General features: G+C 36.5%; 1 long non-coding RNA gene across 1 annotated transcript; it reads right to left on the bottom strand.

The window, feature by feature from the left end:
• Positions 1–21,247: 21,247 nt before the first annotated feature.
• Positions 21,248–43,320, bottom strand: LOC116152671 (uncharacterized). The gene is made up of 2 exons (XR_010382709.1): positions 43,056–43,320; positions 21,248–22,181 (listed from the first exon to the last, which is right to left on the bottom strand). It is a non-coding gene; the product is annotated as an uncharacterized LOC116152671 (long non-coding RNA).
• Positions 43,321–72,089: the final 28,769 nt, after the last annotated feature.

Genomic DNA, 72,089 nt, shown 5'->3' with positions numbered 1-72,089 from the left:
TACAGTGTGTCAATTTCTGGTGTTCAGAACAATGTTCAGTCATGCTTGCCTATGTTTTCTTTTAGGAGTTTTATAGTGTCTTGTCTTATAATAAGTCTAACATATTTTGAGTTGATTTTTGTGTCTGGTGTGAGGAAATGTTCTAACTTCATTGATTTACATGCTGCCGTCCAGTTTTCCCAACACCACTTGCTGAAGAGACTGTCTGTATTCCATTGTATATTCTTACCTCCTTTGTCAAAGATTAACTGATCATAATTCTTGGGTTTTCTGGGCTCTCCATTCTGTTTCATTGATGCATATGTCTGTTTTTATGTCAGTACCACACTTTTTGATTACTGTAGGTCTGTAGTATTGTCTGAAGTCTGTGAGTAGTTTATTCCTCTAGCTTCATTCTTTATCTTCAGTATTGCTGTAGCAATTCTGGGTCTTCTGTGATTCCATATAAATTTCAGGATTATTTGTTCTAGTTCTGTGAAAAATGTCCTGGGTAATTTGATAGGGATCACATTAAATCCATAGATTGTCTTGGGTAGTATGGCCATTTTAACAATACTGATTCTTCCAGTCCAAGAGCATGGGATATCTTTCCATTCCTTTAAGTTATCTTTAATTTCTTTAATCAGTGTTTTGTAGTTCTCTGCATATAAGCCTTTCACCTCATGGGTCAGATTTATTCCTCAGTATTTTATTGTTTCTTTACTCTCTTTTTCTGATACTTCATTGTTAGTGTAAAGAAATGCTACTGATTTCTGTATGTTAATCTTATATCCTGCTACCTTGCCAAATTCTGTCATCAGCGCTAGTAGTTTTTGTGTGGAGCTTTTAGGGTTTTCTATATATAGTATCATGTCATCTGCATATAGTGACAATTTTACCTCTTCCAGTTTGGATCCTTTTTATTTCTTTTTTGGTAGTGTCTTAGTCTGGTTTTGGTATCAGGGTGATGGTGGCTTCATAGAATGAGTTTGGGACTATTTCCCCCTCTTCAATCTTTTGGAAGAGTTTGAGAAGGATCAGTGTGAATTCTTTGTATATTTGGTAGAATTTCCCAATAAAGCCATCTGGTCCTGGGTTTTTGTTTGCAGGGAGGTTTTTTATTGGTGATTCTATATCACTTCAGTGTATGTTTTTAGAAACTTGTCCATTTCTTCCAGGTTGTCCAATTTGTTTCCATATAATTGTTCATAGTATTTTTTTGTGGTTTTTTGTATTTCTGTGGTATTGGTTGTAATTTCTCCATTTTCCTTTTTCCTTTCTTGTCTGTTTACTTGTGTCCTCCCTCTTTTCTTCTTGGTGAGCCTGGCCAGAGGTTTGTTGATTTTTGTTTACTCTTTCAAAAAACCAGGTTTTTGATTGATTTTTTTTCTATTTTTTTTAATGTCTATTTTATTTACTTCCTCCTTGATCGTTATTATTTCTTTCCTTCTTCTGACTTTAGATTTTGTTTGTTCATTTTCTATTCTTTTAGGTGGTAGGTTAGGTTGTTTATTTGAGATTGTTCTTGTTTTTTGAGGAAGACCTTTGATATGGGGAAGGGAAAATACTGACTTCAGAACCCCCCATCCATTCTGTCTCATCCAAGGTGCGGAAACTAGAAAAAGAGCAAATTAAATCCAAAGTAAGAAGCAGAAAACTAATAATAAAAATTAGAGTAGAAATCAATGAAATTTAAAACAAATCAATAGGGAAAGTCAAAACCAAAAACTGGGTCTTTGAAAGTATCAATAAAGCTGATAAATTCTTCTTGTTAAATTACTTCTGGTCAAATTAACTAAGAAAAATAGAACACACATTTACTAATACCAGAAATTTAAAAAAGGCTATGACTACTGATCCCATGTACATTTGAAAATATAATAAAGGAATGTTATGAACAACTCTGTGTCCACAAATTTGATAACCTAGGTATAATGTACCAATTATTCAGAAGGCACAATGTACCAAAATTTGTATAGAGAGAAATACATTATCTGAATGGGCTTATATCTGTTAAAAAATTGAATAATTATTAATAACCTACCAAAAGAGGAAGCACTTAGCCCAGACAGGTTCACTGGTGAATTCTATCAAGTAGTTAAGAAAGAAATTTTACCAACCTCTCCCGGGTATTTGAAGCAGGAGGAATATTTCCCAGCGCATTCATGAGGTCAGCAATACCCTAATACCAAAACCAGACAGAGACAGTATAAGAAAGGAAAAAAGAAAAAAGACAGACCAATATCTCTTATAAACGTAGATGCAAAATTACTCAAAAAAAAAAAAAAAGCACAAATCAAATCCAACAATGTCTATAAAGAATTATGAGCATAACCCAGTAGGAATTATTCCTAATATGTATGACTAGTCTGACATTCAAAAATCAGTTATAGTAGTGCTTCATATCAGCAGGCTAAAAGCACAAATCATGTAATCATACCAAGAAATGTGAAAAACATTTGACAAAATCTAATACTTGTTCTTTTTTCATTTTTATTTTATTATCATTTTTTATGTTTTATTTAAGTATAGTTGATTTATAATGTTTTAGGTGTACAGCAAAGTGAATTTTTTATATATAGATATATACTTTTTCAGATTCTTTTCTATTATAAGTTATTACAAGAGACTGAATATATAGTTCCCTGTACTATACAGTATGTCCCTGTTGTTGTTTATCTGTTTTATAAATAATAGTGTGTATCCGTTATTGCCAAATTCCTAATTTATCCCTCCCCCTACTTCCCCTTTGGTAACCATAAATTTGTCTTCTGTGTTTGTGAGACTATTTCTGTTTTGTTAAATAAGTTTATTTGTATCATTTTTTAGATTCCACAGATAAGTAATATGATCTTTGTCTTTGACTTACTTCACTTAGTGTGATCATCTCGAGGTCCATCCATGTTGTAACACTCATTCTTGATTAAAAAATCTCAACAATCTAGGAGTGAAGGGGATCTTTTTCAACTTGATACAGAACATTTACATGAAACCTGCAGCTAATGTAAGACGCACTAGTAAGAAACCAGAATCATTTCTGGTAACTTCATGAGGAAAACAAAAATGACCCCTCTTACCACTCCTATTCAATATCATAATGGAAATCCTGCTAATGAAATAATACAAGAAAAGGAAATAAATGGTATACAGATAGGAAAAGAAGAAATAAAACTATCCTTGTTCATTGATAATAAGGTTGCCTATGTAGAAAATCCCAAATAGACAAGAATACTCCAGGAACTAAAAAGTGACTATTGCAAGGTTGTAGATTATAAGTTTAATATTCAAAAGTCAGTTGCTTTCTTATTTAACAGCAGGGAACAAATATAATTTGAAATTAAATATATAATATCAAATTAGCATAAAAAAGGAATATTTAGGTATAAATCTCATAAAATGTGTATAAGAGCCATATGAGGAAAGCTATAAAACTCTGATGAAATAAATCAAAGAAGAAATAAATAAATGGAGATATATTCAATGTTCATGAATAGGAAGACTCCATACTGGCAAGATGTCACTCCTTCTGGGCTTGATTTATAGATTCCATAAAATTCCATCAAAATCCCAGCCGTTTGTTTTGTGGATACTGACAAGTGAATTTAAAGTTCATACAGGGAGACAAAAGACCAGGAATAGCCAACACAATACTGAGAACAAAGTTGGAGGAATGATTCTACCTGACTTCAAGACTTACTACTACTGTAAAGCTAAGGTAATCATAACAGTGCAGTATTGGTGAAAGAAGAGACAGATAGAACAAACAGAAAATAGCAAGATGATAGATTTAACTTTGGTGTTACTGACAGCCACGCTGCATATATTGTGCCGTCTGATACTAGAATCACATCTAGTGGCTTAGCCATGATGTGATGTGAGTTTATACAACATGTGTTGGATTTCAAAGACTCAGTATGAGTTAAAATAATGTAAAATAGTCAGTAATATATTTTTATATTGATTGTATGTTTAAACTATAATATTTTTGATGTATTTGGATAAATCAAATAGCATTTTGAAAAAATACTTGTTTTTGGTGTGTCTACTGAAATATAAAAAAATTACGTACATGACTTATATTTGTGGCTCACACTGTATTTTTATTGGATAGCTCTTGTCCAAACACTCCAATTAAAAGTAAATATTGTCAGATTGGATGAAAACCAAGACCTATATATATGTTGTTGACAGGAAACCCACTTTGAATATAAAGACATAAGTTAAAGGTTAAAGAATGGAAAAAGTTATAACATGAAAAACACCACTTAAATGAAGGTTGGAGTGCTCATTTCATATCTTACCAAGTAGACTTTAGAACAAGGAAAAATGCCAGGACCAAGAGAAACATTATATTCTAATAAAGAGTTCAATTTATCAAGAAGCTATAATAATTCTAAATTCAACCAATAAGAGAAGTTTAAAATATGTGAATAAAAACAGCAGACTGGCATCTTAAGAACTCAAGCTACATCAGGCTAAAACAATTTATTCAGGCTGAAGGGAAATGATACCAAATACAAACTGGATTCTCAGGAAGAAATGGTAAATATTGGGTAAATGCAAAACACTATATATACATATAGACACACACACACTTCTCTGTATGTGTGTATATATACACACATACATATTCATACATATATTTATGCTTAAAGCAAAAATTAGAAATTATTTTAATGGATTTATAACCTATGTGGATATAATATATATTAAAATTTTAGCTAAATGATAGTGACCTTGGTAAATGAGCCTATATAGGCTTATTTATATATATATAAATATAGTTGCAGTGTTTCTACAACTGATACGAATTGGTACAATTTTAACTCTATATTGGTTAGGAAAAGCTAAATATTTGCATTATACTCCCTAGAGTAAAAAATAAAACTTAAAAAACATTCAAAAAATTAAAAAAAATATGAGGAAAAGGGGACGAGAGTAATAAAAAATAAAGTGGACAAATGAAACACTAAATGGCAGATCTAAATTGAGCCACGTCAGTGATTACATTAAATATTAAGAAACTAAACGCCCAATTTAAAAACTACCCAAATGGATAAAAGCAGGACCCAATCATATGCCACCTATCAGAGATACGGTTTAAGTATAAATACAGAGAAAAATGCAGAAATTCTAAGATAAAGAAATATAACCCTGTTAATAAGAGATGTATTTAAAACCTTAAAGACAGATAAATTCAAAGTAAATGGCTGAAGATGAGAAATAGATATACCATGCCAAGAGTAAGCAAAAGAAGACTGCAATGGCTATATTAATAATAGGTAAAATCGATGTTAAAACAAAATGTATTCCTAAAGATCAAGAAAGATTTTGTAATGATGAAAGTCATTTCATTAGGAAGACAATTATCATGACTGTGTGTGTGCTTAAGAATAGTTTCAAAATACATGAAGCAAAAATTAACAGGATTAAATAAACAGATACTTAGAAAAAGGAAAATAGATTTTGATAGAGATTGTCTCCTCTTTAAGAAAATTGATAAACTAGACTTAAACAAATCAGTAAAGATGTAAATGATCTGAATAACCATCTACCATCAAATATCTACCATCTTGACCTGAATGACATTGATATAACCAGGTATCACAACAGTTATCAAAAATGCAATCTTCCAAGTATACATGATACACTCACCAAGATAGATCATGTTCGAGGTCACAAAATAAGCCTCAAGAAATACAAAAGGATTGAAATTGTATCAGACAAATATATCATGTATTAAACTTCTTTTAAAGTAAGATAACACCTCATTTTCTTGCTATGTTCTCTGACCAAGATAAAATTAAGTTGAAAACCAATAACAATTAGTTGTCTGGGAAAACCCCAAACATTTAGAAACTAAAATCCCTGTGAATAATCTATAGGTCAGGGAAGAAATAAGAAAAAAAAATCAGAGGACAAATGTTGACATTAGCTTCCTTTTTCTTTCTCCCACTCTAGCCCCCTGTTCATGTTCTCATCTTGGGGCCTTTGAACTGGCTCTCTGCCTACAATGCTGTTCCAGGAGACATCCACATAGCTTTGCCCTCTCCCTCCCTTTAGGGGTCTATGCAGTTCCCATTCAATAAAACTCTGCTTAAAATGAAATCCACAGTATTTCCTACTCCCTTTCACAGTTTCATTTTACTCCGTAGCACTTGCAGTGATCTAACATGCAATAAATATATTGTTATTTCTTTACTTTCTGTTTGGCCTATCCTGTTAAGATTTATGGGGGCAGGGGATTTTGGTTGTCTCTTTTTCTGATGTATCCTTTAACTCCTAGTGAGCATTTAATGTGTACACATATATACACAAAATACACACCAATCTATTAGAGTAGTATCATTGGGTACTGGGAGTATATGCAATTTAAACTTTTTCTTTTTGCTTATCTGCATTTTCTAATACCTCAGTAATGGGCATGAATTGCTTGTACATTTTAAAAATAAAAATTGTGTCCAAAAATACCTAGCAATATATTTCCCAGAGCTAAAAGTAGTAAGTCTAGGATGTTGCAGTGCACCCATGAACTTCTTATATGGAAAACCTGGTTCTTGGGCAGAGATCAGTATGGTATGGCATTTGAGTAAACAGAAAGTGATAAAAATACATTTCTTAGAAGCATCATCAATCCATCGTAATACCAAAGACCAGCATAATGGGGTAGGCAATCTGTGTTGTTAGTTAGATCTAACACTTCAGTTTTCTTGTGATCTGATTTCTTTTTCTCTCTGATGTGTGATTGGTATGTACGTGTCTTCTCCCTTCCTCCTCCAACCACATCTCCCTCCTCTGCTCCTTGAGAATTGGCACTCTTGGTTGGAGATATTTGTAGAGTTTTCCTGTTGCCAGTCCAGGAACTGGCACTATTTCTGGCAGTCATTTTAACTGGATTCAACCCAAACATTTTAGAGGACTGAAGTAAATTAATTGTGTTGTCTATTTCAATAAAAGAGCCACCACAGCTAAGCCAACATAAACAGGCTATAACAGTAATGGCCAATTTAAAGGTTCATTAACAAATACCAGTGGTAGCACTGTAATTCCCAACCCTCCATCACTCAAATATTAAACAACAGGCATTAAAGACAACAGAGAAGAGACTACATAATACTAAACAGACCGAAGTTGATCAGTTTTTTTACTTATCATTATAAACATCCACATATGAATTAAGTTCCAGCTGTCTTGCTTTTTTTCAGGTTTCATTGTTCCCTCAAAATGATGACAGTATTTCAGTGTTCTTTTTGGTGCTTCTTTTCTCCTTTTGTCTCCTCTGGTCAAACACTTACTTTTCTATTGATTTCCACTCCTTTAATTGTTTAAGATGTTTGATAGAGTTTTATGTTGATTTGGAACCTCAACTTTTGCTTCACTTGTTCACAGGCAGAAAGATGTAGAAGAAACAAAAAGGACAGTAGTATCCCAGAACTGAGATATTGTTTCTGCCTTCCCTTCTGGACGGAAAAGAAGCCATAGCTAAGTCAAGCCCCACCTTCAATTACCGGGTTGTCACTTGTGTACAAACAAAAAAAGGATAAAAGTTAAAATGACAAATTGGGAAAATGTATTCACAAAACTCTATAGATTAAAAATATTTATTATTCATGTACTAGAGATGTGTGAATAAATTTTCCCAATTTGATTAATAGTATTAATCATTTATCTGCTAAAGATTTTTAACCATTCAAGTGGTAACATTAAAGCTATAAAGAAATAAAAAAGTGAGCAAAGTTTATAAAAATGTATAGATGAAGGAATACAAATGACTCATAAGCATAGGAGCAAATTTTCACCCTTATCTGTGCTTTCATTTGTAATAATAATAAAAAGGACAATACACAATTTTTCACTTACCCTTTAAGTAATGAAATTTGAGTGATAGTATCTGGTACTGTTGAGAATGGAGACAGGAAAAGTAAGTGTGGATGGTGCCCAGGGTTAGTGGAATATTTCTGTGCCCTCTTTTTTTTAGACCTATGAAATTTTTTATTGAAATAAACGTACACAAGTAAATATTTAAAAATATAGTCCAATGAGTATTCTCAAATATGTGCTAGTGGGTAATTACATCTTCCATACCAAGAGAGGTATACTCCCACTACTCCGAAAACTTCACTTTCTATAATGTCTTCATTCCCAGAAGTAAACGCAGCTCTGTTAAACACTCTTGGTTAGTTTTGCCCTGTGTTGAAGTTTGTATGAATAGAATCATATGGTATAGATTGTTGTTTCTCTTACCACTTTGACTTCACATAATGTTTTAAAATTCATCCACTTTTGCCTATAAGCTATTTTTTTTCATTTTAAGTATTGAAAGCATTCTATTATATGACAAATATTACAATTTTATTGTCCATTCTCCAGTTGAAGAGCATTTGGTTGGTTTTAGTTCGGTACTATCAAGAAAAAAGTATACCGATTTCGTAAAGAATCAACTTCTTAAAATACTCGTAGTTTGAAATCACTAGAGACAAAGAACAAGCTGTAAAAATGATACAGAATCACTTGTATCTTACCCAGCTTACCCAGTGATAACATCTTAGAACTGTCATACAGTATCAATACCAGGGCTTTGAGATTGATACAGTACTGTTAACTGGACTACAGACATTGCTCAGATTTCACCACTTTTTACATTACTGCACTCGTGTGTGTGTGTGTGTGTGTAAGAATCAACTTAGGATTTTGTGAATTGATGAGTTAGTTTTCTATTACAGTGTTAAATATTTATCATTTTTTTCTCATTTTCCATTATACTTGCTCCTTTTTTGCTTAGCGAGGTGAAAACTTAGCTGATTTTACATACTTTTATATTTCTGTTAGAGCATTTATTTTTTTGAGATAAAGCCATTTTAAAATTTACATACATGTACTGTTCATTGTTTCTAAGAACAGTTTAGAGCTTTTGTTTTAAACTTACGTAGTTATCAAAGGAATAAAGCCAATCACAAAATAAGAATCAACAGAGTGCAGTAATCCAGTCATAAAGGACAGTCAAACGTGTTTACATGTATTCAAGAAATCTGTCATTTAAGTTATAAAATAATAAGTAGTTTGTGTCTTTTTTTTAAGATTCCATATATAAGTGATAACATATCGCATTTCTCTTTCTGGCTTATTTCTCTTAGAATGATTATCTATGTTGCTGCAAATGGCATTATGTTATTCTTTATGGCTGAGCAGTATTCCGCTATGTATATATACCACATCTTCTTTATCCTGTTATGTATTGATGGACATTTGGGATGTTTCCATATCTTGGCTATTGTAAATAGTGCTGATGTGAACATTGGGGTGCATGTGTATTTTGAATTATACTTTTCTCTGGGTATATGCCCAGGAATGGAACTTCTGGTTCATATGGTAAATTTATTTTTAGCTTTCTAAGGAACCTCCATACTGTCCTCCATAGTGGCTGCACTAGTTAACATTCCCACCAACAGTGTAGGAAGGTTCCTTTTTCTCCACATCCTCTCTAGCATTTATTGTTGGTAGACTTTTTAACGACGGCCATTTTGGCTAGTGTGAGGTGATACCTCATTGTAGCTTTGATTTGCATTTCTGTAACAATTAGTGATGTTGAGCATCTTTCATGTGCTCGTTGGCCATCTGTCTTTCTTTTTTGGAGATGTCTATTTAGGTCTCCTGCCCATTTTTTGATTGGATTGCTTGGTTTGTTTTGTTTTGTTTTGTTTTTTAAGCTGTATGAGCTGTTTGTATATTTTGGAAATTAGTTCCTTGTCAATCGCATCTTTTGCAAATATTTTCTCCCATTCTGTAGGTTGTCTTTTTGTTTTGTTGATGGTATCCTTAGCTGAGCAAAAGCTTTTAAGTTTCAGTAGATCCGCTCAGTTTATTTTTGCTTTTATTTCCATTACTCGAAGAGCTCGTTCGAAAAAAAATATTGCTGTTATTTATGTCCAAGAGTGTTCTGCCTATGTTTTCCTCTAGGAGTTTTATAGTATCTGGTCTTACATTTAGGTATATAATCCATTTTGAGTTTATTTTTGTACATGATGTTAGAGAATGTTCGAATTTCAGTCTTTTACAGGTAGCTGTCCAGTTTTCCCAGCACCCTTATTGAAGAGACTGTCTTTTCTCCATTGTATGTTCTTGCCTCCTTTGTCATAGATTAATTGACTATAAGTGTGTGGACTGTGCCCTTTCTTTTTACACTCGGCTACAGGGACCTAGACTTTGTAAAACTGCAGGGAGATGGTCATGTTTATTAAACAATTGTTTGAAGTGTCACAAGTACAATATTTTTTATATCTATTTGGTAATGTACTGTGGTAATTTAAAAAAGTGAATCAGCTCCTGTACACTACTGTGAAGAAACAATCACATGTATAGGCAAAAACTTTACTAATTGGTTCATAACAAAATATTATATAGTAATGAAAAATCAGATATAATCCATATAACCAAAAGTATGGCTTAAAAGAACATGACAATCTTTATGATGGGATATCATGAACACACTAAAAGGATATTTTCAGAGTATTAACATGAGAAAATGGCTATACTGAGTGTTGGTTGTTAAAATCAAGAGGCACAATGATGTATGATATAAGCATGACTTTATCGAAAGTTATGTATAACATAATTACATACATATTTATATAATTATAAATATATTTATGTTCATATACTTATTTTCATATATTCATATTTAAGGCCAAAAGGACATGATGAGCTCTATCTCTGTTTATATTAGTCAGCTCAAACTGTTACAACAAAATGCCATAGACTGAGTGGATTAAATAGTAGAAATTTATTTCTCACAGTTCTGGAGGCTGGAAGTCCGAGATTACGGTGCTAGAAGGTGGGTGTCTGGTGAGAACTCTCTCTTTGGATTGCAGATGGCTACCTTCTTGCTGTGTCTTCACACGGAGGACAGAGAGGGCTCTTTTTACAAAGACACTAATTCCATCAAGGCAGGTGTCTTACACTCATGATCTAATTCAAACTAATTCCCTCCCAAAGTCCACACATCCAAGTATCAAAACATTGAGGTTTGGGGCTTTAATGTATGAATGGAGGGATACACAGTCATTGGTTCTGTATTTTTTTTATTTTCATAGTATTTTTTTTTTTTATTGAAGTATAGAGTTAGTTCACAATGTTGTGTCAGTTTCTGGTGTACAGCGTTTAATAGTTCAGTCATACATATACATACATATATACATATTCTTTTTCATTAATAGGTTACAAGATACTGAATATAGTTCCCTATGCAATACAGAAGAAACTTGTTTATCTATTTTATATATAGTAGTTAGTATCTGCAAATCCCAGACTCCCAATTTATCCCTTCCCACCCTCTTCCCCTTCTGGTAACCATTAAGTTTGTTTTCTATGTCTGTGAGTCTATTTCTGTTTTGTAAATAAGTCCGTTTGTCTTTTTTTTTTTAGATTCCACATGTAAGTGATATCATATGGTATTTTTCTTTCTCTTTCTGGCTTACTTCACTGGGATGACAATCTCCATATCCTTCCATGTTGCTGCAAATGGCATTATGTTATTCTTTATTATGGCTGAGTAGTATTCCATTGTATAAATATACCACAACTTCTTTTTCCAGTCATCTGTTGATGGACATTTAGGTGGTTTCCATGTCTTGGCTGTTGTAAATAGTGCTGCTGTGAGCATTGGGGTGCATGTATATTTTCAAATTAAGGTTCCCTCAGGATTTATGTCCAGGAGTGGGATTGCTGGATCATATGGTAAGTCTGTTTTTAGTTTTTTGAGGAATCTCCATACTGTTTTTCATAATGGCTGTGCCAAACTACATTCCCACCAACAGTGTAAGAGGGTTCCCTTTTCTCCACACCCTCTCCAGCGTTTATCGTTTGTGGACTTTCGAATGATGGGCATTCTGCCTGGTGTGAGGTGATACCTCATTGTAGTTGTGATTTGCGTGTCTCTGATAATTAGTGATATTGAGCATTTTTCCATGTGCCTATTAGCCATTTGGATGTCTTCTTTGGAGAATTGCTTGTTTAGGTCTTCTGCCTGTTTTTGGATTGGCTTGTTTTTTATTTTTATTATTATTATTATTATTATTATTATTATTATTATTATTATTATTATTATTATTATTTTGTTGTTGTTGTTGTTGTATGAACTGTTTATATATTCTGGAAATTAAGCCCTTGACAGTTTCATGTTTTGCAAATATTTTCTCCCATTCTGTAGGTTGTCTTTTTGTTTTGCTTATGGTTTCCTTTGCTGTGCAAAAGGCTTATGAGTTTAATTAGTTTTCATTTGTTTATTTTTGCTTTTATATCTATTGCCTGGGTAGACTGCCCTAGGAGAACATTGCTAAGATTTTTTTAAACAGATTAACAGTATTAGTGACAATTAAAAAAAAATAAGATTCTAAATGGGACTGTGATGAATCTGATTTCATTGTACACTTCTGAGCACTTCGTAAACCTTCCCTTGATCACCTCTCATATTCAGGAACTCTTTGAGATCAAAAGGTGACAATCAGTGTGAATCATACTTCTTATATATGCACATTGGTACTTCAAATAAGAGTAGCAGTTTAATCAAGGTGCATAATTGCTCTGGAGCAAAATTGGGAAATGAAAAAATATGTTTAGATTTTTTCATCTTCTATATACTCTGATGGTCCATACTGCCATTAAATAGTTATGTTTCTAGTAAAATACCTTGGAAGAAAGTCCATGGCAAAGAAAGATCACGCTTTTCCTTCATACATTAATTAGTCAAGTAGGAAAGTGCTAATGAGAAAACAGTGCCAACCGGAAGTTATCACATGGAGACAAGAATGAGGCTGCCAGGATCCCCTTCTTAAAACTTTTATGGCCCAGTCATATCTTTCTTAATGCATGGCAAACAAAATCACAAAAAGAAAAAAAAAAAAAAGGAAGAAAGAAGAAAACAAACAAACAAAAACAGAAAACATGATACCAGGCTTGGCCCACAATCCAAAAATTCATCCTGTTAGGGGAAGAACTATATAAAACAAATTTCACTGGTTTACTGATCCCACTTAATTACAAAGTTGTTGCAAACGTGCTTTTGGACTTCCTTAGCTTTTTTGTTTGTTTGTTTTTGTTGACATTGTTTTTGTTCTCATCCTTTGGAAAGAGAAAGTACATTTGGAGTCCTGTACACTCTACACTCTGAGGTTCACTCTCCTCACTTCCAGCTCTAAGATGGCAGAAGCTCTTGGTGCCTGAGTGTTTGTTGCATGTTCAGGGCAGACAGAATCCTTGAGGGTAAAGACCAGAACTTGCTTCAGAGCAGGGTTGTTGGAAAAAGCAAGCTCCTAGTAGCTGTATCACAAGCACTTGCTTTTCCTCTTTTTCTCCCCACTTTGATCATCCTGAAAAACACTTAACAAAACCCATCCTATTGAAGCATAATTTATATAAAATAAATACTACTATTTTAAGTGTAGAGCTTGGTGAATTTTGACAGTTGTAATCATCCATGTGTCTACCACCACAAGCAGGAGGTAGAATATTTCCTTCACCCCAAAACTGTCCCTGAAACCCCTTTGCAGTCAATTCATCCCATCTCCAACACCAGGCAATCACTAGTTTGCTTTCTGATACTATAAATTAGATTTGTCTTTTATGGAATTTCTTATAAGTAGACTGTACTCTTGTGTGTCTAGCTTTTTATGATCAGAATGTGTTTTGAGATTCACTCATACTGTTGGATATGCCACTAGTTTATTCCTTTATATTGTAGTAGATACAGTTTTACCACTCTTTCCTGTACAACCTATGTGCTTTCCTTTTCTTTGCCATGTCTTATTGCACTAGGCCTTTAGTCAAATAAGTGGTAAGAGTGAGCCTCCATGCCTTGTCCCCCATTTTAGGGGGAAAGCATTAATTCTTTCAGCACTAAATAATATTAGGCATAGGATTTTTTTTTTTTTTTTGATGCTCTTTATCAGGCTGAGGAACTTCCTTTCTATTTTTAGTTAGAGAATTTTAACATGTTTGAGTGTTTAAGTGTTTTTAATTTTTTTTACATCTGTTGACGTGATCATACAATTTTTGTTTAAATCTATTAAGGTAAACAAACTTGATTTTTTGAGTGATAAATCAACCTTGCAATTCTGTTAACAGCTCCACTTCCTCATTTTGCATATTGCTGGATTCAGTTTGTTATTATGTTTTAAGGACTTTGGGGACTTTAAGGACTTTGTTTATAAAGGATACTGGTCTGTAGTTTCTTTACTTAAAATGTCTTTGTCTTGGTTTGATAGAGTAATACTGGCCTTATAAAATTAGGAAGCATTTCTTTCATTTCTATTTCCCAAAACATTTTGTTCAGGATTGTTGATATTCTTCCTTAAAGGTGGATAGAATTCACCAGAGAAATTATGTAGCCTAGAATTTTCTTTGTAAAGACCCTTTCAAGTCAGTTCAGTTTATTTAATCTAATTAGAGTTTTAGAAAGAATCTGGCATGTCATCTTGTTTGCCAAATGTATGTGCCTTAAGATCTTATAACATTCCTTATTATCAGATTAATGTCTATAAATTCTGTAGTTATATTTTCTGTTTCATTCCTGATAGCTGAAATGTGTGACTTTTCCTGTTTTTTTCTATGATAAATCTAGCTAGACATTTTTCAAATGTATTCTTTTTTTCCCCCCAAGTACCAGTTCATGGTTCTGTTAATTTTCTCTACTTTTGGCTATTTACTATTTTATTGTCTTAAGTGCTTTTTTTCCTTCTTTCTACTTAATTTGGGTGTACTGTATGCTTCATTTTTTAGCTTCTTAAGGTAGAACCCTAATAGACTTTAGAACTTTCTTTTCAATATAAGCATATGAAATTATACATTTTCCTGTAAGAAGTATTTTAGCTTCATCCCACAGATTTTACTGTTTTTTCATTTTTTTTTAGTTTAAACTATTTTCTGATTTCCCTTGTGTGTTTTTTCCTTTGACTCATGGGTTAATCTAAAACATTTTGCTTAAGGTCCAAATGTAGAGTATCCTTTTATATATCCTACTAATGTCCTTTTTCTGGTTCTCTCCTTTCATTTAGTTGTCATGCCTCCATGTCTTCTGACAGTTCCTCAGTCTTACTCAGACACATTTAAAACAAAAATACTAGGCAGGGTTTTTTTTTTAATTTTGTTTTGTTTTGTTTTGTTTTTAGAATGTCTCTCAGTTTCAGTTTTTCTAATATTTTCTCATGATTATATTAAAATTAAATATCTTTGGTAAGAATACCACAGAATTGATGTGATACCCTACTCAGTACATCATGTAGATTATATATTGTTGATGTATTTTGTACTAGTAATGTTAATCACTTAGCTAAGGTGGCATCTCCACTATAAAGTTACCATTTTATAATGGAGTACCTTATGGGGAGATACTTTGACACTATGCAAATATTTAATTTCTCATACCTACACCACTAATTTTAGCATCCCTCAAAGGTTCTTCCCTGCAACAATTATTACTGCAGGGTTGGCAAGTTGATAATTTTTTATTTTCTATACTCCTTCTATATTTAATGATTAAAACTTACTATAAGGAAGTGCTAGCCCTTCTCCCTTTTTTGTGTATTCAACTATTGTTTATATTGGTGTGGACTCTGGATATGTTACCTTCTTCTCTAGGTTATCAATCTGTCACTACCCTTACTGATTTTATTGGTCAAATTTACCAAGCTTCAGCTATGAGAGCTCCTTCAGGTTGGGTTCTGTGTCCCCTACACGTGTCTCCATCTTTTTTATTTTTATTTTTTTTTGGACAGTTCCTTACTTTCTGGCATCACAAAATATTCCAAGTTCATCTTGCTTTTTCCCTGCAAATACTGATGTCAAACATTTCTCCAAGGAGCCTTGACTCCTTTAATTGGAGAACGGTATTCTCACTGCTACTGGGGTGTCATTGCTTCTAGTCCCTTTTGCTAGAGGAGATAGATATATATGTATCTGCTCTCATGTTCACATGCGTCTGTGTACTAAGAACAATGACAGCACCAATGCTTTTTGTTCTAATTCAACACTGCAGTAGTCCTTCTAGCCTACCCCTTATTTGTAACTCCATTCTCTGACAGTAAACAACCTGTTTTTCCATTAGTCAAAATGTATTTATTTTTTGCTCATTCCTAGTATACGCATAAAGTAATTTCACATTTGTGAACTCATAACCTTGTGAAAAACACACTTACAATGTGGTGTGTAATATTTGTGCACAGCTCTCTTTGTCCTTAGCTTTATAGGTATAGTCAAATAGTGTTTGATTTTTTTTTTTTTAAGGATTACTTTGGCTCTTTTCTGCCCCAGTCCTATCAGTGTGATCATATTTTATCATTTATAACAGTTAAGTTCATTTGTTACATTCTGCATTCCATTTTGTATATGCCATATTCTGGTAGATTCTAATGATTTATTTTGGTTATGTGTGAAACAGTGTCATGGCTTTTAAGAGTCAGAGCTCACAAAGTGCTCAGCAGACTGTCACTTCTCCCTTTTCTCTGTGGCATGCTTCATTTTCCCATTCTTTCTGTCCCATTCCCACCCATGCTCTGTAGGTAAATAGTCTCATTCATTTCTGGATTCTTTTCCCTGTATATCTTTTGCACAAAAGATCATGCATACCTATTTTCTTAAATCCTATTTTTCCTATAAAGTGTCGTATACTATAGAAACTCTCTTGCACTTTGCTTTGATCACTTAACAGTATTATTATGTTTAATGTCAAAATAGTTAAACATAGTTATAAGAACTCTAATAATATCCTTATTTTCTAGTTTCATGATCCTTCTCTTTTCCGATTTTGTTTCAATTGTCTTATTTATTCCTGATTGTGGTTTATGTTTTCTTGGCTTCTTGGCATGTTTAGTACTTCTTTTTTTTTTAATGCTGGATTGTGTCTGCATTGTTGTTGTTTTCCTTTAAAGAGTGCTTACTTTCATCTGGCAGGCATCTGCTCCATCTCTTTAAGGCCTCTTTTTAAGCTTTGTTATGGTTGGCCTAGAACAGGCTTCATTCCAGATACAGTCTGGCTCTACTGCTAAGGCATGACCCTGTGGGCTCTCACCAGGGACTCTCACGGCCAGATCAAATGTCTTTCTACAATCTGTAAACTCTGGGAATTGCTCAGCTTACAAGTCACTAATTATCCCTTGTTCAGCCTCATGAACTCTACACACACACTGATTAGTTCTCAGCAAAAATGCAGGGGGACCCCAAGCATATTTCTGGAGCTTTTTCTCTGCATACTTCTTTCCTTTCTGGAACTTTGCTGGGCAGTTTCAGCCCTCTCCCCCGCGGTTTCTGTATCCTCAACTCAGCAAGACTTTGAGGCTCTGCCTGGGCTCCCTCTTCCTGTGCCCATGATTCAAAACCTGCAAGCACGCAGGAATCTGGGGTGATCATATACTGATCTTGTTTGTTTCCTTTCCCTCAGGGCTCACTGTTTGTACTGTCTATTGTACAATATTGGAAGCCAACTGGTACATACATAGTTGTTTATCTTAAAAAAGCAAGTTTGGTTCTTGTTATTACATCACGTTTGAGGGCAGAAGTTTGGCCTTTCTTAGTTGTTGATATCAAATTATAAGCAGCAACCACTAGCCAGTATGCCACCTTTGTACACATAGGAACAGTTGTCCATTCTTCAAAGCAGTGAATCACCATCTTCAAATTGTGGCAATAAATAATATGCCAATCTCTGATGACTGTGACGTGACCACTGCTCATGGAGCTGTGCACATACAGCTTACACATGCATGAGCCGTGACCCTGGACGAAATCTGGAAAGAGAAAAATTGTTGCCGCTGCCATGTCATGTAGAATTCTATTTGCAGGATAAAATGGGGACAGTGGTCTTACTTTTTTGTTAGAGGCTATAATGGCTCAATGGGGATTCTTAAAATAGATTAGAAACGTGTTGACTACTAAAGGAAATTAGAAATACAATTTAAGTGTGAGAAGCTAGCAAATATAAACATTGAGAAGAATGTTGTAGAAAACCAGTCAAATGGTTGGATGCTGGAAACTAAACTATAGGGTGTGATACAATGAAGAAACAAGGGATTCCCAGGATGCATATAATTACACATTTTATATATGTACATATATTATGGAGATAAGCTATTATGTGTAATTCTGTAGACACATAATATTATTCCTTGAGTCATCTTTATTTAGGAGAAATTAATTTACATAAGCAACAGAAAGACTGCCTTAGCTGGAAAAAAAGGCAAAATTTATATTTGAGACTATGGAGAACCAGCTTCTCTCTCATGATGCTCTTGGAGGTGGTTGACAGGTGAGCTGTGGGACTAAGACATTTTTAGACCCACTAATAGAGCTAAATAATTCTCTGTCCTTAGCAACTTCTTGATTTACTGCCTAGGAGTTTGTATTATGGAAGTTCTATAATTTCATCCAACAAGTTACTGACCACCTACTAGCCATTATGATACAGTACCATGCCAGGTAAGACCAGTAAGACATGATCCTTGGCTCTGAGCATCTTACAGTATGGCAGGAGGGATAATTAAAACTTAAGGGGTGTTAGTTGGACGGAGGCATCCTCCCAAATCGTTATGATCTACAGACCTCTCCTACTGCACATAGATCTCCAAACACCAACATACATACACATGTACACAAAAGTTTATATGCTTATTTAATAATAGTGTCTATGAGTCCTCATAAGTTATTAAACAGAAGTTGCATTAAAGTTTTTGATTCAAATTAAATACCCTCTGTCATCAAATGTAGATATTCATTTTGTTCTGACGTGTATAATTTAATTTCAGTAATTACCACGTTTCATGTAACAGTATCACATACATCAGGCTGAATTTGGTGAGACTAATGCAGTGGCAGTTGTATGAGTTTCCTGCTGTGTCCTGCTGTAATGTTTTTGCGGTGAAACTCAGTAAGTTTGCTACTGTTCCCAATGAAAGTTAGCAGATAAATTGCAAATCTAAATGAAGATGATTGAGATCCAATGGAATACTGGATCTCAGATTTGAAACAGTGGCTTCCTGGAGAGTGCTACAAGTGTTTGCTGTGGCTTGACTCACACTATTACTACTAGAAAAGGAGCAGTGTTTTCAAATGAATCAAATCCATGGTTCCCGTGATGTCCCACTTCTCCTTTTTTGTCTCTTTAAAGTAGGAAAGATGTGGCAGCTCTTCGCATTGAGAAGTAAAAGGGCAGACCTTGTGCTGTATGATCACTAGTGAAATCTTAGAACTGTATTAGAATATCATTTACTAAAAGGACAGTTTGTCCATTATATTAGTTTCTTATACCTGCTGGCACAAATTACTACAGTCTTAGTATCTTCAAATAATAGTGTGTCATCTTACAGTTCTAAAATTCAGACACCTGAAGTGGCCTTACGGAGCTAAAACCAAAGTGCCAGAAGGGTTTTCTGGAGGCTCCAGGGAAGTGTTTAGTTCCTTGCCTTTCCCAGCTTCCAGAGCTGCCCTCATTCCTTGGCTCAAGGTCTCTTTCTAACTTCAAAGCCAGCAGTCACATCACTCCGACCTTTGCTTCAGTTGTCGTATTTCCGTCTCTCACTCTTTCTCTCATGCCTCCTCTCTTTCACTGATAAGGATCTTGTAATTAGATTTGAGTCCAGCTAAATAATCTTCCCGTCTCAACCACATGTGCAAAGTCTCCTTTGCCATGAAGGTATCATAGTCACAAGTCCCCGGAGTGGGCACACGGACATCTTTGCAGGGCCATTATGGTGCCTACCACACCCAGGATGTCATTGGTGTTTAAAATTCCCCATGTTACTACTTTTCATAGGTTATATTAGTAGGCTGATAGTATTAAAACATTTATTTTGAGTTGCTGATTCAAACTGGGTGTAGGAAAAAATTCAATATTCAAGGTAAATTTAATTGTAGAAAGTCTCTTTGAGATGATGCAATAACTTGTGGTGTTGAATCTGCTACTGGAAATGCTTGGCAGTAGGGGGGCCTTGCATATTTAAAATATTTGAGTTATATTTCTGTGAAAGAGTATGTCCAGTTTCTGCAAATGTCCTTGCTTTCTCTGTACTCTTGGTGCAGTGTCTGCCCCCTGGTTATTGCTCAGCACACTACCTACCACACAGCACTTGGTCAGAAATGCCTTGTTCATTATAGAAGTTACTTGATTCTGTGTTATTGGTGGCTGAGCAGAGAATCTAGTTTTATGAGGACATAGAATTATTTAGTTCTGACAGTAGCTCTTGGGAAAAAAAAAAAAAGGCCTACAACTTACCTACTAAATATCTCCAAGGCATGATAAAATATGTGTGTCAGTAGCCATTTTGCTGAAATGAAACAGAATGTTTAAGGCAATGGTCTAGGGTCCTAGGATGTTTCTCATTTCTGCCAGTGCAAAGTCCTCCTCTGATTTTGAGCAGGAACCCAGAGTCCCTTGAGTCTGCTGCTAACAGGGGTCTGTTTCCCCTCCTTTACTCCCCTCAGCACTGACTTGGAAGTTGGAGAGGTAGATGTGTGTTGTGCTGAAACTGTCCACCTCAATGGATGGTATGAGACTTAGTGGTAGTGGGTGTTAGCAGTATTGAGTGCCTGTTCTTCATCTTTCTGTGTGCACTATTATTTTATGGTGCTGTCTCATTAAGTAGCAGGATGATCGGGTTTTAAGAAAGGAGATAATCATGCCTTAATTTTTGTTTTCTGGAAAGAATCCTAAAACATTGGGTGATTATATTAAATAACATATAGTGATACTTTCATTTATTTATTTTTTTATTAATAGACTATTTTTTTTAAAGCAGTTTCAGGTTTTCAGCAGAATTGAGCAGAAAATAAGAGCGTTCACACATAGCCCTCCCCACTCACACATATGTACTCCCCTACCCTCAACATCCCTCGTCAGTGTGGCATATTTGGTACAATCGATGAACCAACATGGACACATTATTATCAACCAAAGTCCAAGTTTACATTAGGGTTCACTCTTGATGTTGTACATTCTGTGGGTTTTGACAAATACATAATGACACGTAGCCACCACTATAGTATCATATAGAATAATTTCGTGGCCCTAAAAATCCCTTGTGCTCCATCTATTCACTCCTCCCTCCCTCCCTCCCTCCCTCTCCCCAAACTCCTGGAAACCACGATCTTTTTATTGTTTCTGTAGCTGTGCCTTTTCCAGAATGTCATTTGGTTGGATCATACAGTTTGTAGCCTTTTCAGACTGGCTTCTTTCATTTAGTAATATGTCTTTTAAGTTTCTTCCATATCTTTTATGGCTTGATAGCTGTTTTTTTTTTTTACTGCACATATATTTTTAATTTACATATATGTACTGTTCATTGTTTCTAAGAATGTTTAGAGCTTAAGCTTTTTAAATTACATAGTTATCAAAAGAATAAAGCCAACCACAAAATAAGAATTAATTCAAAAAGATACATACACCCTGCTATTAACAGCAACATTATTTATAATTGCCAAGATATGGAAGCATCCTAAGTGCACGTCAGTAGTTGAATGGATAAAGAAGATACAAGTCACCCATAAGAAAGATGGATATTTTGCCTTTTGTGGCCCTTTATTCATTTTTTTTCACTTCAAAAACCGGAATTTTATAACCAGCATAAACACTTCCATTACCTCAAAAATATCAAAATACCTAGAAATAAACTTAACCAAGGAGGTTACCTATACTCAACCTAAATGACACAAAGACATGGAAAGATTTCTTGTGCTCTTGGATTGGAAGAATCAACACTATCAAAATGGCCACACTGCCCAAAGCAATCCACAGACCCAGTACAACCCTGGTCAAAATACTCATGACAGACAATAGGTCACTATCTTCCTAAGAGGGTGTGTTAGTTTGCTAGGGCTGCCATAATACAATATTCAAGACTGGGTGGCTTAAACAACAGAAATGTATTTCCTCACAGTTCTGGAAGCTAGACGTCGAAGACCAAGCTGTTGTTAGGTTTGGTTTCTTCTGAGGCCTCCCTCCTTGACTTGCAAGTGGCTGCCTTCTTGCCGTGTCCTCACGTGGCCTTTTCTCTGTGCACAGCTCCCTGGAAGCTTTTTGTGTGTCCAAATTTCCTCGTCTTAACAAAGACACCAGTCAGTTGGTTAGGGCCTGTCCTTTCCATCAGATCTGAGAGCATTCCTACAAGCAACAGCAAAGCAAAGTCCTTTTTGTACATAAGTCATCCAGTGTTGGTTTCTGTTACCTACAAGAAGAAAAACATCCTGATAATACCAACCATATTAATAAGATTTCCAGACAGTTTGCATCTCTATATGACTCTCCTGCTGCCTTTTCAGTAAATCAACCCCCATTATGCCAACAGAGAATAGAGATGTCTTTGCAAAGCTAAAGAGCTTTCCAGACTGAGGCATTAGGATGAATGGAGATTTAACTACAAATGGCTACTTCTTTCTGCAACTGAAAATCAGCAAAACATTGAGAACTACAGTCCTCAGATGTGATTACATACCGAACTAGTTTATTCATATTTGCACTTGTATATGCATTGAATCTATTTGGAGCCCGTTGGTCCTTCATAAGCACATCCTGGGTCAGCTGTTGTCAAAACGTGGTCCCGGGAAACTCTTAAAAAAGCAGATTCTCTGTCCCCTCTCCCAGGACTACTCTATCAGCAGCTCTGGGGGTAGGACCCCGTCTGTGTTTTTTGGTTTCGTTTTAACAATCTGTGTGTTAGTAAACCCTCCAGGTGATTCTGTGGCTCACTGAAGTTAAAGTGCCTTGGGGCGAAGGAAAGGTTCAAACAGCAGGATGCAGCACCTTAGTAACAGACTTTCCTTTTGGTGAGACAATATAAGAAACCCTTAAAAGCATCCCTCGACAGGTCTTGTTCTAGCCGGGCCAAAGCCTCATTCCTCCTGCAACCCCTAGTGCTTCTTGTCTGCTGTCTCAAGAAAAAGAGAAATGGTCATTAAAGAAAGGCAGGAAGTCTGAAAATAGAGCAGTGCGGTCATTAATGCGAAGCCCGCACCCCCATTTCCGACTATGTGAGTGTTTTATTTGCCCTGGAGGCACCACTTTTCACACATTTGGCTTCTCTCTTTAAAAGGAACCCCAACTAATCATTTTCTTGTGCATCAATGCACTAGTCTCTCAAGTATTCTTTTTAAATTGAGTGAAGATTAAACCTAATGCACACAGTTCCGTAATAACATTTCTTTTAATGAGACCCATCTTCTAATGGAAAGAACTGCCCTACTAAATTAAAAGGAGGGAAATATATAAAACACATAATCCAGCGCATGAAACCAAAAACCTAATTTACTCATTCATTTCACTGGACAATGTGATGACGCATAACAGGAACATGAGAAAATGAAGTTGTGTTCCTGCCTCCTCCTGCCATTTCCCCCTTTCTACTTGGAAAAGGTCAGCTTGAGAAAAACTTGACCTTAACATTTACTTCCCAGTAAAGCAAACCGGTGAAAGCAAGTATTTTTCATGTCCTATTAATCTGAAAATCTGATTGTAAATTAAAAAAAAAAAACTCATTTCATGCCATCTTTTTTACTTCAAATGTCTTTAACTTGAAAAAAATTATTTTTAGCCAGACTGGGATGAATTCCAAGCAGTTTCAAAATTGCTATCAGAATAATACTTTACTTATAGGTTAAAAAAACCAAGTACATAATCTGCAGTGTTTTATGAGGTTATTAATTTGAATTATGGAATTCTAATTGCTTAGGAGATTGTCCATAAACCACTGCTCTCCTCCGGCAGGATGGAAAAAAACACAAAGTAGTCCCACCAGGAAGCTTGGAAGCTTGTCAGAACCTACAAATGTTTCTCAAACTTCATGGTTTCTTTCAGTGCTTTGGGTATTTTGCAAAAGCCCTGATCAAAGGTAACCATGACCTCAGAGGTGTGTATGTGTGTGTTTAGCTTTTTCTTTTCTTGGCATGCTTTATGCACACTGAAATGCTGACACTGTAAGAGGCCAGAACTATGTCAACTCCTCTAATAATGAAGGTGTGTTAGTTTTATAATGATAATTAACTGTAGGTTATTGATGTGTGTGTGTTTACTTGCAGGCATGTGAAAGCACACATGGATACAAGCACTTACTTTGTTTGCATGTGGTAAAATAGCCTTGTGGTTTCCAATTTTTATTCCAGCCCTGTGAAAATGCAGATTGCTCCAAATTTATTTATTGGTATATAATACACTGAGATCACAAATCCTGTTTTGAGATAGATTTTCTATGAAAGATACCCAGCTCGATAATTTGTTTTCTTCAAGTTTTTTTCATTGCTTTAAACAATGTCTGTTCTCTTAAGATTTCACAATCCTGATAAAAAGTTCTTCATTCCGTTCATCTCATCACTCAGTTGACCTGTGTGCAGTTTGGACTGTGTACAGGAAATAAGATTAATTTTGAGCTTGTTTCCATAAAACTACATGAGGTCCAGCTACAAACCACACAAGATAAATATAAAGTAGTGGGGCAACATTATAATAGTAGTAGTGAGTTTTTAAATGCCTGTACCAGCAGAGGAAACTTGTCCAGAGCTAAAGAAGGAAAAAAAAGGAAAACAACTTGAAATGACACAGTTTTATATAAACTTCTTATGGGAACACCCTTACTTTCAACACTTTGTATCCAGAATTTATTTCCTGTTGGAATCTTGATGTAAGTTACAAATACTAATTAACAAACTCATACCATACTCCTTGGGTGGTTAAAAAGAAAATTGGGTGGGGATCTCGGTAGTTCTTGGAGTTTTAAGTATGGCCACTTGGCCCAGTCAGTCAGATCCACAGTGTACTGGAAAGGAAGGTATCTTTATTCAGGCATCTGTGCAAGTTGGTGGCTTTATTGGACTAACCATGATCTTCCAGACAGTGAGACCAACCATTCAGCCACAGTGTCTCTTAATTGGCTTTGTTTGGTTTTGGTGTTGAGTAGTTTTCCTCCAATGAGTAGGTGGCTCAGTGAGAAATCCAAAAGAAAACAGCCTCTAAAAGAGCTTTTGGTACTTAGAGGTTTTGGAAAGATGACGAGAAGAAGCGTTTTCCTGGAGTAAATATTATTCCTTGGAACAAATCAAGGTATTGACTCTAACAACAACAACAACAAAAAGTTCAGAAAAATTCTATACGGCAGCAATTGGGATAACTTCTGACAAATCACTTTGTAGTGACATTGAAATAGTAAATACTCAACTTGATTTATAGCTGTTTTTTCTTTTGACTGAAAATGTCCAATGTATGTGGCTTGAATACATGTTCTTGTCTCAAATGCTCTACCACACACATTTCCACCTACTGTGAAGGCAAACACATTTTGACTAATGTTATTGCTTATGAAAATTTTCCCTGTGACTTGAAATCCTACCTCTGTGTTTTCTTTTAAACGTTCACATTTATAAATGGGCAATTGTTAAACCACTTACTATTTCTCTTAGAGTTACCATAATAAGGGTGATCCAGTAAGTAATGTAACCTTTCCGATACTATGATTTTCCATTTACTGCTTGAGAACAGCACTTAGGAAAAAAGAATCCTTGAGAGTGGGAAATTTTTAAGAATGATCCTTAGATGCCAAGGCCACTCATTAACATTTCTCCAATGAGAGTATTTCAAGTTGTCTGAAGTTGTGTTTCATACAAAAAAGCAACTAAGGTAAAACTTGTCTGCTCTTACATTTTAAGACCACTGGCGAAATGCACGCTCATTTAGCTGTGCGTAGGGACTCACACAAACAGAATGAAAATACACCAGCCTATTCTTCCAGCATTGCAGATGTAAGTTAGCCAGAGCACTCCCTTAAAAGTAAGACATCACTCTCAAAAACTACTTTTACATGCGGTATTTTAGACTGCGTTATATGGAAAGTGAAGTGTTTTATGAGTAAGCCCCACTCCCGATGTGGGCGGTGAATCCCGGAGAAGATGAGCAAGTCTCTGTCTCTGATTCGGTCTCAGAGCCAGTGCTACAGGGTTCTCCATTCAATCACAATCTCAAAAAGCTTTGCAGACCCAGTGGGACCTGTGACTTGCCAGGTTGTTGTAAGGTGCCAGGATTGAGGTTTCTGACCAAGGCCAGTGCCTCAAATAGCCTGATGCTGCTAGATGCTCCAATGGAGGCCTAAAATCAGCTGGAAAACTGTTAATAATAGCATTCTAATGAGACTTCCCCCAAACATCAAGGCAAACCACTATAGGGGAAGGAAGCATGGGAGGGGCAGGCTGTGATGGAACAACCTAGAGTTCAAATTAGGACTGTGCCAAGTATTGATTGCATGACTCTACAAGTGTAGCTAAATTTTTCTGAGTATCATGCAGATTCTGAGTAACATGGTTGTGCTGGATAGTATGCTAGGTCTCTCAGCTAATTCACCTTTCTGTATTCTGCTTTGTTATGGTGGGAGCTGGGGCTCTGCCAAGTGCGTTTCTTCATTGCCAGCTGGCTTCTTGTTAGGTGATCCAGAAGAAGGGGAAGGGGAGGGAAAAAACCTTCCGTTTTACCTTTGGCTTGCAATTCTCATCGACTCTCCTCCCAGCAGCAACAGTTGGCCCCAGTTCTCAGCTCCTGTTGGCACTTTCAGGATGAGGCTAATGGTCAGACAGGTGCTGACTCCTCCTTGAAAGCCTTATGTCCCATCCCCTCAGCATCCATTATGTGAGCTTCTATTTTCTGATCCTATTTTTAAAAAAATCTTTATTATGGTATAATTCCCATACAGTAAACTACACATATTTCAGATGTACAATTTGATGAATTTTGATAGGTGTATATACCTGTGAAAGCACCACCACACTCATGATAGCAGACATTTCCATCACTCCCCAAGAGGTGCAGATTTTGACCTCCCAATTTATCCCTTCCCACCCCCTTTAACCCCTGGTAATCATACGTTTATTCTCTATGTCTGAGAGGCTGTTTCTTTTTGTAGGTAAGTTCATTTGTGTCCTTTTTAGATTCCATGTATGGTATTTTTCTTTGTTTTTCTGGTGTACTTCACTTAGAATGACAGTCTCGGGGTCCATCCAAGTTGCTGCAAATGGCATTATTTTATTATTTTTATGGCTGAGTAGTATTCCATTATATATGTATACCACAACTTCTTTATCCAGCCATATGCTGATGGACATTTAGGTTGTTTCCATGTCTTGGGTATTGTATATAGTGCTATGAACATTGTGATGTATGTGTCTTTTCAAATTATATTTTTCTCCAGATAATATGCCCAGGAGCAGGATTGCTGTATCATATGGTAAGTTTATTTTTAGTTTTTTGAGGAAGCTCCATACTGTCCTCCATAGTGGCTGCACCAATTTACATTCCCACTAACACTGTTCCCTTTCTCCACACCCTCTCCAGAATTTATCATTTGTAGACTTTGATGATGGCCATTCTGACCTGTGTGAAGTGATAGCTCACTAAGGTTTTGATTTGCATTTCTCCGATAATTAGTGATGTTGAGCATCTTTTCATGTGCCTATTGGCCATCTGTATGCCTTCTTTGGAGAAATGTCTGTTTAGGTCTGCCCAATTTTTGATTGGATTGCTTTTTTTAAAAATTATTTTTATATTAAGCTGTATGAGCTGTTTGTATATTTTGAAAATCAGTTTCTTGTCGGTCGCATCTTTTGCAAATATTTTCGCCTATTCTGTAGGTTTCCTTTTAGTTTTGTTGATGGTATCTTTAGTGTGCAACAGCTTTTAAGTTTAATTAAATCCCATTTGTTTATTTTTGCTTTTATTTCCATTACTCCAGGAGCAGGTTTGAAAAAAAAATATTGCTGTGATTTATCTCCAAGAGTGTTCTGCCTATGTTTTCCTCTAGGAGTTTAATAGTATCTGGTTTTACATTTAGGACTTTAATCCATTTTGAGTTTATTTTTATATATGGTGTTAGAGAATATTCTAATTTCAGTCTTTTACATGTAGCTGTCTAGTTTTCCCAGCACCACTAATTGAAGAGACTGTCTTTTCTCCATTGTATATTCTTCCCTCCTTTGTCATAATTGACTGTAAGTGTGTGGGTTTATTTCTGGACTTTCTCTCCTGTTCCACTGATCTGTGTGTCTGTTCTTGTGCCAGTACCATACTGTTTTGATTGTTGTAGCTTTGTAGTATAGACTCAAGTCAGGGAGTGTGATTCCCCCAGCTCCATTCTCCTTTTTCAAGACTGTTTTGGCTATTCAGGGCCTTTTGTGTTTCCATACAAATTTTAACATATTTTGTTCTAGCTCTGTGAAAAATATCATTGGTAATTTGATAGATTGCATTGAATCTGTATATTGTCTTAGAGAGTACAGCCATTTTAACAATATTGATTCTTCCAATCCAAGAACATGGTATATATCTTTCCATCTGTTTATGTCGTCTTCTGTTTCTTTCATCAGCGTCTTACAGTTTTCGGAGAACAAGTCCTTTGCCTCCTTGGGTAGGTTTATTCCAGGCTATTTTCTTTGGTGTGATGTTTAATGGGACTGTTGCCTTAATTTCTTTTCCTGCAATTTCATTGTTAGCGTATAGAAATGCAGCTGATTTCTGTATATTAATTTTGTATCTTACAACTTTACCAAATTCATTGATGAGCTCTAGTAGTTTTCTGGCTGCTTCTTTAGGGTTTTCTGTGTATAGTATTATGTCATTCATGAACAGTGACAGTTTTAATTCTTTTCCAGTTTGGATTCCGTTAATTTTTCTTCTCTGATTGCTACAGCTAGGACTTCCAAAACTATGTTGAATAAAAGTGGTAAGAGTGGGCATCCTTATCTTGTTCCTGATCTTACTGGCAAAAAGCTGAAAGCATTTCCTTTAAGTATGAGGTTAGCTGTGGGTTTGTCATATATGGCCTTCGTTATGTTGAGGTATGGTCCCTCTATGCCCACTTTCTGTAAAGTTATCAAAAATAGATGTTGAACTTTGTTAAAAGCTTTTTCTGCATCTACTAAGATGATCATAGTGTTTTTTTCTTCAGTTTCTTAATGTGGTATTTGATTGATTTGTAGATATTGAAAAATCCTCACATCCCTGGGGTGAATCCCACTTGATCATGGTGTATGATCCTTTTAATGCATTGTTGGAGTTGATTTGCTAGTATTTTGTTGAGGACTTCTGCATCTATATTCATAAGTGATATTGGCCTGTAATTATCTTTTTTTGTCGTACTTTGATTTTGGTATCAGGGTGATTGTGGCCTCAGAATGAGTTCAGAAGTGTTCCTTACTCTGCAGTTTTTTAACTGTTTTAATAGTTTCAGAAGGCTAGGTATTAACTCTTCTCAAAGGTAGAATTCGCCTGTGAAGCCATGTGGTCCTGGACTTTTGTTTTGTTGGGAGTTTTTAATTAGTGATTCAATTTCAGTACTGGTAATTGGTCTATTCGTATTTCCTATTTCTTCCTGGTCCAGTCTTGGCAAATTGTACCTTTCTAAGAACTTGGACAACCTAGAAGAAATGGACTTTTCATTGGCATGTAGTTGCTCATAGTAGCCTCTTATGGTCCCTTATATTTCTGATCTTATTAATTTGGGTCCTCTCCCAAAGTAATTGATGAGTCTGACTAAAGGTTTATCAATTTTGTTTATCTTTTCAAAGAACCAGCTTTTAGTTTCATTGAACTTTTCTTTCTTTCTAGTCTATTTCATTGATTTCTGCTCTAATCTTTATGATTTCTTCTACTAACTGTAGGTTTTGTTTGTTCTTTCTCTAGCTGCTATAGGTGTAAGGTTAGGTGGTTTACTTGAGATTTTTCTTGTTTCCTGAGGTAGGCCTGTATTGCTGTAAACTTCCCTCTGAGCTCTGCTTTTGCTGATTCCCAGAGGTTTGGGACTATTGTGTTTTCATTTTCATTTGTCCCAAAGTGGTTTTTTATTTTCTCTTTGATTTCTTTGGTGGTCCATTGGTGGTTTAGTATCATATTGTTTAGCCTCCATGTGTTTGCAGTTTTTGCAGTTTTTTTGTTGTTGTTTGTTTTTTGTAGTTGATTTCTAACATCATAGCATTGTGGTCAGAAAAAATGCTTGATATGATTTCAGTTTTCTTAACTTTGTTGAGGCTAGCTTTGTGGGCCAGCATGTGATCGATTCTGGAGAATGCTCCCTGTGTACTTGAGAAGAATGTTTATTCTGTTGCTTTTAGGTGGAATTGTCTATAGATACCAGTTAAGTCCAGCTGGTCTAATGTGTCATTTAGGGCCTGTACTTTCTTATTGATTCTCTGTCTGGATGATCTATCCATTGATGTAAGTGGGGCATTAAGGTCCCCCACACTATTACTGTGTTACTGTAGATTTCTCCTTTTGTATCTGTTAACAATTGCCTTACATATTGAGGTATTCCTATGTTGGGTGAATATTTACTTAAAATTGTGTCTTCTTCTTGAGCATTATGTAGTATCCTTCTTTGTCTCTTATAATGGTCTTTATTTTAAAATCTATTTTTTTCTGATGTAAGTATTGCTATCCAGCTTTCTTTTGGTTTCTATCTGCATGGAATATCTTTTTCCATCCCCTCACTTTCAGCCTGCATGTGTCTCAAGCTCTGAAGTGAGTCTCTTGTAGACAGCGTATACATGGGTCTTGTTTTTGTATCCATTCAGCCAGTCTATGTCTTTTGGAGTGTTTAACCCAATTACATTTAAGTAATTATCAATACATATGTTAATACTGCCATTTTTTTCATTGTTTTGGGTTTGCTTTTTTTTTTTTTTTCTCTTATTTTTGTTCTCTTTTCTTGTGGTTTGATGACTGTAGAGTTACATTGGTTTGTGGTTACCATTAGGTTTTCGTATATAAGTCTATATAGATAGATAAATAGATAGATCATATAGATAGATAGATGATTGTTTTAAGTTGCTGGTCTCTTAATTTCAAATGCATTTTAGATACCCTGCATTTGTACCCTCCTCCCCTCAACTAATTTTCTCTTTCTAGTTGTGGCCTTTGCCTTTTTTACCTAGAGAAGTTTCTTTAACATTTGTTGTAAAGCTGGTTTGGTGGTGCCGAACTCTTTTAGCTTTTGTTTATCTGTTAAGCTTTTGATTTCTCCATATCTGAATGAGAGCCTTGATGGATAAAGTATTCATGGTTGTAAGTTTTTCCCTTTCAAAACTTTAAATATATCATGCCACTCCCTTCTGGCCTGTAGCATTTCTGCTGAAAAAAAAAATCATCTGATAACCTTTTGGGATATTAATATTTTCTCCTTATCCTTAATTTTTGTCAAGTTTGATATCTATGTGCCTCAGTGTGTTCCTCTTTGGGTTGATCCTGTGTGGAATTCTCTGTGCTTCCTGGACTTGGGTGACTGTTCACTTTCCTAAGTTAGGGAAGTTTTCGGTTATTATCTCTTCAGATATTTTCTTAGGTCCTTTCTCTCTCTGTCTCTTTCTGGGACCCCTGTAATGCAAATTTTAGTGTGCTTCATGTTGTCCCAGAGTTCTCTTAAACTCTCTTCATTTCTTTTCTTTCTTTTTTCTTTGTTCTGTGGTAGTGATTTCCACTAATCTTCCTTATAGGTCACTGATCCGTTCAGCCTCATTTAGTCTATTCTTGGTTACTTCGAGGTTATTATTGATTTCAGTTATTGTATTCTTCAACTCTGTGTATTCTTTATATTTTCTAACTCTTTGCTAAAAACTTCCCCCTGTGTATCTATACTCCTCAGTTCTCTGAACATCTTTATCATCATTACTCTATAAACTCTTTCTTAGATAGATTGCCTATCTCCTCATCATTTGTGCCTTGGCCTGGAAGATATTCCTCTGCTGCTCCATATTATCTAATTTTCTTTCTTTTTTTTTTTTTTTCAGTTATATTTATTGACCTTGGAGAGGTGGCCTTCTGTGGAAGATGTCCTGTGTATCCCAGCAGTACACTCATCTCTTGTCACCCAAGAGTCAAGGTCCAGCCGGTCTCGGGGTAGAATTTGGCCTGTGTTTGTAGATTTTTTCCATAGGCTTTGGGATTGTTGTTTTCTAACTTCTGGTTATCTGCCTTCTGTAGATGAAGCTGGACTAGGTACTTACACAGGTTGCCTGGCAGTGGGAGTCTGTGCTGCTGGGTAGAGCTTGGTCCTGGCCCTCTGGTTGGTAGGGCTGTGTTTAGAGGCAGTTGTGGACTCAGGAAGTCTGCTGATGGATGGGGTTTGCATACCCACCCCAGTATGTTGTTTGGCCTGAGGCTTCCCACCACTTAAGCGTACAAGCTGTTGGTTGGGGCTAGGTATTGGTGCTAATGACTCAAGCAAGAAGTCAGCTTCCAGGAAAGCTCATGTAGATGAATACTCCCTGAATGTCCACCACCAGCTTTTATGTCCCCAAGGAGAGTGACAGCTGACCCCTACCTCCCAGGAGACCCTCCAAAACCAGCAGGCAAGTCTGGCCCAGGTTCTTCCCTCGGACATGGTGCACGTGAGATTCTGTGTGGGTTTACTAGGAGAGTGAAGTCTGTTTCCCCCAATCCCGTGTGGCTTCTGGAGTTAAGCCCTGCTGGCCTTCAAAACCACGTTTTGGCGTCTCCTCCTCCCACTGGCAGAACCCTGGGCTGGGGAGCCTGATGTGGGGCTCACAACTCTCACTCCTGTGGGAAGGCCTTTGCAATATAATTTTTCTCCAGCTTGTGGTTCCCTTTTTATGCTTCCAGTTGAAGAATTTTTTCACTAGGTTCTAGTCTTTTTTTCATGGTTGCTTAGCAGTCAGTTGTGGTTTTCTTGTAGTTGTGAGGAGAGTTGAGCTCGTGGTCCTACTCCTCCACCATCTTGACTGGAAGATCTATGTTCTGATGATCTTAACTTCTTCCCTTTAATTCCCCAGCCTTACAGATGGAGCCTGCTTCCTGGATTTCTCCCATCTTCCTTTTTTTCTCATTCAGCTACCAACATCTATGCATGTGACTACCTAGATTAAATTTTTTCTGTTGAAGTATCTGAGTGGTTTCTGTTTCTCTAATTTGTCCCTTACTGATAAAATGTGAGACAGTGCTACCTACTAAATTTTTTTTTTGCATAGATTAAGTGAGGAATTGCATTTCAAATGCCTGTTACAAGGCTTGGCTCATAACATAAATACGTGACTTCTCTCCATTTATATAAGCTGTGTCCTTGGCAAAATTCCACTCTCCCCCAATACAATATTTGTGCAAGTTGTAGCTTTAGATATATTTGACTTGGGAGAAGAACCCTGGTTTTCTAACTCTCAGCAGTCTCTATGTAATCATAGATGCAATTTATGACCACAAGCCCTGTGATGCTAGTCTCTGACTAGAAATCTTATCACCTCATTATCAAGTATAGTCAGTTTACAATGTTGTCAATTTCTGGTATACAGCATAATGCTTCAGTTATACATGAACATACATTCATTTTCATATTCTTTTTCACCATAGATTACTCCATGATATTGAATATAGTTCCCTGTGCTATACAATATGAACTTATTGTTTATCTGTTTTATATATATTAGTTAGTATCTGCAAATCTCTTCCATCCTGGTGACCATAAGTTTTTTTTCTAAGTCTGTGAGTCTTTCTATTTTGTAAATCAGTTCATTTGTGTCTTTTTAAAATTTTTTAGATTGCACATATAAGTGATATCATATGGTATTTTTCTCTTTCTGGCTTACTTCACTTAGAGTGACAGTCTCTAGGTCCATCCATGCTGCTGCAAGTGGCATTATTTTATTTTATTTTTTATGACTGAGTAGTATTCCATTGTATAAATATACCTCAAGTTCTTTATCCAGTTATCTGTCAGTAGGCATTTAGGTTGTTTCTATGTCTTGGCTATTGTATATAGTGCTGCTGTGAACACTGGGGTGCATGTATCCTTTTGAATTAAGGATCCCTCTGGATATATGCCCAGCACTGGAATTGCTGGATCATGTGGTAAGTCTATTTTTAGTTTTTTGAGGAATCTCCATACTGTTTTCCATAACGACTGTACCAAACGATATCCCCACCAACAGTCTAGAAGGGTTCCCTTTTCTCTATACCCTCTCTAGCATTTATCATTTGTGGACTTACAGCAAGGTAGGAGGATACAAGCTTAACATACAGAAATCAGTGACATTTCTTTACACTAACAATGAAATATCAGAAAAGCAAAGTAAAGAAACAATCCCTTTTAAAATAGCATCCAAAAAAGTAAAATACTTAGGAATAAATCTGACCAAGGAAGTCAAAGACATATGCAGAGAACTACAGAACATTGACTAAGGAAATTAAAGGTGACTTTTAAAAAAATGGAAAGTTATCCCATGTTCTTGGATTGGAAGAATTAATATTGTTAAAATGGCCATACTTGACAAAGCAATCTACAGATGTAATGTGATCCCTATAAAATTACCCAGAACATTTTTCACAGAACTAGAACAAATAATCCTAAAATTTATATAGAATCACAAAAGACCCAGCATTGCCAAAGGTATACTTAAGGAAAAGAATGAAGCTGGAGGAATAACCCTCCCAGACTTAAGACAATACTACAGAGCTACAGTCATCAAGACAGCATGGTATTAGTACAAAAACAGGCATATGGACCAATGGAACAGAATAGAGAGCCCCAAAATAAACCCACAAACTTTTGGTCAATTAATCTTTGACAACAGAGGCAAGAACATACAAGAGAGTAAAGACAAGTCTCTTCAGCAAGTGGTGGCAAGTAGTGTTGGGAAAACTGGACGGCTGCATGTAAATCAATGAAGTTAGAATATGCCCTCACACCATACACAAAAATAAACTCAAAGTGGTTCAAAGACAAGACACTATAAACCTCTTAGAAGAAAACATAAGCAAAACATTATCCAAAATAAATCTTAGCAATGTTCTCCTAGGGCAATCTACCCAAGCAATAGAAATAAAAGCAAAAATAAATAGGACCTAATTAAACTTAAAAGCTTTTGTACAGCAAAGGAAACCATAGGCAAAACAAAAAGACACCTATGGAATGGGAGAAAATTTTTGCAAAAGATGAGACTGACAAGCCCTTAATTTCCAGAATATATAAACAGCTGTTACAACTTAATAATTAAAAAAAAAAAAACCCAATCCCCAAATGGGCAGATCTAAACAAGCAATTCTCCAATGAAGACATACAATGGCTAAATAGGCACATGAAAAAATGCTCAGTATCACTAATTATCCGAGACATGCAAATCAAACTACAGTGAGGTATCAACTCACACTAGTCAGAATGGCCATCATTCAAAAGTCCACAAATGATAATTCCTAGAAATTCTTTACATCTCTTCTCCGTCACAAGGGTGCAGCACTTTTGGGGAAAAGACTTATTCTGTCACAATGTTGATAGGTCCAGTAAGTAAACACATATATACACAAACCAACAAAGGAACCAGACAGAACAGTCCTTGCTGTAATTTTCATTTTCACAAAGTATCTTCAAAACTGCATCTGAAGTCAACACAATTTAAAAGGGCAGGTGCAAAATGAACTTTCTAGGCTGCATCTTCACACACACATAGAGTATGGTTTATTGTCCAAGAATGTCAATGATCAGCTTTGGTTTATTTAAAAACTGGAAAATGTAAGTTTGTAAAATTATATGTGAAGATTTGGTAACACGACTGTCTTCAGAGCAGTTAGTCCCATTTTTAAGCAACAACTGATGTGAAATTTCAAAATATTTGCATGCTGTTAAAAATTCATAACTTCCTAAATTTAAGTTAGTTTCAAAACTTGGCTTGCATGGTCTCCTAATTCTCTGAAAATTTTTTAAAAAATTAAAGCTACTAGAGTTCATCTTTTTTTCTCTTGGAACAAACTGCTGGTTCTGTAAGTCACTTTCAACTGTAGAAGATTTTACCTACTCCCAACATGTAAACAGAATACTAATAATTCTGATATACTCTGGTATGTGTCCTAGTTTTCTACTGCTGCTGTAATGAGTCACTACAAACCCAGTGACTTAAAATGATGCAAAGTTATTATCATACAGTTCTAAAGGCCAGAAATCCAAAAATGGTTCTTATTAGATAAAATCAAGGAGCCAATAAGGCTGCACTTTTCCTGGAGGCTCTCAGGAATACTGTTTCCTTGCCTTTTCCAGGTTTTAGAGGCCACCCACTTTCCTTGGCATAGGCCCCTTTCTCCATCTTCAAATGAGCAACAGCAAGTTGAGTCCTTCTCACACCACATCAAGGCAAACTTTCCTCCACAGTCACATTTCCCTCTGACTCTCTTCTGAGTCCTTCTTCCACTTTTAAGGACCTGGTGAGTATGCAGGGCCCATCTAGGAGAATCTCCCTATCTCAGTGTCCTTAACATAATCACATTGGCAAAATCCCTTTTCTGCGTATGGTAACACGTTCATTGGTTCCAGGGATTATACACTTTGCTTTTCCACTTTTTGGAGAAATTCTTGGGAGATGCTCATCTAATCCAGCATCTGATGGGTGCACAGTCCTCCAGTCAGGACACTTGAACATTTCATTATATTCCTAACATTTTTAAAGCTACTTTTAAAACTAATAGTTTTTACATGAGATAAAGAGGTGTATGTAACCACTTAACTCACTATCAAACTATTATTTTTGCTGATATGAAGCTAAAGAAAAAAATGTTCAGTTATCTAGGGTATTTATCATTTTCAAATTGTATATTCTCTTTATTCATAAGATGCCTCTTCGAGTGTGTAGAAAAGTATAAATCAGCAGTATTTGCTAAATGATTGAATTACATATTGATCACGTATCAACAAGCACAGAGACCTCTGGAGTGAGATGGCTTACAGTGGCTTTTCTTGTGAACATTTAAAATAAAACTATTGGTATATGTTACGTAATATAATCACCCAACATTTTAGGATTCTTTCCAGCTTGAGCCTTTCCTTCGCCCCAAGGCACTTTAACTTCAGTGAGCCACAGAATCACCTGGAGGGTTTACTAACACACAGATTGTTAAAACGAAACCAAAAAACACAGACGGGGTCCTACCCCCAGAGCTGCTGATAGAGTAGTCCTGGGAGAGGGGACAGAGAATCTGCTTTTTTAAGAGTTTCCCGGGACCACGTTTTGACAACAGCTGACCCAGGATGTGCTTATGAAGGACCAACGGGCTCCAAATAGATTCAATGCATATACAAGTGCAAATATGAATAAACTAGTTCGGTATGTAATCACATCTGAGGACTGTAGTTCTCAATGTTTTGCTGATTTTCAGTTGCAGAAAGAAGTAGCCATTTGTAGTTAAATCTCCATTCATCCTAATGCCTCAGTCTGGAAAGCTCTTTAGCTTTGCAAAGACATCTCTATTCTCTGTTGGCATAATGGGGGTTGATTTACTGAAAAGGCAGCAGGAGAGTCATATAGAGATGCAAACTGTCTGGAAATCTTATTAATATGGTTGGTATTATCAGGATGTTTTTCTTCTTGTAGGTAACAGAAACCAACACTGGATGACTTATGTACAAAAAGGACTTTGCTTTGCTGTTGCTTGTAGGAATGCTCTCAGATCTGATGGAAAGGACAGGCCCTAACCAACTGACTGGTGTCTTTGTTAAGACGAGGAAATTTGGACACACAAAAAGCTTCCAGGGAGCTGTGCACAGAGAAAAGGCCACGTGAGGACACGGCAAGAAGGCAGCCACTTGCAAGTCAAGGAGGGAGGCCTCAGAAGAAACCAAACCTAACAACAGCTTGGTCTTCGACGTCTAGCTTCCAGAACTGTGAGGAAATACATTTCTGTTGTTTAAGCCACCCACCCAGTCTTTGGTGTTTTTTAGGTTTGCCAGGGGTGCCATAATAAAATACCAAACATACCATCTCAGGAAGATGGTGAACTGTTGTCTTGGGTATCAGAGACAAAGGTTCCGCAGTGTATTCGAAAGCTTGATCGTGTTTTTTGTTTTTTTTTAAATGACAAAAACTCTAAATTTATTTAAATACATTACAGCTTTTGAGCTTTCTGTGAACACAGAAATCATCTGGTTGGTAAATCTGTAATACAGCCACTGACAACGCTTGAAGATAACAACTGTTCCCCTTTTCTCTAGACTTAACAATGCTGATATATTTCACTGGTCCTCATAGGACGTATATTAACTTGGTAATATATAATATTAAACCCTGATCATCTGTTTTACTCTTCTTTGGGATTTTCTCAAGTTACCCCAAGGCAGGGCCTCAAATGGACTGCCACATGTCACGTGGCAAAAAAAAAGATGTAAAAAGCCAGCCACTGGCTGATTTTTTTATTTTCAATAAGTATACAAACAACTCCTATTTACCCTTCACTAACATTCCCCCAGATGTTAAGATTTGACTGTCTTTGAGTAGCTTTTCAATTTTCCACAGACTCGTCTCTGTAGGTACCTGTTCCTGATGATTACTGATGTCACGTTTATTACGGGCTTTACGTTTTAGTTCTCTCTACTGTCTCAGGATGTTTATGGTTTGATGGTCCCCTTGAAGTCCATTTCTATTTCAGTAATCTCAGCCTTCCCTGTTAATGTCAAATTCTTCAAGCTACCTCAGTATGGAGCACTTGCAACTCTGGGATGAATTTACTCCATCTGCAATCACAATCTCAAAAAATCAACCCCATGAAGTGATTACATTATTCTCATCTGAGATAGATAGGAAAAAATAGATCACAGACAGATTAAGTAACTTGGCCAAAAGGAATCACCAAACCATGCTTTTTGCTTTAAGCAAAACTGGGCTACATACACAATGGTCTTTAATTAACTTCTGACTTTCAATATTCATTTAAAACTAACATTGATTTTTCTAAGCATCAACATTTCATTTCAAAAACACTGTTCATGGGGGAGACTGACTAAGAGAGCACTCACTGGTCACTGGTGGAGGCCTTAGTGGAAAACACATTTGCATATGGTTAAATAATGCCAAACTTCTCAAGGCTTTTGGCAAAGCAGGTGTAAAACAGGAGGGAAATATGTCCTGGGTGTTTTTGATGACTCAACCAAGTTAATAGCTCTTATATTTATCTTAATGATTCTTTTGAATTTTGCATTCTGCTCAATAATATACTTGTGCTTACTTTATGTTTACATGCCATTGGTTACACTTAGAGATACTGTTTTCTATATTCCCTGGTTGTTAGATGAGATGCCGTTGCAATTGACTTTATGAATTTTAAAAATGAAATGGACTGAAATGAGGGAGGTTCCATGAGCCAGAAATATCTTCTGGTGCTACAATAAAAATGTCCCTAATGTTTCCAAAGAGTCAGTTCAAGACAGTGTATATTCAAACCATTGCTGGAAATTTTATGAGTTGTGGGTACATTGGAGCCATACGACAGGGCTGAAATTTCTCTGCTCCACTGGGAGTTCTCTTTTACCATCTCTAGCATATACTCATCAAAGGACACTTTAGTGAAGAAAGCTGAATGATGATGTTATTCTTATCTTTAACAAAGACATGGTAAACATCATTACTTTTAATTGAACTAAAGTGCTCAAATGCCTCATCATCCACACAGCAATTCTCCTAGATCAGCTCTCAACATTCATTTTAATTGTACTGATCTTGTCATATGCAGTAACAACCTTGAGAATGTCTTCTTGCAATCATTGATTGAATTATTTAGCCTTGAAAAAGTATCTTCTAGATAAGCCAATTTTGTTAAAACATCCTTTATCACTGAGAACAAAAAAGAATTAATTCATCTTATCCAAAAGGTTGACCTTTCACTGAATGTGTTCATTTTCCTTTCTGTGAGGAAAATAATCACTGGAGCCAGGGTCAGAAAATAATGGTCCTCCTGCTTAAGCATGTGAGTTGCGATTTTCCAGATTAAGCTGGAGCTTGTCTGTGTGGTAAGTTTTCAAAGTCACTTCTATTGTTTTTTTCTCTTCAAAATGATATTCAAATCACTGCCTCTCCCCCCCCCCCCCTTTTTTTAACTGAAAGTTTCCATTTTTACCACCCCATTGAGCTCACAGAGGAAATCAGGAGGCATATTGTTTGAGGTGAGTATTCTTGGTAAATGCTGCAGTAGCTGCTGGGTCATTCACAGTAAGTGACGCCCTTGATGCAGGTTACAACTCCCTAAGTTCGATACAGGCACCTTTTTTCAGCTTGGCTGCCTCTGTTTGATCCAAAATAGACTTAGCCATGCCTACAGAACGGGCTCTATCAAATATTCTCCAGTTACATGAGCTTCATCTTTTAAAGTATTTTTGAAAATGACCTTGAAGTTAACTTTGAAAGATATTTATTTGCCTATTTTTGCTGAATTGCTCCCAGCAAAGTCGTCTTTTGTTTTAATTTGGAAAATATTCTCCAAATTGTGTTAAAATTGTGTTAACTGGGTTTTAAATTATGCTGTGGAAGTGATATAGACCATTTTGTGTCAAAGTTTTCTAGTAAAAAGTTTTCCAGGTTTTAGGTTTGTTATTCCTCTATAGTAAAAAACCTCATATTTTAAATAAATGTGAAAATATATTTTATTTTGCTAATACTTACCACTTACAGGGTAGTGTTATAATTTTATTAAATGTCATACATACTGTGACTCTCTGGGAAAATGTCCCATTTGAAAGAATTCTCAATACCTTGATTTTTCATTTTTTAAAATAATGTTGTATAAACTGGAAAGTTTTAAGGCTTTTAATTAAAACTTTCTTTTTAAGCCAATAATTTATACATTCATCTCAAAATATAATTAAGAATTACTACCTTTAAAAGATAAACCAAGAATGACACTATAATAATAACAACTAACATTTTTGGTTATTTTATGATATTGTGGTACTTACTATGGTGGAAATCATAGCTAAATGTAATTGTATTCATGTCTGTCTAGATCATAGATTGAAATAATTAACATTGTGCTTTTTATTTCCCAAATGCTTGTTTGTGACTTTCCTAGTTAGCTAGAGGCATTCCATGTTGCCTCCAAGAGAAGCAAGTTTTTTTTTCTTTTAGTAGTGGCATTTTATTTTTTTTTTAGTATAAAGAAATGCTACTGATTTCTGTATGTTAATCTTGAATGACAATTTTACCTCTTCTCCAGTTTGGATCCCTTTTAAGTAAAGAAACAATCCCCTTTAAAACTGCATCCAAAAAAATAAAATACTTAGGGTATTAATTTGACCAAGGAAGTAAAAGACTTATATGAAGACTAATATGTGGAGAACTACAAACCATCAACTAAGGAAATAATATTGTTAAAATGGCCATACTACACAAAGCAATCTACAGATTTAATGGAATCCCTATAAAATTACCCAGAACATTTTTCACAGAACTAGAACAAATAATCCTAAAATTTATATGGAATCACAAAAGAAATACTGAAGAAAAAGAATGAAGTTGGAGGAATAACCCTCCCAGACTTGAGGCAATACTACAGAGCCACAATAATCAAAACAGCATACTGTTCGCACAAAAACAGACATATGGATCAATGGAACAGAACAGAGAGCCCAAAAGTAAGCCTACAAACTTTGGTCAATTAATCTGACAACAGAGGCAAGAACATACAAGAGAGTAAAGACAAGTCTCTTCAGCAAGTGGTGGCAAGTGGTGTTGGGAAAACTGGACAGCTGCATGTAAATCAGTGAAGTTAGAATATGCCCTCACACCATACGCAAAAATAAACTCAAAATGGCTTAAAGATTTAAACATAAGACAAGACACTATAAACCTAGAAGAAAACATGGGCAAAACATTCTCTGACATAAATCTTAGCAATGTTCTCCTAGGGCAGTCTACCCAGGCAACAAAAATGCAAAAATAAAGAAATGGGACCTAATTAAACGTACAAACTTTTTCACAGCAAAGGAAACCATAAGCAAAACAAAAAGACAACCCATTTACAAAAGATGAGACTGACAAGGCCTTAATTCCAGAATATATAAACAGCTCATACAACTTTATAATAAAAAAAAAAACAACCCAATCCAAAAATGGGCAGAAGACTTAAGCAATTTTCCAACGAAAACTTAGAAATGGCCAATAGGCACATGAAAAAATGCACAATATCACTAATTATCAGACATGCAAATCAAAACTACAATAAGGTATCACCTCACACCAGGCAGAATGCCCATCATTCAAATGGCCACAAACGATAAATGCTGGAGAGGGTGTGGAGAAAAGGAAACCCTCCTGTACTGTTGGTGGGAATGTAGTTTGGTGCAGCCATTATGGAATACAGTATGGAGATTCCTCAAAAGACTAAAAATAGACTTACCGTATGATCCAGCAATCCCAATCCTGGGCATATATCCAGAGGGAACCTTAATTCAAGAAGATACATGCACTCCAGTGTTGATAGCAGCACTATATACAGTAGTCAAGACATGGAAACAACCTAAATGTCCATCAACAGATGGCTGGATAAAGAAGCTGTGGTATCTGTATACAATCAAATACTACTCAACCATAAAAAAGAATAAAATAATGGCATTTGCAGCAACATGGACAGACCCAGAGATTGTCATTCCAAGTGAAGTAAGCCAGAAAGAGAAAGAGAAATACCATATAATATCATTTATATGTTGTATCTAAGAAAAAAAGATGAACTTACTTATAAAACAGAAACAGACTCAGACATAGAAAATAAACTTATGCTTACCAGGGGGGAAGAGGGTAGGGAGGGATAAATTGAGAGTTTGAGATTTGCAGACACTAATATACATAAAACAGATAAAAAACAAGTTTATACTATATAGCACAGGGAGCTATATTCAATATCTCGTAGTAACTTACGATGAAAAAATATGAAGATGAATATACGCATGTTCATGTATGAAGCATTATGCTGTACACCAGAAATTGACACACTGTAAACTGACTTACTCTACTTCAATAAATATATATATGTATGTACGTATGTATATACACACACACAAACTGGCATTTAAAAGACCTCCCAGTGTTGTTTTTTTTGACATCCAGATCAGGATTTTTAGAATCAAAAAGGGAGACCTGAGGGAAGCATGTGTTAGATTTGCATCAGTAGAGTTAGGAAAAGAAAGATCTAAGGATTCTCCTTACCTCAGAAGTCTGCGTAGTCTGGTGGTGAATGGACTGAAGGCAAATGAGAAGTTAAAGGCAGGAAAAGTTTAGTGCATGGAGAGCCATGTGGAGAGATTCAGGGTCAGCAATAGGAAACTCACCAATATTCAGTTCCAGGAAGCCATCCAATATGGTCCACTGCTCCATGGCCCTTTAGGGAAGTCACTGGTTTCAACCCTGTGGGCTGTGCACGGTTCCTTCATAGCAGCCTGCATGTCCTGAACGGTCATCCAGCAGAGGGCAGCTTACCTCCTCTGAAACTTGGCTGAGTCATCAGTCTGCCTCTGTAGATACATCTTCAGCACCTCTTTTTTTTTTTAAAGCAGATTGGGTAATTCATAAGCCTCCTGAAAACAGAGAGTAAAATCTTTAACAACCAAGGAAACAGGCAAATATAAAAAGGAAGTACATGGGAGGAGCTTTTAAACTCATGAAATCTGTCCTCATTACATAAAGCATTTTATTGAAAGTAGTTGTGGCAGAAGAGCCAATGACTGTGTGAGTGGGTGTGATCAAAAGCCAAAAAGCAGAACAGTGGCTTCTGGCTATTACACTAGTCTATAAAACAAAGGGAACACCTGGGTGAACTGCCAATGAGAATTCTTTTCAAATTTCCATGTTGCAACTTCTTTGGACAGACAAGAATCAGTCTCGTGGGCCAGTGACACTGGGAAAGTCTGGTCTTGTCCCAGCAGCATTCCCAACTAGTGATGTAAACTGCATGCTGGGTTTCTAATTATCACAAAAATACTAGATTTCTTATTTAGTCCCAGCATACTAAAACAGTCTGTTCTTTGGGCTTTCATTTAAAAAAAGCAACCAATTACCTGACATGGAATATGCATTCTGCTGATTTTTGTGTATGTATGTGACAAACACCTCAAAGACATTAACAACACAACAATAAAGCTGAAAAGAGTCTGTCCTAACTCTGTGGTAAAATTAATGTTCTAGGTACATACATCATGCTGCTTCTATGGGTTGTGCCCCTGGGAGGGCAACACCAGGGAACACGTAGGCCCCAGTTTAAGAGACCATTCAGTCCCGTGGCAACAGTAATATTTACGATTTGAAATTCCAATCTGTCCCTTCCCATAGATAAACAAGATTGTACTGTGTAGCACAGGGAAATATATACAGGATCTTGTGATGGCTCACAGCGGAAGAGAATGTGACAATGAATGTATGTATGTTCATGTATAACTGAAAATTTGTGCTCTACACTGGAATTTGACACAACATTGTAAAATGACTGTAACTCAATAAAAAATGTTAAACTTAAAAAAGTACTATTTACAGAGAATAGCTAAAGGTTAAACAAGCTATTTTTATAGGTTTCATGAGAAGAAATATAGATTTCTGAAAGGTGGTTTTTTTTATTTTTTTAAACAAGTCAAAGTATAAAAACTTTAAAATAAATCTCATTTGAAAATGAATGTTATTGGGGCCAGGCTAATGACTCAGAATGGAAAAATAAATGGATCACATGATCTTCCAGTCCATACATTGTAAAGTCAGTTACCCTGTGTATCCATTGCTTATTTCCTGCATATATTAATTCTTCTCATATTTTACTGTCCTATTAAAATGCCGTCTCCACCAAAGAGGCTTCCTGGATGCTTCTGCCTGGAATTAGTTATTCCCTCCTCTGTTTCTTTATAGAATGACATTTGGTATTTTTCACATAGCACATTATTTGCTAATTCACATTTAACTTATTTATGTGTGTGGCTGATTTGACCAGAATGAGAGAGCCTTGAGGACAGAGACAATACAATACCCAATTCTGTATCCTCTAGACACAAAGGACAGCACACATTTTCTGTAAAAGGCTATGGGAAACATTTTAGGGTTTGCAGGCCATGTGTGGTCTCTGTCTCAAAACTCCCATTTTTTTTACAACCATTTAAAAATGTAAAAATAATTTTTAGCTTGTGAGTTGTAAAAAAATTAAGTTGTGTATCAGATTTGGCCCTTGGACTGTAGTTTTTCAACTCTTAAGAGTATTTAGATTTAGCAATGCATATAACAAAATAAAAAATGTTTGTAAAGGGAATGAGTAATAATAATAAATAATTACTATTAAGTAAAATACTGGATTATTCAACAACAACCTTATTCTAATCAGCATTCTAAAAAACATTTGCACCTCCATTAAACAAATTTACCAGGTCATCTTCTTTACCCCACAAGAACTGCTTAGTCATAAAACCAACAGAATTGATATCTTTTTCCTGCTAAAATTTAGTTAATTCTTATCCTCTGGGGATATGTGGGATGATGGACATTCAAAAGCTCATATTCCACGCGTGCATAAGATCTATATACAGCGAAACAATTTTTAAAATATAAAATAGAATGTTGTCAAGGAACACAGCTTAAATTCTTTGAGTTCTTAAATTATGAAGCCATCACTAAATATTTAGAGTCATTCCTCCCACACGAGGGAAGCTTTATGATTGCTTCTGTTTAAGACATAGAAAGCTATAGAGTTAGTCACTCCTTCCCTAACAATGACAGAGAGCCAGATAATCTAAGAAATAGTAACTTTTCTTGAACCCAGCAGAGACTCGAGGTTACAACACAGTGAAAGGAACTGAGTTCCAAAGAGGGACAAGTTCTTCTGAGACGGAGAGGAAACATGAACTATGTCAGCTTTGGAAGAACAAAGAGGGAAGAGGTGGCTCCAGAGAGGTGGTGAGAAGAAATCAGCTAAGATATTAATGAACTTTTAAAGGCCAAGTGTGGGCTAGTGTATCAGTTTAGAGTACCTGAGAGCTCCCGAAGCTCCCCTTCAAGACCCCTGAGTGCTCTTGAAAAATACTAGACAGAGCTGGAGATGGGTCAGAACCTGCTCACTGACTCCCACATACAGAAAGTGACCACCTGTCACGAGGTTGAGGTATCTTCCCAGGATCAGCATCTCAGAAGAAGTAAAAGGCTTCTGAGAAAGGGGTAGAAAACCCTGCTGTCCTCAGGGCCATTATGGCAGAAGGGATAGAAATGAAGTATCTCTTTGTCTTAGGGAGGGCCACTTCTTGGACCAGACAGCAAACAAAATCTACTGTTTCCAGTAAAGCCCTTCTGCTTTTGGAGGAGAGACAAGAGAACCTCTTGGGCAAAGACTGTAATAATACAAAGCAGATTTCTTCTGGTGCAAAGGGAAGGAGTTAAACTCTCTTCTGTCCTCAAACCTCCAGAGATACAAGGTAGACTTTGGTTGCCTTAAGAATCAAGAGGCAAGAACACAGAGAAAGCCCCACCCCAAGGGCCCAGCTCAAAGACCCCAGGTCTTGTAGCTCAAGGACTAATAGCTAACATTAAAACTAGAACAAAACAGAGCCTGCCCAGCTGCTATGGTGAGTCTAGCACTGACTAACTAGCAATTAACAGGTCTACCCATGGGGAAGGAGTGAGAGGAGAGGTTTGCAAACTAAGGCCTCTGTGCCAATCCCAGCTAGCAGACTGTTTTTGCAAGCCCTGTGAGCTAAGAATAGTTTTCCCAGTTTTAAAGGATTATAAAATAAAATGAAAGAATGTAAGACAGAGATCATATGGAGCCTCAAAAGCCACATTATTAACTGTCTTTACAGAAAAAATTTGCCAACCCTTGGACAAGAGCATGGAAAAAGACTCTTCTGTTGCAAGTGCAAAAACTTCCAAAAATGAAGGTGGAGCGAAACACTGCAGCACACCATACCCCACCTGAAGTACTATAATAAGAGGTAACTACTAAAGGAATTGGAAGCAGTGTACTTGTGGCGTACTGACAGTAATGGCGGCAGCACAGAAACCTATGCCTTGCTTACCTAGCTCACTTAACTACTAACTGGACTGACCCCTTCATATCAATAGCCTGGTGGAAAAAAGAAGCATGCCGATTTCTAGGTTTAAAAATTATTTACCTCAGTATCTTTTTTTTTTTTTGATTCTGCATACAATTTCCCTGTTTCAATGAAAAAAGAAAACATAAGATACAAAAAATAGGAAGGAAAAATAACCTATTTTCAAGTGATAAAGCAGTTAACAGAATGATAATTGGAGATGACCTATATGTTAGAATGATCAGAAAGTAACAAGAACTAGAATCAAGATGGTAACTTACTCAGTTTTTTAACTGGATGGAAAACATGGATGAACAGAAGCTGGAAAAGGCAACAGACTTACCCTCATCCTTCCAGAGGGAATGCAGGCCTGCTGACCCTTTGATTTTAGCCTGGTAAGACCTAGTTTGGACTTCTGATCTCCAGATGGTAAGATAATAGTTTTATATTGTTTTAAGCCACTAAGTTGATACAGCAGCAATAGGAAACTAGTATGAAAATAGATACAAACTCTTTAAAAATATTAGCAAATCAAATCTAGCAATGTACAGAAAGGATACTACATTATGACCAAGGATAGTTTATACCAGGAATGCCATGATGGCTCAATGTTTGAAATATCAGTCAATGTAATACATCATACAGGGAATAAATAGAAAAGAAAAAAAAAAGACCACATGCAGTCCTCCCAGTACAGGCAGTGTGATGATTAATTTTATGTGGCACCTTAGCTAGGCCATAGTATCCAGATACTTGGTCAAAAACTGTTCATTTCTGTGAAGGTATTTTTTAGATGAGAATAATATTTAAATCAGCAGACTCTGAATAAAGCAGACTGAAGCAGACTGCATTCCATAATGTGGGTAGGCCTCATCCAGTCAGTTAAAGGCATTGCCCCCCCCAAGAAGAGGGAATGCCACCAGCAGGCCGCCTCGGAGGTGAGCTGCAGCACCAGCTCGTCCCTGGGTCTCCCACCGCTGGTCTACCCTGCAGATTTTGGACTTGCCCATTTTCACAAACACATGAGCTAGTTCCTTAAAATAAATCACTCTCAGACAGAAAGACAGATACAGATAGAGGGAGGGGGAGGGAGAGAGACAGAGATCAGTCTCCATCTAATGGATGGATACACAGATTCATCAAATCAGTCTCTGGAGAACCCTGATACATGCAATCAAAGCATTTAACAGGATCTATCATCTATTCCTGCCAACTAGGAATAGAAAAGAACTTCCTTAATCAATAAAAGGCCTCTCAGAAAAACCAACAGCTAACGTCATACTTAATGGTGAAAGACTTTGTTTTCACCGTAGAACTGAGAACAAGTCAAGGATGTCTACTTTCAACACCTACTCAATGTCTACTTAACATTACACTGGAGTCTTAACCAGAAGTTACATAAGAGAAAGAAATGAATAGGATCAGTATTGGAAAGGAGTAAGTAAAACTCTCTATTCACAGATGATACAATTATCTGCAACCTCCCCAAATCCGCATATAACTGTTAGAATTAATAAGAATGTTTAGAAACATTGCAGGACATTAAGATTAGTATTCAAAATTCAAGTGTATTTCTATATAGCAGAAATGAACAACTGGAAATTAGTATTAAATTACATTTAACATGACATTAAATAGGACACAATAGGATGAAAATATGAAATACATGTGGACAAATATCCTAAAATAGGTGTGGAAACCTATAAATCATTGATGAGGGAAACTAAAGAAGACCTAAATAATTGGATGATACATCATAAATGACTGGAAGGTGAATGTCAAGATGCTAGGCTCTCCTATTTGACCTACAGATTCAGTGTGATCCCAGTCTGTTAAGTCTTTTTAGTAGAAATTGACAAACTTTTTCTAGATGTATATGAGGACACAAAAGGTCTAGCAAAAGAAAAATTTTGGATGACTCATGTTATCTGATTTCAAGGCTTCATAGAAAGCAAGAAAGTGTGACAGTTTTATAAGATAAATACTTAGATCAATGAAATAAACAGTCCAGGAAGAAAGCTTCACATATATAGTGAAGTAACTTTTCATAAAGTTACCAAGGTAATTAAATATAGAAAGGATGGCTTTTTCATTAAGTTTGGCTATAAAAATGAAACATCCAAATGCAAAAAAAATGAACCTTAACCCATACCTCACTAATATACAAAAACTAAAAAAGGATCATTGACCTAACTGTAAAAACTGAAGCAAAGTTCAAGCAAATATTTATTAAATGAGATGCATAAATCATAAACATGATTATAAATCATGTTATAAATTTGTAACAATTATAAAGCAATAGACTGAGAAAATATTGGCTAAGTCATATCTGATCAAGGATTTCTGTCAGAATATACAAAGAACTCTGACAACTCAATAATAAGGAGCTTGGTAAAATAAAATGGGCAGAAGTTTGAAATGATATTTCACTGTAGAAAAAGATATTAATGGCAAATAAGTATATACAAACATGCTTAACATCGTCAATCATTAGGGAAATGCAAATTGAAAACCGCAGTGAAACATCACTACACACCTACTAGAGTGGAGAGGAAAAAAAGACAAGTCCACTTGCTGGTGTGAATGTGAAGCTATTAGAACTCATACATTTCTGTCGAGTATGCAAAAAGTGCAGACACCTTAGGAAACATTTAACAGTGTCCTATAAATTTAAACGCACATTTTCTATATGACTCAGCAGTCCCAATCCTAGACGTTTACACAAAAGAAATAAAAACATGTCTACAAAACATATACATAATATACAAATGTTTTAGCAGCTTTGTTTTTAATACCTCCTAACTGTAAATATCTGGATGCCTAATAACTGCTATTAAAAAGGAATGAACTACTGAAATGTGTAACAATATGGATGAATTTCAAAAGTATTAATGCTAGGTAAAAGAAACCAGACCAAAAAAAAAAAAAAAAAGAAGCCACAAATGTACAATTCAATTTATATGACCAAGGCATTTCAAATCCAGATTTTCCTACCCTACAGTGATTTTCTTGGAACCATTTTCTTCTGGGAAATTTTATGTAATCATCTTTGGAAGAACAGAGAAGACAAAATTGTAGGGACAGAAATCAGATCAGTGGTAGCCAAGATCTTGGGAGCTGGGGGAGAGTTTTCATCTCAGAGGACACAGGGAACTTTCTGATGATGAAAATGTTGGAAATGATGGAAATGTTCTAGAGCTCCACTTTGGTGATGGTTATATGACTGACTATGTTTAAAACCTCATCAAAATACAGATCTAAAAAGGATGAAGTTTACTGTATGTAAACTAAATTTCTAAAAAAGTGAATTTTTAAAAGGGGAAAAAAGCACGCTAGGGAGAGTTGGAGGATTGGTTTGAGTAGAGGCAATTAATTTTGGTATTTGGAACATGGGCAATGTGGTGGAAGGTTTTGCATCATAAGCCAGTGAAATTGAACGTTATATTATTGGAAATAAGGAACTATCAAGTGTTTTTTAAACAAGATGATATGGATTCAAAGACAGAGAAATGTAGTTCTGAGTGGAACTTTGGAAAACATTTTATTTGTCATCATTTTTCATATGAAGTAAATTGTATATACATCAAAATGGTTAAGTAACATCTTTAAGGTCTTAAATTTATTTATTAGCCCTACTTTTCACTGTCTTCTAATGCATTAATTTGCTTATATCTTACTAAATTTTTAAATTTCCTTTTCTAAGTTGTATTTGGTTGTTCAATTCTTAACTTCTTACTTTGGTTTAATTTATTTTGATTCTTTCTTGGGTGCTTATAAATTTTTTCTCTAAGCACTGATTTAACTATATCTCATAATTCTGACATGCTTTTATTGCTTCTAATTTCTAGGTATTCTGTAATTTTAAGTTTTAAGTTTTCCTCTTTGACTCAGTAGTGATTTAACAAAATTGTGAAATATCAAAATTTGGGGGTTTGTGTGTATCTTGTTTTTGTTATTGTTAGACTTTTTATCATTATCCAACAAAACTAGATATTAGTAGACATTAAAAGTCAACAGTAACTTTCTGGAATTCAGTGAGATTTGTTTGTGATCTACTGAATGGTCATTTTCATTTTTGTGCAGCATGAGCCTTAGAAAATCAGTCTTATTCCTGTTTTTAGGGGATAGATTTTGATACATATTTTTACACCAAAATTTTGTTTCTTAAGGAAGATAAGAAAGTGCATTTAACATTCTCTCAGCATCCTCACCACATTTAGCACCTCCCAGTCATTACCAAACCTGTCATGTTCCTCTATATTTTAAAATTTATACAATTTTATTTTGTGTTTGTAATTATAGGTGGTATTTGGCCTTGGTTCTTTTCTACCAGGGATTTATTTTTTCTGAACTCTTATTTTATCCCTTAACTGTTTAGATTTTGTGAACAAGAATTTTTGTTATGAAACATTTACAAATACTATATTTCCTGAATCTTGATATGTCTCTTGCCTTTATACCTAAAGAAGACCTAAGTTTAAGACTTTTGGGTCACACTATTTTGTTTTTCTTGTAACATTTTATAGACTTTTTTTTTTTTAAACAATATTCTATCCTTAAATGTTGCCTTGGAGAAGTCTGAGATCACCCATATTTTAAAAACTTAAAATCCCAGCCCTGCTTTAGGACCTTTTAAAAAAATTATTTGGTGTCCAAAGAGTTACTGTTATCCTTGAAGTCTGGTAAGTTTGTCAAGACTTTATTCAGTGTTGACTATTCTGTACTAGATTTTTCTGGGACACAATGTTCATTTCTGTTATATCTTAGCATACTTTTACATCTAATTTAGTAACTTGGCTCTACTTCGCCTTCTATTTCTATCACTCCTTCTAATCACCTTTATGTTTTTAAATTTAATTTGCTTGGTATTCTGAAGCTTTTTCTTTAGGTCCTTGACTTTTATTTCTCAGTGTCTATTTATCATGAGAACTGCTAATGGTAAGAAGCCAAGAAACTATTAGAGTATTCTTACTATTAGGGTATTCTTGAGACATGGCACCTGTGTTCAGCACTGCTCTTCACCCTGTTTTCACTGAACTGAGTTGATATTGCAGGTACCTCCATGTACTCTTTCAAAACCAGTGTTGTGAGGCCATGTGGAGAGTCACTGGGCGTATGTCAGGTATTAAGTAGGTTGGCCGTAACTAGGGATTGCTGAATTTGGATGGAATGAGTCTAGTGATTTCTATGATCTTAAATGACTTAGGGAGGGGAATTTCCTCTGAAGTAGCAGCATGAAAGGAAAGAAAGAGCAGTTTGGTAAATGCTTAGGAAATTAAAACAAAGTACAAGAAGTTTCATAATAAGCAAAAAGTGCCCAGAGAGTTACTCATTTCAGCTATTTGCTACATTATTCAGGCAGTAGGTATTCAGCATGCTAGACTGACTTTAGGTGAAAAGCTAAGATAGAAGGCTAGAGTCTCAAGATGCCATGAACACATTGTAGTTAAAAGTGTTGATATTAAATGTTTTATTAAAAATTGTAAATAAATATAACATCAATAAGAAGTCAAAGATTTTACAAAATTATGACTTGTGGGGGAAAGATCTCCAATCATTCACTAATTTTTTGGATTTTTAAGTCCATCATTCCATAACTTTTTAAATACTAAAATATGTGTGGAAAACATACTTCACTAAATGAAAAATCTGTAGACTGAATGATGTAATTTTGAGACGAAATAAAGTACAAAAGGACTATCATAGGTACTTTTCTAATATTTACTTCTAGTATATAAAATTTGTTTGGGGGGAAGTGCCAAGATGGTGGAGTAGAAGGATGCACAGCTCCCTCCCTCCCATGAGTACACTGAAAATTACATCTATGGATCCATCCATTAGCACAGAAAACCTACTTAACTTTGGCAGAGTATCTCTTACTTCAAAATACAAAGTTCTTCACAAAAACCGACAAGAGAAAAAAAAAAAAAAAAAAGGAAATCAGTATGAGACCTGTCCTACAGGGAGGAAAAGTGCTCCCATACTTCAGTGCCTCCTCTCCAGCTAGGAGGTCAGCAGGGACAGAAAGGGAGCCTTCAAGCCTTGGAGAAAACAGCAACCACTTGGAAAACAACTGAGAGAAGCCAGCACAGAGAGTCCCTGCGATCCCCAGCCCGAGAAGCAAGTCTGTGGGGGTGGGCAGGGACTGGCTGCTGGATCTCAGTGATGAGCCCAGGGAGAAGGCTGGTGCCTACTATGCAGAGGCAGCCTTAGGAGGCTGGAGTGTGTGGTGGGCTGTGGCTAGGAGTATGTGCATAACAGAACAGCCTGGGATCCCCATAAAAAAGCAACACTGCTGGTTCCCGTTGTGGGGAGGGGCTCAACGCAGCCAGGCCATAGCCTCTGTCTCCACTAGCCCAGAAGGTTTTCCTGGCACCGTTGTTAGCACATTCTCTTAAGAGACGCAAGGCTCAGTCATAGCCATCACAATTGCTGGTGCGCAGCTCCCTAGAGGAGGCAGTACTGAAACCTGAACCCATGTCCAGGGGCCTTGCAACTTCACAGGTGGGACTGAGCCTCAGCAGAGGGGGCAGATTTGCTCAGCTGCTGCCTTTGTGGACCCACACCTCTAAGATGAACCAGCAATGAATATAAGCTAATACAAAAGAAAATTCTCAAACCACAAAAAGAAAAAAAGAAAAAGGAACAAAGAAGAAGTATCAAATCAATTGGAAAACTAAGTTCAAAATGACAGTAAACACACATCTATCCATAATTATCATAAATGTCAGTGGACTAAATGAATAGTCATTAATGAAACAGTCAGTGAAACAAGAGCCTACAACATGCTGACTACAAAGACCCACTTTAGGATGAAGGACACACACAGACTGAAAGTGAGAGGATGGAAAAAGGTATTTCATGCAAATGGAAATGACAAGAAAGTGGTAGAAGCAATACTCATAACAGACAAAATAGACTTTAAAACAAAGGCCATAAAGAAAGATACAGAAGGACACTAATGATCAAATGAGCAATATAAAATGAGGATCTTATACTCATTAACACATATGCACCCAATATATAAAACAAATACTAACAGACATAAAAGAAATTGATGGGAACAAAATAATATTAGGAGAATTTACCACCTCATTAACATAATTGGACAGACCTTCCAAACAGAAAATAAATAAGGCAATGGAAATGATAAATTACACAAAAGAACAGTTGGATTGATTGATATTTTTAGGACATTACATCCTCACAAAACAGAATATACATTCTTTTCAAGTGGTCATGGAACCCTAGGTTAGACTGCATACTCAGGCATAAAAGAAGCCTCAACAAATTTAAGAGGATAGAAATTATTTCAAGCATCCTTTCTGACCACAATGGCATCAAACTAGAAATCAACCACAGAAAAATAAATGAGAAAAAAAAATTGCATGGAGACTAAACAAAAAAACCAGTAGGTCAACAATAAAATCAAAGAATAAATTAAAAAAATACTTTGACACAAATGACAATGAAAACACAACCACACAAAATCCATGGGATGCAGCAAAAGTAGTCCTAAGAGGGAAGTTCATAGTGATAAAGGCCTTCCTCAAAAAATAAGAATAATCTCAAATAAACAACCTAACCTACCACCTAAAAATTTTTTTTAAAAGGAGAGCAAACAAATCCTAAAGTCAGCAGAAGGAAATAATAATAAAGATCAGGGAGGAAATAAACTAGAGATTAAAAAACAATAGGAGATATCAACCAAAGCGCTGGTTTCTTGAAAGAGGAAACAAAATCAACAAACTTCTGGCCAGGATAACCAGGAAGAAAACAGGGAGGACACAAATAAACAAAACAAGAAAGGAAAATGGAGAAATTACAACCAATACCACATAAAAAAGCTAACGCATAAAAAAGATTACCATGATCAAGTTGGATTTATCCCAGGAACACAAGGATGGTTCAACATATGCAAATCAATGTGATACACCATATCAACAAAAGAAAGGACAAAAATCACATGATCAGCTCAATAGATGCAGAAATAGCATTTGATAAAATTCAACACCCATGTATGATAAAAACTCCTACCAAAGTGGGTACAGAGGGAACATATCTCAACATAATAAAAGCTATTTATGACAAACCCATAGCCAGCATAATACTCAACAGTGAAAAGTTTAAAGCCTTCTCTCAAAAATCTGGAACAAGACAAGGATGCCCACTCTCACACTTCTGTTCAACATAGTATTGGAAGTCCTTGCCACAGCAATCAGGCAACAAAAATAAATAAAAGGGATCCAAATTGGAAGAGAAGAGTTAAAATTATCACTACATGTGAATGACATAACACTATATATAGAAAATCCTAAACTACCCACACAAAAACTATTAGAGCTGATAAAAGAATTCAGCAAGGTAGCAGGATACAAGATTAACATACAGAAATTAGTTGTATTTCTTTACACTAGCAAGGAAATATCAGAAAAATAAACAATCCCCTTTAAAATCACATCCAAAACAATAAAAGACTTAGGAATAAATCTGACCCAGGAGGTGAAAAAACCATACGTGGATAACTACAAAACACTGATTAAGTAAATTAAAGATGATTTAAAGAAATGGAAAGATATCCCATGCTCTTTGATTGGAAGAATTGATATTGTTAAAATGGCCATACTACGCAAAGCAATATATAAATTTAATGTGATCCCTATCAAATTACCCAGGACATTTTTCATACAACTAGAACAAATAATCCTAAAATTTTTTTTCCCAAATAATCCTAAAATCGATATGGGATCATGAAAGACCCAGAATTGCCAAAGCAATACTGAAGATAAAGAAAGCTGGAGGAATAACCCTACCAGACTTCAGACACTACTACAGAGCTACAGTAATCAAAACAGTGTGGAATTGGCATAAAGACAGACATATGGCTCAATGGAACAGAATGGAGAGCCCAGAAGTAAACCCACAGTATTACAATCAATTAAACTTTGACAAAGGAGGCAAGAATATACAATGGAGAAAAGACAGTTGGGAATACTGGACAGCAGCATGTAAATCAGTGAAGGTAGAACACTCCTTCACACCATACACAAAAATCAACTCAAAATGGCTCAAAGACTTAAATATAAGACAAGACACTATAAGTCTAGAAGAAAACATAAGCAAAAAATACTCTGACATAAATCTTAGCAATGTTCTCCCAGGGCAGTCTACCCAAGCAATAAAAATAAAAGCAAAAATAAATAAATGGGACCTAATTAAACTTACAGGCTTTTTCACAGCAAAGGAAACCATAAGCAAAACAAAAAAGACAACCTATGGAATGGGAGAAGATACTTGCAAATGCTGTGATTGACAAAGGTTTAATTTCCAGAATATATAAACAGCTCATACAACTTAATAACAAAATAAAAACAAACAACCCAATCCAAAAATGGGCAGAAGACCTAAACAAGCAATTTTCCAATGAAGACATAACAAATGGCCAATAGGCACATGAAAAATTTCAATATTGCTAATTATCAGCGAAATGCAAATCAAAACTACAGTGAGGTATCACCTCACACCAGTCAGAATGTCCATCATTAAAAAGTCCACAAACGATAAATGCTGGAGAGGATGTGGAGAAAAGGGAACCCTCCTACACTTGGTGAGAATGTAGTTTAGTGCATCCATTATGGAAAACAGTATGGAGATTCCTCAACAAACTGAAAATAGACTTACCATATGATCCACCAATCCCACTCCCGGGCATATATCTAGAGGGACCTCTAATTCAAAAAGATACATGCACTCCAATGTTCATAGCAGCACTATATACACTAGCCAAGACATGGAAACAACCTAAATGCCCATCAACAGATGACTGGATAAAGAAGTTGTAGTATACTTATACTAAAGAATACTATTCAGCTATAAAAAAAATAATAAAACAATGCCATTTGCATCAACATAGATGGACCTGGAGATCGTCATTCGAAGTGAAGTAAGCCAGAAAGAGAAAGAAAAATACCATGTGGTATCACTCATATGTGGAATCTAGAAGAAGAAAAAAAGGAGACACTAATGAACTCATCTACCAAACAGAATCAGACTCACAGACATAGTAAACAATCTTATGGTTACTGGGGGGAAGAGGGCAGGAAGGGATTAATTGGGAGTGGGAGATTTGCAAATATTAACTACTATATATAAAATAGATAAAAACCAAATTTGTTCCATATAGCACAGGGAACTATATTCAATATCTTGTAGTAATGTATGATGAAAAAGAATATGAAAATGAATATATGTATATACATGTACGACTGAATCATGCTGGACATCAGAAATTGACTCACTGTAACTAAGTACACTTCAATTTAAAAAAAGTTTGGGGTGCTAAAGCTGTCTGTGAACTACTTTCATGAGTAAATAGTGCTTTGCAACTCAAACACTATGTATAAACGCTGTCACAGGAATCCTATAAGAACTCTCTCTGGCGTCCTTTCTGTATTTTTTCTGAATCTTTCCAAATTTCAAACACAGGTAATGAGTCTAGGCTGCCCTGCTGGGAAGTGAGATTGAGATTTACATGGGCTGAGACTAGCAGGGATGCTTGGCTGGGCATCAGACCAAGGCATTTCAAATCCAGGGTTTCTTGAGACCCCACAGTGATTTTCTTGGAACCATTTTCCTCCGGAAAATTTTGTGTAATCTCTGGTGAATGAAGCGAAAGAACACTGTTAATCTTAGTTTGATCACTCAAAATTTGCAGCATCCTCTGCAAATCCCAAATCAAAGTTTTCCTTTTCTCCCCGTGTTGCACTGAGTAGCCAGGACAAGACAGCAGGGTAAATAGGAAGTCAGAACCCCTAAGGAGAACAGCAGGTAGGGCTGGCTCATAAAACAGAGGCCGCCCCGCCATATGTGGTCATCTGGCAGCCCCATGAATCAGTCACACAAAGACAAATACCTTTGATCTACTTGAAAGGCTGAAGATGTGAAATACAAACTTGAGTGACCTTTGAACTTTTCAGCCTGAGCAGTTCGCCTTTGTTTCTGGAATATTTTTTTTTCCTTTAAAATTCCACACCACTTCAGATGAACCCATGTGGTTTTGTGATTTTTCCTATCTCTCTTGTCCATTCAGCAAGATCAGTGTATGCATTCTCAGTTCTGTAAAAATGGTTCTACAAACTCCAATTTCAAAAAGGAAAGCTATACAGGATGCCTTTTAACTTGCCTCCTAATTGCTCTCCCTGCTTCTTTCTGCCCCTGTTTCTCCTTCCATGGATCCTCAACACAGCAGCCAGAGCCATCCCCTCAACATCACATCACGCTGAGCACGTCTCTCCACCGCTGAGTCTCTGCAGTGACTTCCGAGCAAACGTGAGGCTTCCACAACCCTACAAAGACTCAATCTTCTGTTCCTCTCTCCTTCAGTCACCCTTTTCTTGTCATCCTGGTCTCCTCGAGGTTCCTCAACGGCTCCAGGCACATTTGCTTCTTTTAAATAGCAAATCTACCCAACACTCCTGGTCTACTTTACCACACTGGAGTATCCATGCTATACATATCCACGTATACGTCTAAGTGGGTATACGTGTGTGTGTGTATAAAGGAAGACATGTTTATGTACTTAATATCTCTCAAACTGCACTATTCTATGTTAGCAGGATTTTTTATTCTGAGTGGTTCATTGATGAACCATCTTCTAGAACAGTGCTGGGCACACAGTAGGTGCTCAATGAAATGTGTTGAATGAATTAAAAATGAGTACATATTCTTAAAATAGTCTTTAAAATTACCAAATTTTTTTAGATTCAGAGAAGAAATAAAATGAGAAGAGTAGAAGGGGATTGTAAGACAGAGACACTCTCCCGGCACGGATGAGGAAGGTCACTGGCGCGTCTGGCTGCCCGAGAGAGACCCCCAGAGCCCCCAGGTGCACTCTGCACTCCACTCTTGTGCTGTAAGGTGCAGTTTTCTTTCTTGAGCTGGTTTCCTGACATACATGTCTGTGATTGGGGGTAGCTTGTTCATTCTCAGATAACTGACCATGTTTGTGCCAGAGATTTAACTCCCTCCTCAAGAGCATCTGGATCCTGTTTCCCTATTAGAGGCCAGTCCGTGACAGGAACATTTCTGCCAACTCTCTTCATCTGCTTTCTCCTCATTGTCTTCTTCCTCAGTGAGAATCATCATCAAGCCAGCAGTCTGTTAACTAGGTTTTTCCTCAACGTCCTCACACTGACTTTGTTTAAAAAATTTCCACTTAACCTGTATTTTTGTATTACTCTTTACCCATTTAAGTTTATACTAGACTACTTCTCGACTCTTTCAAGCTGAAGCATTCATCCAGAATTCATCATTTTAAAACTTGTATTTCATCAACATGACATATCAAAGATAAACTATGACAGACCTGATTCTGACTGTACCAGACTTAAAGGCTCTGTTTGCAATTATGCAAACAATTTAGAAGGTGCCATCCTCCAAAATCTCAGTATTAATTTGAAGGGCAACTGCAGCCAAAATGTCTCTTTCAAAACCTCAGCCTTGTAAAGTAACTAATTAAAAATTCTGGAGAACAAAATAAAACACACTCAAGCTAGAGGAGTTACATAGTCTTTTTTCTAATCAAATCAGAAAAGGCACTTCCCATGCTTCTTATTACTGAAACTGTATCTTCATGTTATTATAGGAAGTTGGAGCAATCACCAGAAATGCAGTGTATGAAATTTTCGTAATTAAAGGAAGATGGTACCTTTGGACATATATCAGGACATGTTAGCTAGTACACCTCCAAGACCTTGCTTCACAGTTTGCTGAAGAGAGAGGACATGACCCTCATGGGGCACTGCAGCATTTGTTTGGGGGGTGGGGGGAAGCTGGGGCAGGGGACAAGGGGAGCCATGCAAAATTGAAAAGAGTATTCAACATATTAATGTATTCTATGAGCTATAATATATGTGATATGTTGTTATATACCATGTGCAGTGCCTCAATTTACTTTTTTCCTGTTTCTAAAGTTTCTAAACAAGCAAAACTTGTTTGGTTTACATGGCCAGCTTGCTCTATGTTATGCACAACCTAGGGAAGGCATTCTTGTGACAAACAAGCTAACTCAGTGCTTACATTAATGCCATGTGAACAAAGGAGGAAAATACATTTGTATCTTAAACTATAATAAATTAATTTTTATTATAAATCAACTATATTCAATAAAAATAAATTTATATCTTTCAAATTAAAATGAAAAATTATCCTCTAAAATTCCATTGATTTTATTTATTTTGTGTTTATGATATTTATTTTGAACTTTCCAGAATCCAGGAACACTTGGTATTTATATTTATTGAAAGAAGACACTGGTTTGTTAGGAAACACTAACAGATAATTATTCTGTGTAATGCACTGAACTGAAATTCATGCAAGGGAAAAATAGAAGAGAAGTACAGGAAAGTTGTGCAAGAAGGAAAATGGCAGATGGAGATGTGAGTCATCAATCCAGAAAAGATCTAACTCCTACTATGTGTCAGATACCATTATGATTTTAGCCAAGGCTACATTCCGTCCTAAATAACGATGACTACCATCTACCATAGTGAGTTCAGGTGAAGAACAGAGGGGAAAACTGCTTTGAGCTGTAGACGCGGGATTGCAGGCTGTGTTTGATCACAACCAGCACCTCTGCCTATCTCATTCAAATCCAGGCCTCAGTTGTTATAAATCACTGCAGGTACAGGACTTCTGGGCTGGGCTGCATGCGAATCATCAAAACCATGAATATTATATATAGGTGTGAGGGGCTACTTACTAAATAAAGTTGGACAAATCAGAAGTAAGGATGTTTTGATTCCTGACATGACTCAGTTTTGACATCAGTGAATGTTGTGAGAGCGACTGGTGGCTTTTAGGTGAACAAATAAGGTAGTCAGCTTAGGTCACGTCCCGTCGTAGTAGGTTTGTTACAATCACTGGACAGACGCTGACTGTCCTATCGTTATTGCCCCAAGTCCATAGTTTACATTCAGGTTCACTCTTTGTGCTGTATATTTTATGGGTTTGGACAAGTGTATAACAGAACATGAATCCATCATTATGGTATCATGCCAAGTATTTTCACTGCCCTAAAAATCCTCTGTCCTCCATCTGTTCATCCATCCCTCCCTGCAAACCCCTGGCAACCACTGATCTTTCTCCTGTCTCCATAGTTTTGCCTTTTCCAGAATGTCATATAGTTGGAATCATATAGTATGTAGTTTTTTTAAGATTTGCTTTTGTCATTTAAGTTGACTCCAAGTTTTTTTTCATGGCTTGATAACTCATTACTTTTTAGTGCTGAGTAATATTCTGTTGTCAGTATGTACTACAGTTTAGTTATCCATTCAACTAGTAAAAGATATCTCAGTTGCTTATGAATTTTGGCAATTATGAGTAAACTGCTATAAATATCCATGTGCAGGTTTTTGTGTAGACATAATTTTCACCTCATTTGGGAAATTACCAAGGAACTCAATTACTGGACTGTACAGTTAGAGGATATTTAGGTTTGTAAGAAACTGCCAAACGTTCTTCAGAAGTGGCTGTACCATTTTGCATTCCCACCAGCCATGAATGGGATTTCCTGTGGCTCTACTGCTGATGATGTCTTTATGTTTCAGTTTATTAGCAACTAAGACAGGAAATGGTATTAATCATGGGAATAATTAGGGTTTTGTTTAGCAAAATAATTTACACTACTTAGAGAAAAATACATATATTTATATTAAAAGGATTGTAGGTAATGTGAACAGGTGGAATTAACAACAGTAAAAAAGTAGGAGAAACATGCCTGAGGCTTTTCTTGCTAAAATTACCAAAGGAGATGCTGAGGGTAACTTTACTGGAGGTTAGCAGATATAACACTGATGCTTGGGCATTATCAAATCATTCACAGTAGCGGATTATAGAGACTGGTCAGTTTTTAGTTTGATGATTGCATAATGTCCCCGCTAGGGCGTTTTTGTAAGGGTAAAGATACTAAGATATTACAAAACTCCACTTGCATTATGTCAAATATTGGTTATCAGCCCATTATTTTGTTGTATTTTCTTTTCCTTTGGCTTAGCTTGTTTTGGTAGTGTTAGATTTAGGAAGTGACTTACTGAACCTCATTTTCAGCCTCTGGTGGTTACAAAAAGGAAAATTTTATAGAAATCTCTCTTACCTTCAAACTTTATACCAGTAGTAGCCTAAACTGTCTAGTCAACATAAGGTGGTTTTGGAGTACAGAATGTTGTAACAAATATTATAAATAAATAAATATTGTAATAAAGCCCATTAGGTTCTTCAAGCTTTGCCCTGCCTTAGACTAAGTTTAGGATGGACCTTCCATTTTCCAGTGAATTGTAGTGTATTAAGGAAGAATAAATATTGTCTACATATAATCTAGGCATTCAATTTATTGAACTGAGTGAGTTCTTTAGCCCTACAGAAATATTTGGTGTTTTGTTCTTCCTTTTGTATCCACTATATGTTTTTATATTTGTCTCTGCAGGGGAACTAACAAGCATAGCAAACTTGGCATCTTAAAGGAAATACAGTTACTGCATCAGTTAAGGTTGGACAGGTCTCTGTAAGAATTAAAAATAGTGAGAATTTAATCTAGGTAAGTGATGAAAGTGCAGGGGAGCTATATAGGGACTGGTGAGAAAACCCAGGGATTAGACAAACAGGAAGCTGATGCCACTTCCTTCTGAAAGGGTGAAGAGAAGAGCCAAGTTAGCTAGGGGCTGTCTGGGGGTCAGGATTCCAGGAAGAATATGGAATCACGCCAGGTTTTGTCATGTGGGAAATAGAATATGGAGGGCACACAGCTACATCCAGAGGCTGCTAGAAGCAAAGGGCATGAGGCAGAGAGAGAATTCCTCCTTCTATGCTCATGCTCTCTGGTCTCCCCCCACCCCAGTGTCACCCACTGACTAAATCCAGGTGGAATCCAGCATTAATAGGGCCTGTGATACACAGCCTGCGGGAATTACCATCCCTAGGAAACAAAAAGGCAAGAGTGGAAAAAGGGCGAACGGTCCAAAGACCAGCATAGCTAACCACCACTTGGAAACGCTGCAGATCTCATGCTTTTTCTATATATATTGGGATGGGAAACATTAATTGGCCTGAGTTCTTTCCTTCAACTCTATATTCATCATTTGAATAAATAAAGCAAATGATTCCAATGCCGACAAAACTAGCCTTATGGGAACATTTACTTTAGGGTTTATATTTTGACATTTTTTTTAACTTAAAATTCATGAAGTTTATTTCTGTCTCTTGTCTATATTTAGTGAATTGTGGGATTTTGCAGGCTTTTTAGCATTTTGATAATACTAAAAAAAAAGGAAGTTTTAAAATGATAAAACGTTGTCTAAATATGTATTCCATAATAATTTGATTATCAAAGTAATACAAGGTATTTTTCAGTAATTTATTCAGTCAATGTAAAAATGTCACCAAGTTGGAAGCATAATATATGATTCAAGCTACCAATATGCCAATATCCTTTAAAAGATAGTTTGACTCCAGGCCTCCTGCTTTATATTGCTTTTCCATAGATGTGGGCACAGACCTAAAGTTTCCTGCCTCCATCTGTTCACTGGGCATTATCATTTGATACACAGAAATAAGGTTTAAAAATCTTAACTAGTTAGTCTTTCCAGACTTTAAATGTTTGATCTTTAAATTTAGTTTTTATTCCAACAAACTGCTCTTTCATGATCATAACACATTGTGGTATCATCGCATATCAGAATAACAAATGGTTCCCCTCTAAATTCTTCCAAATCACTCCATTGGTTAATATAATGCAGTGTTTCTCAGACTGGGTCTTGGAACATTCTTCTTGGGTATCCTTGAGTTACCTACTTTGTATATATGGGTATATAACCTTATATTTTGACTACAAAATGTGGCTTTGAGGACTCACATAAGCTTAGATCCATTTTATGAATTACAAGGCAACTTCCAAATTGAAATATATATTAATATATATTACAAGCTGTCCTAATCAATATATAGACACGAGAATAGGTCTACCAACAATACTTAAGAAACAAAAACAACTGAAGTGTTTTCAGCCCTAATCAATGTCTTATCTCAGTGATATTAAAACAAGGTAAGATTGTATTATACAAGCTGAAACTTAATGACATATATCAAAACTAGCAAAAATTAAACAACATTAATAGGAAGAAGTCAACATTATTTTAGAAAAGGGGAGAATTCTAAAATCAAATTTAATGTGTCCACTGGATTGTAAAATGGTCTGTACTGGTTAGCCGAACCCCTCCATCCTAGTTGGCATGTGGTCCACATTTATCTTATAAACCGCTATCAGGAAGATAACATAATCTTTGCTTACTTAAATCACCTGCTGCGTTAGTTTGCTCAGGCTGCCATAGCAAAATATCATAGACTGGCTTACATAACAAATTTATTTCTCACAGTTCTGGCAGCTGGGATTTCTAAGATCAAGGTGCTGGCAAGGCAGGTTTCATTCTGAGGATTCTACTTTGTGTTTGTAAGTGGCCTCCACCTTGCCATGTGTTCACATAACTTCTTTGTGCATGTGTGGGGAGAGAAAGAGCCAGCTCTCTGGTGTCTTTTCTTAAAAGGGCACTAATCCCATCATGAGGACCTCACCCTCAGGACCCATCTAACCCCCAAAGGTCTCATCTCCAAATATCACCACATTGAGGGGTAGGGCTTCAGCACAAATTTTAGTGGGACATAAACATTCACAACACCTTCTCAGTGACCTTCTCATCATTATTTTGTCTGAACCCCTGCTCTCACACCAGATAGCTAGAGTTATAGAGAGAGGCTCTGAGCTAAGATGGTGATGTACCAGGAGTTCAGGTCAGTGAAGGACAAGACAGAAAAAGCCTACAGACTCAGTATATAGAAGTTAAGCAGGATATTGCAGAGAATCCAAAATAACAAGCCAAGCAGGCCATTTAGCTGGGTCATCACTCTGAATGGGACGAGCTGAGAGAGAGCATCCAGGTAGAAGGGAAGTTGTGAGGGCAGAACTGCGAAGAGTGGAAGTATCCAAAAGGAGGACAGTAGGAAGAGCCTGAAAAATTCTCAAAGCCTCGGGAGCAAAGCCATGGCCACTTTTATGGCCATGCAGACGATGCTATTAGAGAGCTACACCACTTAGACCTATGTTTGGCTTGCCGTTTGGACTTTACTATACAGAAAGAACGTTTTGGCTTATATTTTCATCTGCGTGGCGGTGCTATGCCTTATTTTAAATAAATATATTACATAAATTGACCATGCATTCCATACATTTGCATCTTGTTTACTTAGAAAATGTAAATTTTTTCCCTGAATATGAACAATTTTTGCTACACTGTTGGAAGTAAGGTTCTGACAGCAAAGTTAAATGACAGAGCAATTAACATGAAGTTTGCACTATGGAAAGTTCTGTCTGGCCTGACTACCTCTCTAAGATGTCATCTTGTATTAGAGTGTTAAGTTGCAAAAGACATCCTCCAAATCTCAGTCATCTTGGGCACAACAAGGATTCTTTCTTTCAGTCACAGTCTAAAGCTAAGTGATCTTAGTTGGGAGAGATGGCTCTGCTCCACTGTCTTTCAGAGATCAAGGCTCATGTCACATATTGACCATCTTCTACGGACTCAGGTCTTTGCCAATTTTCAGCATCTGACAAAAATAAGAGGAGGACTACACAGGAAGTACATTAATATCAGGTCTGGGCATGGTATATATTATTTCTACCCAGATTCCACTAGAATTTAGTTCATAAACTATTAACATGGTCCCATACAACTGCAAGGGTGGATGGGAAATGGAATCTAATTGTGTGTCTGGGCAGCAAAGCTATCAGAGAATAGTGAACACATACCTTGTCCCTGCTAAATCTCTTTATCTTATTATCTCTCTCTCTAGCCTCTTCTCCATCAATGGAAAAGCCATGGAAAAGCAGACTGACAACCACAGATATCGCCAAATATGTTTATATGTTCTAACAAGTATCTCATAATTTCTAAAATATGAATTAATTAATATCTGGATAGTGTAGTTTTTGTGTGCCCAAAGTCAGCTTCACATGGTTTTGGGCTTCTCCATGAACACACCATATGTTCCAGAAACAGTAAGTCTGTGTTTAATATGAATTGAGAGAATTGTTGCCAGTAAATTTAAGACAAATTCTTGAATATCCTTAGCATTAGTAGATTTGTTATTATTTGAGAAGTCTGGTTACAGTTCTTCATGGTTGTTTATTTGTTTATCATATGAGCATAGAGTTTTCTTGTAAATCCGTATTTCAATAGGGGGAAGCATTTATGAACTTGCTTCTAGGGAGAACTTGTCAGTGGCCTTTGCGAAAAAGCTTTAGTGTTACTAACCTTGAAGAGTACAACAGAGAAGAATTTTTCAAACTAATTCTCAGTGTTGAAAGTTGGCCATGACCATAACTGGTATAAAATGCCTTCACTTTGTGTCAGAAAGAAGAAACAGCCTCTTCACTTACTTAGTTAATCCTAGAACTGCATTTTTTAATATGGTGTCCCTTAGCCACATATGGCTACTTAAATGTAAATTCATTAAAATTAAATAAAATTAAAAATTTAGTTCTTTTAGTTACTCTAGCCATATGTCAAGTGTTTGATAACCGTATGTAGCTTGTGGCTACCATACTGGACCGAACAGACAGAGCATTTTCATCAACATTGCTACTGGATAGCAGTGGTCTAGAAACAGTTTGCTGACCCATTGCTCTGTGAATGGGAGACACAAAGAACTCAGACCAGGGTGAATATTCACAGCAGGCAAGCTTGCCTGCTACCTATTTCATTTTTTTTTCATATTCATGAACAAATCTGAATTTATTCCGTACATTAAAAAGACCCAGGCTTATTTATTGGGTGTTTGCTTTGATGGCTGGAGGAGGATGGCTGGGTCGCTGGGGACTTGTGTTTATTCCTTCTGCTAGCATAAAGACTATTAGAGCTAGTCAAAGAAAGCCATTCTGTTTGGTGTAGATGGGCATAATAAATTAAGTACATAGCAATCTGACCTATAATACTTAAAATCACAAAGCATGTTGACATACTCTTGACATAAAAGCCAATCAGAAAGACCACTAAAGCTTTTTCTCCCCAGCCCCACCCCCTTCCATCCATCTACCTTCTCACATCCTCACATCCTTTTTTTTTTTTTTTTTTTTTTGGTTCCTGGAACATTCCGTTTTTTTACAAGCTAACAAGTTTGATGTGGCCCTGTGTCTTATTCCCTTCCAGGCTTGCAGCTGTTTTGGCAACAGAAGAAAAAGTCCCCATAACAAATCAAATAAAAGCCCTTTCTGTGAAGAGGAATTGAAAACAGCAGGCCTCAAAGAGGCCTGCACATGAGCTGCCTTGTTCTGGCTTTCAACACAACTCAAATCAGAAACACATTACCATAATCTGAAACAGCCCACTGCTAACACAAGACAGATGGCGGGTAATAACCCATGCATCATTAATAAATAAATTCCAGCATTAAAGGCTTTACAAAGTATGACAACATTATCTGGGCACAATTACTGCCCCTCTCCCACCCCTAACATCATTTCAGTGTGCTATGGGCTATGTTAGGCTTTTTTCCCTCCCTCCAACTCCACGGATCTGAAGGAAGTTTAAACACGGCACAAGTTTTAACCAGATGAAAGCTATCTCAGTGTACAGGACAGGTCTGAAACTCCGTAAGGGAAAAATAAAATAGCTGCCAAAGAGTAATAGCTCCCACGTTCGGCTGTTGGATCAGCCCATGGCAATTTATTACACTGCCCTCCACGCTGGCCTCACCCTTTCTGGTCTGCCTCTGTGCCTGCGTCGCACTACACACTTCAAGCCAGAATCTTGGCATCCGATTTGCCACAAAGCTGAAAGATATATGTGTGATCTCTCAGCTTTCCTTTTGCAAACGATACCATCTGTCCCTTCTCCCCCAGCTCCCCTCAACAAGAGGGGAAGGAAAAACGACCTTTGATTAGCCTGAAAAAAGTGAGAGAGAATGAATTTTAACTCTATAAATAATGTTGGAAATCAAAAAAATAAGCCATTCATCAGCTGCCCAAAGACACCAATTACTTTGCATCACTTTATTTTGTTTGTTCAATTGGATCATGTTATTCCAACAGGATGTGAGAAGTACAGGAACTGAGCAGAGGATGGGGCAGCCTCTGGAAGAGCCTCTCTGGGGTCCCCCAGGGCTCTGCAGCATTTCTACAAAGCCTAGGCTGTGCATACCATTCTGTGCCAAAAAGCCCGCATGGTGCTGGCCATAAATTCTGAAGAAACATAGGCTTTGGGAGACCAAATATCAAGTTTGCTTCCCCCTATTATGAAATTTAGTATTCCCTCCCAACAATGGGCAATATAAGCATTTTGTCAACTATATCAGTGTTGTGTCCTTAGTGAAAGAGAGAAACTGTTTGGCATTACCTCACTTGATGGGTTAAGAGCTAGGGACAGAAAATACAGTACATTCTAAATTGGCTAATTTCAGACGACTAGAAGGCCAAGTGAAAATACCTCCTTGGTCTCGTCCAATGCGCCAGCTGGTCAGTCACATGGACTTGACTTACAGTCTCTGCGCAGAGTTGCTCCTCCTAGTCTAGGGCCATTTGTGGGTGGGGGGTGTGAGGAACAAGAGAAGTCTCTCCTCAGAACAGCTGTCCCCTATGTTTCAGCACACAGAGAGCTTTCCATCCACTTAGATGTGCGCACACGAAGGCTGCAAAGTCTGCAGGACTCTCCTGATTAGCATCTAAATCCTTTGCCTCTATGTCCTCTTTCCCAAACTTAAATCAATATTTTTATGTGTACATATGTATCTAATTTCTCTTAATTGTGTGTTTATCTTATTTCCTCCATTAAACTGTGAGATTCCTGAGGGTAAAAACCATGTCTAATCTATGCTCTAAACTCCCCTTTAGCACCCTGATCAGAATGCTGTCTCAAGCTAAGTGAAATCACAGCTCAGAGAAAGGCCAGAGCCCCCAGCAATGCAGACTCGCTTGGAGTCCATGAGTTCCAGGTGAGTCTATTCCAAGGTGGCTTTTCTTTGAGCTCCCTCCAACCTTCTCTGGGAACAGCTGCTGAGGGATGGTCAGAAGGAGGTAAGTTAAGCTTTAATTGGTTCCTGAGGTATGCAGTTTCCTTCACGATCTGGACGTGATGGACAGAATTTTAATGGAGTCTGATACTGAACCAGTAGACAGAGAATGGAGAAAAAAATCATATTGATCAAGAGACTTTCAAATAAAATAGCATATTCTGAAAAGTAAGGATTCGTTCCAAAAAATCGTGGTCTGTTTCCAACTCTATAATTTCTGATGTATTTGATAGTCTCTTCTGTCTTGTGGTAATTCCTGAACAGGATGATTTACTAAACCATCACTTCATCATCATCTGGGTGAAATAAGTAATCTATGAGCTTCTATTTGCTCATTTTAAAAAGTACAGTCTATGGTCTGAAGTCAGTTAACCAGATTTAACCTCTGTTTTCTTGAGTTTTAAGTCTAAAAAACCTAGCTCATGCCTGCAAACATTCTAACTGTGAAAAAACAATATAATAGCACATTCACTGTATAGTTTGGATTGCTGTTTTTACTTTTATATGTAGCAAAGAACAAAACACATCACGACACTTACGGAGGAAGAATTACTTTTTTATAGTCAGTAGAGTCTGATTCTAGAAAATTAAAGAGTGATTTGGTTCACTAATTAATAAATATTTATGTGTGTCAGGCATTGATTGGGGTACAGCGATGAACAAATCTTGAAGTGACAGAGCAAAAGAAATTAGAGCAGTGGGCTGGCTGAACAAAGAGGGTGGATTTACTTAGATGAATCAGATGAGGAAGCAGAGGATAACGCTGTACTCTTGTGAGACCAAGTAGAAGAATTAAGAGCACAGAACAGCCTATAAACCTGAACTAGTCCAATGATCTCGGTTGGCCTTGCTCTGGCACGGCTGGCCAACTGTGAGTTGACTGTGGGCTGGTTTGTCTAACATGGATTCATTTGGAATGTCTCAGCTCTTCTTTGAGTGGTCCCTCACACTCTAACAGTCTACTCTGGCATTTGTTTCAATGGGGTGGCAGAGTTCCAAAAGATTGAGTGGACACGTGAAAGGCCTCTTGAAGCCTAAGCGTGGAACTGACATACTGTGACTTCCATGGCCTCCTGTTGGTCCAAGGATGCCTCATGGCCAGCTCTGAATTAAAGAGTGGGGAAAGTAGATTCCACTCCTTGATGGAACTTGCTTTCAAAGTAGTATTTCAAAGGGTGTGGAGGCAGGAGGAGTGGAGAATTAGAATCATTTATACAACCAGTTTATCTCATTAATAATTAATGCTTTTTGGTTATAATGATCCTTTGAAATCTCTCTTCAAAAGAAAATTAAAACTTTAAATACTTTATATTGAGATAGTCTACTTGTCAGAATATATTTGTCAAAGAGTGCTTGTCATCTTGCTGGCTGCTAGATTTCTGAAGAGTAACAGCCTCAGCATCATTCCTTGCCAATCTTTGAAGGATAACTATAAAGTGGTATAAGCTGAAGAACAAACATTTTTGGTCCTTTCTAGCTAGTTACTTTAATTTTTTTCTAGTTTTGCTACCCACCATAGAAAGGAGAGTTGCTAATTTTACCTGTCAGATAGCGTGTGGGCTGGAAATCTATTTGTTGGCCATGATGAAGTATCTCAAAGAACCTAAGTCTAGGTACCATCCTTTAACATGATTTCTGTTTCTCATGACCTAGTGTAAACAGACCCCATGGGCCAAGCTCAACAAGTTCTCTTTCCCAACTCTGCTTTATTAAAATTGAATCACAGTCTGTACCAGACCTTGCTCTGAACCTTGACTCTTCTCTCAGGATTAAAATTTGAGAATTGGAAAGTATGGTGGTCTAGAAGGAGAAAACAAAGCCTCCAATAGTCTCTGCTACAAACTAACTTGTACAAAATAGTCAAACATGAGAACCTTTGTTCTTGCCCAGATATTAATAAAATGATGCCTTAATTCTCCTCCTGGTGATGTCTGTGTGTGTGACTCTCTCAGGAATGTTACAAAGCCTCCAGAACCTCACCAGCATTCCCAACAGTCTCCATAATACAGTCTCCGGGCTACTGAGCTTCTCAAAAGTGATGTAAATAAGGTTGTCAACAGAAGGAAGCAGGAAATGGTAAGGAGGAAATCAGAATGGAAGACAGTCTTCATATTAGAAAACTTCCCCATCCGTGTGATAACTTGCAGATTTCAGTGTGCAGAACTTGGGCCAGAATTTTTCAGCGAGTCATTCTGCATGGTTTCGTGCTTTCCTACATTTCCTTTGAAGCCTCCTGAGCTTGAAAATATGGGAGTTAAAATGAAGAAAAATACGTTTCCATGAATTTTCCCTCAATCCAGCCAAAAACTCTTGGGCCTGCATCGACCCTATTTGACGATGTCTCCAAGGACTGACAAACAGCATCTCTGACATCTCTGTGATGTGGCCCGGGAGGTTAGAATGTTCTAGGCAAAACTCTACACATTTCCAGTATCAGTAGTTTCCAAATAAAGGCAATGTGGACCTTCTATAATCACTAGATGAATCATCTCTTAAGTTCTCTTCATTTGTGATTTTTATTCATTGTAGGAAAATAGAAAAATAGAAGACAAAAACATTTAAGATTGTAGTTACCAATAAAGGATCACAACCACGTGACATTCCTTTTTAAAATAAGTAACTTAAGCTGAGCTGCCACAATATGAGGAATAAATAAAAACAGGAGAGTGATAAGGAAGACTTTTATAACACTTATATAGCATCCTGTCATATTTAGGAGTGCCCACTGGGACAGGATTAAAGTTACAGCCAAAAGAAGTGAGAATAAGGGCCCCTGAGCTATTAAGAATCCTTGTTTTCTATTAGAACATAACCCATTTCTAGAGTAAAAATTTTAGAAGATGCATTGGAATTATAAAGCTGCTTAGAATAGTACCTGGCATTGTGTGAAGGCAGTTTCCAAAAATTATTCACTATAGGAAAATAGAAAAAAAAGGCAAAACATTTGAAGATTTTAGGCTACCAGTATAGGATGGTGGCCTGTTAAAAACTGGTAATGGCAAGAGGAAATTTGTGACATCATCTGTTTGCTTTTCTTCCATATTTTTCAGAATCCTTATTGTCATACAAAAGTTGGGGAAAACAAGTTCATCCCCAAAGTTACCTAACCATATATGGACACTTCAGGGTCAGCACAATGAAACACCTCAGAGTTAGTTTTAGCTAAGAGACAGTATGGAGGAAGAAGAGAAAAAGACACAC

This window comes from Camelus dromedarius, chromosome 10, assembly GCF_036321535.1.
Source record: "Camelus dromedarius isolate mCamDro1 chromosome 10, mCamDro1.pat, whole genome shotgun sequence".
NCBI lineage: Eukaryota > Metazoa > Chordata > Mammalia > Artiodactyla > Camelidae > Camelus > Camelus dromedarius.
This window is presented reverse-complemented; position numbering and strand designations above follow the sequence as displayed.